The sequence below is a fragment of the Rosa chinensis genome, chromosome 6 (assembly GCF_002994745.2).
Source record: "Rosa chinensis cultivar Old Blush chromosome 6, RchiOBHm-V2, whole genome shotgun sequence".
In the NCBI taxonomy this organism is placed as follows: Eukaryota; Viridiplantae; Streptophyta; class Magnoliopsida; order Rosales; family Rosaceae; genus Rosa; species Rosa chinensis.
The window spans coordinates 62,074,835-62,138,946 of NC_037093.1; the positions used below are offsets into that span (position 1 = coordinate 62,074,835).

Consider the following 64,112-nt stretch of genomic DNA (forward strand, 5'->3'; position numbering starts at 1 on the left):
ATTTTTTGGGTCCTGCCCAAGCTATTTTATTTCCTAAAGTTTTTTTACTTTTATGTTCTTTAGGTTGGATGCACTTTATGCGACCATTAAATTCCTACATTTATTGTGTAGGACTAATCGGGCTAGGTGCCTGTGTATGCACTCTACGTGCCTTGTCTGCTCTAGGTCGGCGGCGAGTTATTTGTTTCGTCAAATGGGCGCTGCCGCCTAGTGGCAGGGTGAGACTAAGTGTCGTCGGATTTACTTTTTGGTTGCAACATAGGAGGAAAACTATGCTAAAGCTGGTAATTATGCTATGTTGTAATCGGGTTACATATCGAGTTATCTTTCTGCTATGTCACTGCTATGTTAAAGCAAATGGAGTAGCTAATTGTGTACTCTTTGCTAGTTGGTGCTTGTTAAAATACAAGTCTCTTGCAGAGATTTCTGATATTATTTTGGAAAATATTCTAGATGCTTATTGTAATAAGGGCTTTAGGCTCAATGTCCCCTCCTTGTATTCGACAGTTTCATTAATCAAGGATTGAGGGCAGCCACACCAGCCCTTTATTCAAAAAAATAAATAAATTACGTTTTATTTAAGTGTAGCTAGATTAACCTCAATACATTTTAGAAACAGGGATTTTCATAGAATCTTGTTACACTCTTGACAAACTTAGAAACAACAATTTTTTACAAGACTTATTCGAGTTTGTTGATAAAAAAAAAATAGGCCTAAAGATAATTCTCGCCCGCTGTCTTGAAAGACTCAGGACCGGCCCTGCATGCCTCTAGTTGTGGTCTCGAATATGTTTGCATTTTCATAAGATGTTGTTCCATACAACACTCACAGATTTGATTGATATGGATAAAACTAAACAAAGATATGTTATTTCCATCTCCATCTATAAGGAGGTTTTAAAGACTACTTCCTCGAATCTGATACTTGAGGATATTTTTAAATTTAATAATTGAAGCTTTTAATTCTCTAATTTACTTCATGTGAATGAATGAAATTAAATGGGCTCTTGACCAAATGCCCAAATTTGGGCTAACATGAACCCATTTACTCCATTAAGAGATCAGCGTGCCCACTTACCCAGTTTAGAGCATCTTTAGCAATGCTTTTAAATTTGAGCTAAAGTAGCTAAAAAGTCATTTTAGCTAACCAGTTTAGAAATACGTCTGCATCAGTGCTCTCTATTCTAGCTAGTTTTGAATTTATATTATTTTTTAGGGGAAATGATCATTTACCCAATTTTAGCTTAAAATTTGCCCACTTGATCCACTAACAGTTTTTTAACCTCATGTACCCAAAACACTCTAAGAGATTATTTCCTCTTTACCCAATTAATTCTTTTTTATTCTTTTTATTTATTTTTGGGACTTTTTTGCCCTCTCCTTCTTTCTCACTTAGAGAGAAAAGTCATCCTCCACCTTGCTGTGCTCCGGTGACCAGTGGCTGGTGACCGGACTCCGGCGACCGGAATCCGGAATCCAGCCACCGTACTGTTGACCGGATTCCGGCGTCTGAATTTATTGCCCCCTAATAATACCTAATAACCATATTATTACCCCCCAGTAATCATATTATTGCCTCCCAATAATCATATTATTGCCCTCTCAATGAATTGCATAATCTCCCAAAACCAAAATGAATACACTAAAGGCACAATTGATCAATTAATATGCATATTATTGCCCCCCAAGAATCATATTATTGCATTGTTGATCAGATAGTAGATCATTGGCCTCCAATACAAAGTCCAGTGTCTCTACTGCCCCCCAATAGACCACCAAAAATGCACCATTTTGTAGGATTCACAGATAATTTGACTTTAATACACAGAAAATTACAACAGGTCATTTATCAAAACACCACACTATAGTGATCCCTGTCCCTCATTTCAAAGTCTACTGGGGGCCAATAATGTGTCTACTGCCCCCCAGTAGACCATCAAACAAACCCCACAGTTACATTGCAATGTCAGATACAGATAGTAGATCATTGGCCTCCAATCCAATAGACATTCAAAAAAAAAAAAATGCTATTCCTTGCCAAAAAAATGAACTGAACAGCAATACTTTGAGGCATCCCATCGTCCTCCTACCCACGCGGCCAGCACACCCGCGCCGGCCAACCCGCATGTACATACATGTGCATTTGCAAGCATAATTAGCTATAATGAGCCACGCTCATTGTACCGCCAGGGGTACCAACGCCCACCATATGTGTGACTGGCGTAAAGACAGCTAGCAGGGTTACCGCCTGAGCCCCGGATCAACCCCAAAGCACCGCCGACGCGCCACCACGCGCCGTGTCAAGTTAGCATCAGAAGCTACTGAAACTGGGAACTGAAGCACATCAGTCCCACATCGAAAACAAGGAGAAGATCATCCTCTTCCTCACCTATAAAAGGTCCTCTCCTCTCTCCTCATTAATTACGCATTTACTACTCATTATTGTTATGCTGCCTATATGCGTTGACTGACTTAGGCATCGGAGAGTTGAAGACCGCCCAACGCGGTCTCCCTCTAACGCCCTGTCTTGTGTTTGGTAGCTAGCAGTAATCCTCAGATCGGCAGAGTAGCGGTCCGCCCGCCGGACCAGCGTTAGACCAAAGTTTGGCTACCGCCAGACTTTTGAGCATTAACATTGGCGCCGTCTGTGGGAAACCTTGAACAAAAAGTCATCCCAGCACAATTACCATGACTAACGGTAGCGGGGGAAATGTCGAGGAGCAGGCAGACCAGTCCGCCGTTCCCCAACCCGCCCACCCAGCGGTAAGCATCAACCGCGCACTATTCAGCACCCCGGTCAACCCCGGCGGCGAAACAAATCCAAGCAGCAGCCGCCCCCCAGGTCAGGACCTCACCGCCTTGTATGAACTGGCGCTGGCGGACCTCCACAAAGCAAACAGAGAGCGCGAACAGGAACGCAAGGAAAAGGCTGAGGCCCAGGAGCAGGTGGCCACGCTGATGACGCGTTTCGACGAGCTAAAGCGGGCGCTGGACGCAAACGCCAACCCAGCACGAAGTGAGCAGTCACACAGCACCAGACACAGCCGGCCTACCGCTGGTATATGACCCATTGTGCAAATGCAGGTACCGCTAAACCCACCTGAGCTGGCAGGAATGGGACCACCCCCTGTCCCCCAACTGTTGGAGCAGGAGGCGGAGTCATCGATGCGCACCCATCGCTCGAGGACTAGAGCAAGGGCTGAGGGCAATCTACCCACTCCCGGGCGAGGATCAGTTCCGCGGAGCGCCCGAGCAGGCCCCGCTGGCAACGCAACCGCCCAAATTTTAGAGAGGATGCAGCAGTTAGAACAGAGGCTAATCCTGGCGGAGGCAGGCACCCCGGCGCCAGCCCCAAACCCACTCTTCGCGTCCAGGCCAGGACCATTCACCGCTACAATTTTGCAAGCCGTCAGACCAGCGTTTGCAAAGACCCCAAAAATGTCACAGTATAGCGGTAAGACCGATCCCTTCGTCCACATGGACACGTTCAAGAAGGTCACCAACAACAAGGGATTTGATGACGCCACCCTGTGCCACTTGTTCAGCGAAACGCTGGATAGTGAGGCAATGAGTTGGTTTTTTGAGTGTCCGCCAGGGTCCATCGGCTCATTCTAGGCGTTATCCCATGCTTTCCTCTCTCGATTCATCTTGTTGTCCGCCGGTCATCACAACACGAGCCAGTTGTTTGGCGTCCGGCAGGGAGAGGACGAATCATTGAAGGCATTCGTCACAAGATGGCGGGCGGCAGCATCTCAGTGCCGCGATCTCGACAAAACAATGGCTTCGGCAGCTTTCAAGCAGGGACTCCTCAAGGGACCATTCCTCTATCACCTCAACTACAATCATCCAAATGCGGCGTATGATCACCTTATGAGTGAGGCGGTCATTCATGCCCAGGTAGAGTTTATCACATATGGAGAAACCCCACCGCCACCAGCAACACCAACAAAATCATCTCAACCCTCCTCCAGCCATCAGGAGACCGCCAGCAAAGCCCCCACTGCACCGCCAGCTGACAAGAAGAGGGAGTGGCAACAGGGCAGTTATCAAAGCAAGAGGCAGAAAGACAACCACTTCAAGGGCAACCGCCCATCCCATGGGGACAATCGCAACAAGCAGACGGAGTCCTCTCAGCGGTATGCAGTATTCACGGTCCTCACAGCCTCGTACGAGGAAATTTACAATCAGTGCAAGGATCAGATACCACCGCCACCCTCACCGAGATTCCCCAAAAAGGGCAAGCCAAGAAACACCGGCATGTGGTGCAAATACCACGAGGACAGCGGTCACAATACCAACAGTTGCAACGCTCTCAAAACGGCCATTGAGACCCTGTACCGTGACGGCAAGATGGATCAGTTCAAGGTGCGCCAACCGCCACCTGTGATTGCCAACATTGAGCCACTGGGCCGCATCAACACCATCGATGGCGGGGCTCTAATCACCAACATGTCTCACAGGGCAAGAAAGCGTTACGCACGCGCCAATCACCCAAAGGAAGTCTGTAACATCCGCTACGAGAGATCCGCCAAACTCCCAAAGTCTGGTTGGGAGCCCATCACCTTCTCAGAAGAGGAGGAGCGCGGAGTACATCTACCCCATGACGACCCATTTCTGATCGATGCCATTCTCGACAGATGGTCAGTGGGAAGAATCCTGGTGGATAGCGGATCTGCTGTCAATGTCATATTCAGCGGTTGTTACAACAACCTTAAGCGGAATAAGAAACTACTACAAGACCATGAGCCATTGCTTAGCTTCTCCGGTGATATCACTCAACCGCTGGGTTCTGACTACATGCGGTTAACCATCGGCTCCAGTCCATATATGGCGGAGGTACATACTGAATTTATAATTGTGGATTGTTTCAGTTCGTATAACGCCATCATAGGACGGCCGGCACTCAACAAGCTCAAATGCATCATCGCCGGATACATGCTTCTCATGAAGTTCCCCACACCCAATGGCACGGGCTGTGTCAAGGGAAGTCAGCAATTGGCACGAGAGTGCTACTCAACCACCATTGCGCGGTCAACCCGCCGCCACGAAATCCTAACGGTAGGAAATCAGGCACCGCCACCAGATATCTTCGAGGATCCTAGGGATGAGGAGAAGAAATATGTGAAGAAGGAACCGGTCAATCCGGAAACATCGTTGAAGGTCATCAGCATCTCCGACGAGCACCCAGAGCGGACAGTCCTCATAGGAGCTCAGCTAGACCCAGAGGTGGCGGCAGAACTCACTCAATTCCTACGGGACAACGCCGCCGTCTTCGCATGGTCATATGCAGACATGCCAGGTATCTCTCCTGAAATCATCACACACAAGCTAACCATCAAGCCATCCTTCTATCCTATCAAGCAGAAGCGAAGGGCCTTTGACGAGGAGAAATACCGCGCCATAGGAGAGGAGGTCGCCAAGCTCCAGGGCATGGGATTCATCCGCCAGGTAGTCTATCCCCAGTGGATCTCCAACCTGGTCATGGTCAAGAAGCCTAGCGGCAGGTGGCGGATGTGTGTCGACTTCAAAAATCTCAACAAGGCGTGCCCAAAGGACAGTTTCCCTCTACCACGCATTGATCAGCTGGTTGACGCAACAGCCGGGCATGAACTCCTCAGCATGATGGACGCTTTCTCCGGCTACAATCAGATCAAGATGCATCCCAGCGATCAGGAGTGTACCACCTTCACCACCGACAAAGGCCTGTACTGCTACAATGTTATGCCTTTCGGTCTGAAGAACGCCGGTGCAACTTATCAGCGGCTGATGAATGCTATGTTCGCTGAACATTTGGGCAAGATAATCGAAGTCTACGTGGACGACATGTTGGTCAAGAGTATAAAGGCCAGCGGACATGTGGCAAACCTCAAGATCATAGTTACCATCCTCCTGGCCTATGGCATGCGCCTCAACCCAGAAAAATGCTTCTTTGGCGTCACCGCCAGCAAATTTCTGGGTTATATCGTCAGTGAACGAGGAATCGAGGCTAACCCGGACAAGGTACAGGCCATACTCGACCTGGCGGACCCTGAGTATAAGGTACATGTCCAGTGCCTCCAAGGCAAGTTAACCGCCCTTTCTCGATTCATCTCCAGGCTCACTGACAGGTGTGCCCCATTTTTCAAACTCCTCAAAACGACTCACAAGAAAGTCATCAACTGGAACCCAGAGTGTCAGACGGCGTTTCAGGGCTTGAAGGATTACCTAGCGGCAGTCCCACTACTCTCTATCCCTGTGCAAGGAGAGTCACTGTTCATATACCTAGCGGTATCGGTATCAGCGGTGAGTTGCGCCATTGTCCGGCGGGAGGGACAGGACGAGCTCCCAGTTTTCTACGCCGGCAGAGGCATGAACGGGGCAGAAACAAGATATCCACCCTTGGAGCAGCTAGCTCTCGCACTCATCGTTGCCGCCAGGCGCCTCCGCCAGTATTTTCAAGCACACACAATCCATGTGCTAACCAATCAACCGCTGAGACAGGTGATGCAGAACCCTGAACATTCAGGGCGCCTCAGCAAGTGGGCCATCGAGCTCAGTGAATTTGACATAGATTACAAGCCAAGAACCGCCATGAAGGGCCAGGCGGTAGCGGACTTCATCGCTGAGCTCACCGAGCGTCAGCCCAATCCCGGCACGGAGGCTGAGCCCGGGACAGAAATGGTAACCGCTGAGGAGCCAGCTCCCCTACAGTCAGATTGGAACCTGCATGTGGACGGCTCCGCCAGCGCCAAGGCCAGCGGCGCCGGAGTCATTCTGACAGGACCAGGGGGACTGAACGTGGAATACGCATTGAAATTCAACTTCAAGGCCTCCAACAATATGGCGGAGTACGAAGCACTCATTGCCGGCTTACTCCTTGCCATCGATTCAGGGGCTGACAGTGTCAACATCTTCAGTGATTCCCAGTTGGTCGTTAACCAGGTCAATGACAGCTTCCAGGCCAAGGACCAACAGTTAGCGGCATACTTGGGGTACGTTAAGACACTCCTCAGGAAATTCAAATTTCATAACATCACACAAATCCCCAGGGAAAAGAACGCCAAGGCTGATTCACTGGCAAGACTGGCAACCGCCCAGCCACATCAGAGTCCAGCGGACACAAGAGTGGAGTGTCTTGACAAGCCAAGTATCACAAAAACCCTGGCGGAGATCTTCAACATCGAGGTCAATACCAGCTGGATGGACGAAGTCATTGAGTACAAGCGCAACGGCACATTGCCGGAAGACAAGGTTAAGGCGCGACAACTCAAGCGGAGGGCAACCCGCTACAACATCCAGAACGGCAAGCTGTACCGCCAGGGATTCACCCATCCCAACCTCCGCTGCCTAACCCCAGAGGAGGGAAAGGTCGTTCTGGCGGCAATTCATAGCGGAGAATGCGGAAACCACTCAGGCGCCAGATCCTTAGCCAATCGCACAATGCGGCAAGGTTATTTTTGGCCTACTCTCGGCGATGATGCCCGCCAGATATCGAGATCATGCCACAAATGCCAACAATTTGCTGATCTCCCACATGCACCGGCGGAACCGCTATCGGTCATCATCGCTCCATGGATTCACTCAACTTGGGGCCTGGATCTGATGGGAAAATTTCGAACCGCCAAGGGCCAGTTCAAGTACATCATAGTTGCTATCGACTACAACAGCAAGTGGATAGAGGCGGAGCCACTAACGGCAATAACTACCGCCAAGGTAATTCACTTCCTCTGGAAGAACATCTACTGCCGTTACGGTGTCCCACACACAATAATCACGGACAACGGCACACAGTTCAACAACAAGGAGCTCATCTCTTTCACCGCCAACTTGGGTACCAAGATGAGTTTTGCATCTGTCGCCCACCCCCAGACCAACGGTCAGGTCGAAGCAGCAAACAAGATAATCAAAAAGCTGCTGAAGAAAAAACTCGACAAAGCAAAGGGTTTATGGGCGGAGAAACTCCCGGAAGTTCTATGGGCCATCAGAACAACCCCAACTTCCGCAACTGGTGAAACTCCTTTTTGCATGATGTTCGGAACGGAGGCTGTCCTGCCTATTGAGGTTACTCAACCTACCGCCAGAGTCGAGGGCTACCGCCCAGAAACCAACACCGACGGCATCAACCTGGACAAGGACCTCCTGGAGGAAAAGCGACACAAGGCCCACTTATGCAACCTGCAAAACAAGCAGCGGGTATCGCGTTTCTACAACGCCAGAGTCAAAGCCCGGAACCTCCAACTGGGGGACTGGGTAATGAAGGAAGTCATTCCACCTCCAACAAAGCTTCGCCCAACTTGGGAAGGTCCATACAAAATTGTGGAAGTCGTTAGCCCAGGCACCTTCTACTTAATGGACAAGGATGGCGTCACAACGACCCACCCTTGGAATACCGAACACCTTCGGTATTATTACAAATAGTCATGCCGCTACCCAAAGGCATCTTGACTTAGCTAAATTTTGTTCAATATTTAGCTAAGGGAAGCTACCCAACGGGTACTACCCCTCTTTTGTAAACGCTGATCAGTCAGCTATCAATGAAACGAGGAATTATTCAAACCATTGTTACCAAGTCTAGCACTGAGGGCAACTGGCAACGCCAGGAATCGTCAGCGGACCACGTCCGCTACGTTGTGCACTTGGACCAATTTTAATTCCTTTAATGTTTCATTGCTTGGCAAAAGAAAAATCTCTAAATCAAAACTCTAGCGGTACAAACATATCATGACAAACATCAAACTTTGAAATTTCATTTCAGGGCTGAGACTCCCCACCCAAAGTTGTTCATTACTTCAAAATGTCGAAACTCAGCCAACAAAAAAAAAAAAAAAAACATATAGGAGCTCAGCTCTTCGGGTTGGCTTCAACATCTCCACCTTCCGCAGGCGGCTGTGGTTGTGCGCGGCTTGTCTGGTCAGACCCTCTGGCGGTAGGACTTGGAGTCTCTATGGTGCCATCCTGCCGAGTGTGTGCCGCCAGGAAACCAGCACGGGACACCTCCGACTGGGTAGGCAGAGGAGTCTGCTGAGAACCATCCGCTGGCTGTGCACCACTTTCCCCGCTTCCCGAGCGAACACCTTCAGGCTGGACAGGAACCGCAGCTTGCACCGGCGGAGCATTTTGGACTGGCAGAACAGGTGGCTGGGACGCCTTCGCAAAGTCAATGGCGCCCCTCTGCTTCAGCATCTCCACGTTGGCTAGGGCGCCGGCCTTCGCCGATTCAGTCATTGCCTTTTTGTACTCCGCCGACTGTTTGAATTTCTCCACAGCGGCGGCAGCGGCACGGGCCCCTTCGTCCCGCAGGCGAGCTACCTCAGCCTCCAGGTTCGTCACCGCTGCTTGCTTGGCGGCAGACTCCCGCTGCAGGATATCAATCTTTTTCTCCTTAGCGGCCACCCGCTCCTGCAGCAGAGACATGTCTTGTTCCATCCTGGAGATGTCGTTGTTCCGTTCCACGTCCCGCCGGATTGCCACTTCCAACTTGCCGCGAGCATCCGCGGCGTCGCAATCCGCCTTCGTCAGGCGCCGCTCCACATCCGCCAGCCTGTCCTTGGCGTCCCCCAGTTCCCTCTCAAGACCGCTAATCTCGTCCCTGAGCTGCCGCTCAACCCCGGGCTGCTTCTGCGCCGCCATGAACATCTCATGCTGCCCAACCGAAAGGTGACCAAAAGCTGAACTGAAGGGTGACCCGTCAATCGCCGTTGGGCGGGAAATCCCCGCCAGACCACCAAACCCCAGTATCTCGCAGTGGTGGTAGAGAAATCCCCGTTCATTGTCGGTCATGAACTCGGCATAGGCGGCAAACGAGTCCAGGTCACTCGCAGGCGCCTCCTCTGCAGCGGCCACTGGCGCCTTCAGCGGAGCTTGGCGGGCCTTCTTTTGCTGGCGGACCCCGATAACCTCATCATCATCATCATCCTCCTCGTCGGAGTCATTCTGCCGACGCTTCCGCAACAACCGCGTCTGCCCAGCGGCCGCAGGCCTTGGCCCCCGTTGCTGTTGACCCACCGTAGCGGCAGCCCCCGCCGGCCGCACCACCTTCTGTGGCCCACGTCCCACGTTGGGCACTCTCTCTGTCTGCGGCGCGGCGCCAGACCCCTTCTTTCCACCCCCCACATTGGCACCCGTCTGAACAACGGGTAGGCCGTCGGCGCCAAGGTGGGAGTGCAGCGGCATTGGCAGCACCACCGGAACCTCGGATGGGCTCACCGCCAGCGTCACCGGGTCTATCACTGTCTTTTGAGCCGCATCCCCTGAGGCATACATGGCCTCCAAAAAGTTGTCAATCTCCGCGCGGTCCATGGCTTTGGCAAAGGCGTCACGGCTCCTAGCGTTACCTGGCGGCGTCTCTAAACAAACAGAAAGCAACTCAGTCAACCACAGGGCCAAATTAACTAAGTGTACAAGGTAGCGGAGATTTCTTACCAACGGCGCGAGTCAATCGTTGATCGACCAACAGCTCCCAACCGGTAAGTAGGCGAAAGTCCAACAAATTGCGATTCCGCCAGCAACCTTTGATGTGCTCCACACGGCACTCTTCTTCACGAGTCAGGTTGTAGCGCAAGCCCACTGCAAAACAAGGATAAACGTTAGCAAGGTTCAAGACTAAGCACAACGTAAACCGCCAGCATTATTCAGCGGAGACCGACAAACCACCTCGGATAGGTTGGAACTCTGACTTAATCCTAAACGCCGGTTCCCCGTCATTGGATTCCGCCTGGTATTCCCACCCCGTCGTGGCAACGCAAAATGTGTCCCGCCAATACGACATAGAATCCCTCAGGTTCTCTATCAACTTGGGGGCTCCCTGGCGGCGACTTAGGTTCACTTGGCCTCCGCAGCCCTGACGCTTCACATACGTCAGCTCATAGAAATGCAGCACCTCCGCCACGGTTGGTCCCTCACAGCCGGACAACCGCCACAGCGAAGTCATCGCCAACATCAATCGCCACATGTTGGGGCAGACTTGCCCAAAGGCTAGGCCGAACTCGTACACCAAGATCTGAAGACTGGGCACGAGCGGTAGTGTCACTCCCTGGCGGAATATTGCCTCATGCACAGCGGCAAACCCCCGGGGAAGAATTGAAGCCTTTTCATCCACCGTCGGTGGACGCAGTTTAACCGCGCCGGGCAACCGAAACATCCGCTTTATCCGGTTGACATTGGCAACGGTCATCCGCCCTCCCGCCTCGTCAACAGGAATCCCATCCGGAAGAACCCATGCCGATTCGGTATCTTCCCCTGTCGCATCTCCCCCGTCAGCGGAGCCACTGGCAGCGCTGTTACTTGCCAACCGCTCCTCACGCCTATTCTGAGCAGCGGCAGCCTCCCTGGCCCTAGAACTCTCGGGGCGCGAAGCACGACCCATTACTACTTCCCAGGGTATGGTTTGTAGCGGCTCGATGTCTAGCGGTTCTGGCAGTGAGGTTCCTGCACTGGCAGACGGACGCAACGAGTCAATAAAATTCCTATCCGCCGCGCTGAACGACACGTCAGACCCGGAATCCTCACTGCTCGAAATCTCTACGACGCTAGCCATCCCAAACCCTAAAACCCAAACCGGTCAGTTTACACAAGATCTAGCCTCTACCTATATTCGTTTAGTGCAAAAACATCAAGAACAATTACCCAGAAAAATACCAAAACAAGAACAAACGCACACTCAACCCAGATTCGACCATCTAGCAAAACCCAAAACCCCAACTCTCTGTCAAACACCATAACCTCCCTCAAATCTCTCTCTACACCCTCAGAGAACACCAAAGAAGCAAGATCACACCATTAACAGAAATAGCAAAACCCAGAAACCACCATTGCAGATTCAATGAAACAGGAAAAGGATTCGAAATACCAACCTCACGTCGAAGCTGTGGCATGCAACTCGTCTTCACTAACAGATATTTCGTCCTCTCGAGTCCGACAGCTCCACGCAAACCGGGGAATCTTCTTCGCAATTCACAGACGAACAAGACTCGAAGGAGGCGACTCAGATTTGAAGATTTTCCAGAAGTGTCGAAACTCGCTGAGTTCCCCCCCCTTTATGTCAACATCAAGCAATCCCGAGCCGTCCGCTAGAAAACGACATCACGTAGCAACCGTACACGTGTACCACGTCTTCACTAACTCCCCGGATTAACCGAGGCGTCGCCTCGGTTACGAAATCCATCATTACTCGCATTAATGAAGAGAAGACGGCTAGGCTTAGGAGACAAGCCTCAAGACGCTAACCCTCTAGGAGTTGGCCACGTGTCAACCGTCGTCTCCTTTAGCTTCCAAGGGAAGTAACCACTTGAGAAGAAAACCCCCAACCATTGGAAGTCTCCGCTGAGCGAAACCTCGCCAGCGGATCTTCACTTGTCATTCTCCAAGTGACGGAGTCTCCGCTGAGCGAAACCCCGCCAGCGGATCTTCACTTGTCATTCTCCAAGTGACGGAGTCTCCGCTGAGCGAAACCCCGCCAGCGGATCTTCACTTGTCATCCTCCAAGTGGAGTCTCCGCTGAGCGAAACCCCGCCAGCGGATCTTCACTTGTCATTCTCCAAGTGACGGAGTCTCCGCTGAGCGAAACCCCTCCAGCGGACCTTCACTTGTCATCCTCCAAGTGGAGTCTCCGTTGAGCGAAACCCCGCTAGCGGATCTTCACTTGTCATCCTCCAAGTGGAGTCTCCGCTGAGCGAAACCCCGCCAGCGGATCTTCACTTGTCATTCTCCAGGTGACGGAGTCTCCGCTGAGCGAAACCCCGCCAGCGGACCTTCACTTGTCATCCTCCAAGTGGAGTCTCCGTTGAGCGAAACCCCGCCAGCGGATCTTCACTTGTCATTCTCCAGGTGACGGAGTCTCCGCTGAGCGAAACCCCGCCAGCGGATCTTCACTTGTCATCCTCCAAGTGGAAGTCTCCGCTGAGCGAAACCCCGCCGGCAGATTTTCTCACTTGTCATCTCCCAGGTGACAGTCCACTGAGCGAAACCCCGCCAGCGGAACTTCTCTTGTCACCATCGAAGTCTCCAACGGAACATTCTCTCGTCATTCGATAAACGGGGCGTCCTCCGCTACACAGCACACCGCTAGCGGACCCCCTTTCTCATCTGACAAGCTGCGTACTTTATTCAGCGCAATACCGCTCAATAAAATACCACCAAGCACGTCTACTTGACGCTGCTTCCTGCTACATCTAGCGGGGGGACTTCCGCCAGCGGCGGATCCCGAGGCCACGCCTCTGACAACGCCGCCACGCGGAGTTACGGTCAGAATGTCCCTACGGGACACGGGGACTAGTCAACAGTCTACGACGGCCCTGATCAGGTACGTTGACCCCCGTCACTTGGGTGCTAAGATTGGGCTCGCAACCCAACACCCTCTGCTCCGTGCAGCGCTGCTCCGTGCAGCGCTGCTCCGTGCAGCTCCCCCTCAACAAACAATAATAGCGACCATCCGGAGGTCCATCTTAGCCGGGGAGTGGGGGACTCCCTGGGGGCCTAGCAGGGGCCCACCCGAAACGGCACAAAGCGTTTGCTCAGTAAATCCATGGTTGACGACGCACTGACGCTAATTATGCTTCTGCAAAGTCTAGCGGGAGAAACGCTTCAAACCGCCGATCAACTCCCCAACCAAGATTGCCCTCCTTGACTGGGGATTTGGGGACTTGTACATACATGTGCATTTGCAAGCATAATTAGCTATAATGAGCCACGCTCATTGTACCGCCAGGGGTACCAACGCCCACCATATGTGTGACTGGCGTAAAGACAGCTAGCAGGGTTACCGCCTAAGCCCCGGATCAACCCCAAAGCACCGCCGACGCGCCACCACGCGCCGTGTCAAGTTAGCATCAGAAGCTACTGAAACTGGGAACTGAAGCACATCAGTCCCACATCGAAAACAAGGAGAAGATCATCCTCTTCCTCACCTATAAAAGGTCCTCTCCTCTCTCCTCATTAATTACGCATTTACTACTCATTATTGTTATGCTGCCTATATGCGTTGACTGACTTAGGCATCGGAGAGTTGAAGACCGCCCAACGCGGTCTCCCTCTAACGCCCTGTCTTGTGTTTGGTAGCTAGCAGTAATCCTCAGATCGGCAGAGTAGCGGTCCGCCCGCCGGACCAGCGTTAGACCAAAGTTTGGCTACCGCCAGACTTTTGAGCATTAACACCGCAGATCCCAACACAGATCGCTGCAGAATCCGGCAGGCCTGCCCCACCGCCTGCGCACCACGACACACCCACCTCTTGTGCAGCCCAACGCCTGCCCATCCCAGCGCCACCCCGCCTGCGCACGCCTAGTACGCTGCCACAGAGAGGGGGAGAGAGAGAGAGAGAGAGAGAGAGAGAGAGAGAGAGAGAGAGAGAGAGAGAGAGAGAGATCAGAGAATGGGGGATGAGAGAGAAAGAGCAGATCGGGGAATGGGGGATGAGAGAGACAAGGAGATGCATATGTAATTAAATAATTGAGTTAAGGGAAAAACTGTACTTAAATATTAAATTGGGTAGATGGGGTTAAAAAACTATTTGTGGAGTAAGTGGGCAATTTTGAGTCTAAAATTGGGTAAGTGGTCACAGCCCCTTTTACTAATATTAGAAAAATAAAATATAGTGAATATTATTGTCTTTGCTTGAATATTGACATATATTCTTAAATATATATATATATATATATATATATATTTGTTTTATATGGTATGAGTTGTATATATATAGTTTACTAAAACGTGTAGTTATGTGTGTATCTAAATATTTAAGCTATCTGTACGTGTGTGTCTATATATATATATATATATATATATATATGCGCCAATTATTAGGGCATCTTTTATTTTATTTTATTTTTTTATCGAAAAAGGTCATCCCAATATTGTATTTCAACAAGCAATATCAAAACGACACTTCCAAAGGGTCGTCAGAATGAGTCGTTTACAGAGTACCCTAATAACCTATTCTACGAACAGAATCAGAACTAGCATACCCCAAGTACACCCACCTTTTAAAATTACGCACTTTTATTCTAACAAAAACATAGAAACTCCGAAGCAGAAGTAAAAAATTCAACAGAGCAACTAGTCTTTGCGACCTGAAAAACTAAAATCAAACAGCATTAGGGAGAGAGGATGATGTAACACCCTCCTCCCCGTCTTATGGAACCAGTCCCTCAGTCATAGGACTAGCCTCTCCATTCGCAGCCATCTCTGTTACCTCAATTGCAGCAATGGCAACCTCAGCAAACTCTTCCTCAGTCTCTTTGTTGTGACACTTCCATTTCTTAGGGCTTTTGGTTTTCAAAGTCATAACCAACTCCCTACTAGCTTTCGATTTATTCTTACTACCCTTGGGCCTTCCCAACTTCTTCTTGGGAGAAATCAGCAGTTTCCCTTGCTTGTGTTTCAAAGCTAAGGACAAATCATCATCAACCTGAAGCACCGACTCAGGGAAGGTCAAGTAGAGTTTGCCAGACCTAGCAGATAGATTATGTGCCTTTCTTTTCCTCCCAGATAATTTCACAAACTCTCGAATATGAGCATCCTCCTGACATTTGGAGATGGTATTACTGCTAGAGGCAGTTCCACAACCTTCAAAGAATCGTCAACAGGTAGAGAAGGAAAAGGAATAACCTAATTTTTCATAAAACCACTACACTCAAACCAGCCTTGACATGTTTTGAATTTATGTGAATTCCCATAATTTTGGAGACTTACGCCGCCTGTACACCCACTGTCGCATGGGCATCCAAAACTGCACAATCATTGCGACTGTCCTCCGTTGTAGCGCCTGCTTTCTGGCCACTTTTTTGCGCACCTCCAGAAACCAAAGACCTCCAAATAGAATCTGATTCCTCTCCGCTTCCCTGTCAAATTGAAATACAAACCAATCCCTAACATCCTGGATAGTAAGACTAGATCTGATCCTCTAAATAGTTGGAATGGTGCCTTTGAAGTCGGGAAACTTTGCTTTTGGGCCTAGCAAACTCCCCACCATATACCAATTTTTATCTTGAAGTGCCGCAGCTCCTACCGGACCTAGATCAACACGAGCAGAGTCCAACAATTGGAACGCAGCTGCCAGGGTAGCTATAACATCTGCCATGATTCTTGGATTGAGTTTTGGGAGTTTTTGTCAAAGAAAGAATTCTGTACTTATATGAGCATTTGCCTAAGCATAATTAGCTACAATGAGCCAAGCTCATACTGCCGCTAGCGGCACCAACAATTGTCAAGGGTACGACCTATGGAAACACCGCCAAACAGGTTATCACCTGAGCTCCGGCTCAGCTCGAGATCACCCCTGACGTGCCGCGCCAAGATCACCTCGCTGAAGTATCAGAAGCTGGGAATTGAAGCGCATCAGTCCCACATCGAAAACAAGGAAGAGATCAGTTTCTCCCTCACCTATAAAAGGTCCACTCCTCTCTCCTCATTAACTACGCATTCATTACTTACCTAACGTTATTCTGTCAACATAAATATATTGATTGACTTAGGCATCAGAGTAGAGAAGACCACTAATCGCGGTCTCCCTCTGACGCCAGGTTACGATATCGCAACAATCTCTTCAGTAGCGGTAAAGGCTTGGACTAGCGTTAACAAGATTTGGCTACCACTAAATCTCAGACTTTAGCAAATTCCACGAGAAACCCTAGCAGAGAGCGGTTAGGTCATATGCGTCATATGTAAAAACAGTAAGACAATTAATTATTGGGGCATCTGTTTGTATTTTTAAACCCAAATTGAAAGAAAAGCCCAAGTTTAGTTGAATTATACTTTTGTTAGAGTTAAGGTTGATGTCATTTAATGACAAACTGACTTTCAAACTCAAAATTTAATTTATTGTGTGCTTGGCTACTGTTTTGCTATATGTGATTGGGTGCGGCTATTGTCACCCTATTATTTTCTTTGGTCACCTTACTTGCTCATTACACCCTGTATTGTAATATTCAATATTAAATTTACTTATCTAACTCATTTCTTTTTCCATATATATCCTTATGTGAAGAGGGTTTCAATCACTGGTATACTTCATATTTGGTCTGGATATTTAACAAAAATTCCATGCTAAAAAAGACGCTCTGTCACCAGAAACTATAGGGCGGCTAGGGTTCCTTCAGTTCTCATCGGGTGGCCTTTGTGTCGCGCTTGGCCATTAGCCTCGTTGGTGTGATGTGAGATCGTGAATTTTGAAGTTAGTCAAATCTTATTTTTGAGCTTGGAATGGAAAGTAGAGGTCGCCACGAGTTCAGAGCATTTTTCGGTGAATTTTTCCAGTTCCCGAGCTATTTTTAAGGAATTTTTGAAGTTTGGATGTAAAGCAAATTAAGTGGCAACGTGGCGCCTCATTATTGGTCGAAAGCATGACTTGGTACCACTTTGCAGCAGCCTTATAGCTGTCATCCTAAAAGGCTAAAGTCATATGCCACTTGTCAAAAAGAGACATGAACATTGTTCTATAGTTGACAAGTATTTCAAGCACCTTGGGTGGAAGTTTTATGTGTTGACACATGGCAAGCTATGATTGGTCTAGTCTCCCTATAAATAGAACTCAACCCATATCGAATTCTCCACAATTTTCAGAAAATTTTCTCTCTCTTTCAGTTTCTTTCTCTAGAACTTGTTTTTGTCATATCTTTTAAACTATAAGTCCGATTTAGGATCTGTTTTCTCCTATAGATTTGTCTCAACGCAATCTTTCTATTGGTGGAAAGAAAAGTCAGCTTTGGTAAAACTATTTTGATGATATAGGAGGCTTGGTTTTATTTTGTATTTTCCACAATTGTCGGAAATAAGGTAGGGGGATCTCGGGGAAACTTCTTATGATTGGATATTGATTTTATGTGATTCGTCTATATGTTATTCTGGTTAATATTATTTTGAATGATTTCTTTGAAGATATTTGAATTACATGTACTGAATATACGTTGATTGATATAACTATGCATGTTTCATGGAGATTGTTATTCATCAACTGTAAAGGAGTTGGGGAAAATTATGGTTATTTGATGATTATGGGAATTATCTTTTGTGTAGTTGAGTTTGAACATTGTAGAGATCAAGCTTAGGCGAGCCCGTGTGCACATTTAGATTTAGAATATCGGCGGTATAATTGTCGATATATTTAGGTGATTTGGGCTTGGAGATCAACGTTTCGGACAAGATGACTAGCAAAAAGGGTTTGGGGGATTTGATTGAGTCAGGGGGTTAATTAATTTATGTGTTTGGATATTCAAGTCACAGTTGCAAAACTGTAAAGTACACAGTATAGGACGTGTATGCTTGCTTATTCTGGTATATGGATTAACGGGTATATACATGGAGTTGGATTGCATCATTGTTTGATATGCATGTTATAATTGAAATACATGATTGTGTTATCTTTGGTCAATTATCTATGAGGAGGTTTTATGTCCCTACTGAGCTGCTAGTTGAGTGTTGAGTCACAAATTACTTATGCAATTGTGCCCCATAATTATGAAAATTGATTTGTCTTCCTTGATATTTTATCCTTTTTAATCTATTTCCTTTTATTTGTAGGAAACCTTGCATTGAGAATAAAATGACTATTTGAGGCTTGAAATGCGGAGATTTGAAGCTAGGGGAAGAAGACACGGAGATTGGAAGAAAATTGCAAATCGACTTTTCCGGCGATTTTTCCGGCAAGCCGCCACTCATGGAGGGTCTTTTCTCCAGCAAAGGAGGACCATGGCTGTGAGAATATCTCATCACTTGAAATTCAAATATCTCCCTACACCTTATCCTTTTGTCACCTTGCCAATTTGAGACCATTTGGGGGACAATGGTGTAAGAGCATCTCTTGCACACTTTGGGACCAAAGAGGACATACATAGCTGATCAAAGAGATGCCAAAGACCAATTATTCAGAATTCTTGACTCCATTCAATCATCTTCATCCTATCCAAGATCCATTTTCTCTCTAGAGAATGCACCACCATTTCCACCACTAAAACCACCATTTCCACCACTAAAACCACCATATCCACCTCTAAAACCACCATATCCACCTCTAAAACCTCCATTTCCACCACTACATCCTCCATTCCACAACTCACCTTAGAGATTCCAAATTTCACTATTCTTACCAATATCAAGAGCTTGGAGCAAGGAGAAGGAGGTGACTACCACCACATCATGTTCTTGGAGACCCATCTCCACCACCTCTTCCGGCATCATCAATAGTCACCCTTTACTCCCTATCTCTTTATGTATTTGATGTTTAATAGAATGTTGAAGCTTGTGTATCTAGCTATGTGTGAGTAGTGAACTAGTTGGGGCTAGGGTTGAAAGCCCTAGCCAAACTTGCTTGGATTGATGATTTTGTTTATAAATTGATGCAAATTCATGTTGTCATTCTCACATGCTAAGTCAATAGTTGAATGCATTACTTAGACCTAATCAATTTGAGTTATGTGTTTGCCGTGACATGAAGTTTTTCCTAGAGATTGATTACCTTTAGGCAAAAAGGGAGCATGAAAGCACACCATGTGTGCATGTGAGGGTAGTGAGCTAAAATCACCTAGAGATAGGATTGGTTTGCTTGCTTGGTTACCTAAACTCTAAGCTTTATGCATTTAGGGGCAAACGATTGAGACCTATCCAGTAATTGAATTTGTCTCTAGATAGTTAGCTCTAGACTTATCCAGTTAGAGTTAATAAAATGAAAGGGGCTTAAGCCTTAGTAGTCCTATCCGGATGCTAAGAGGGTAGTTGGACAATTAGCTTTGCATCATTCATATTCAATTGCTTTAATGCTTGCAAGGGAGGCAAAAGGTGAAACCCGATGCCCTAACTCCCATCCATTTGATAACAACTTGTTTAGTTTAGCTTAGTTTATATTACTTGCTTTCATTGTTTCAATTTGAATAGAAACCAATCTCAAAGTCAAAATCAAATCTCTACACACCATCTTGCACATACTCACCATGAACTTTGGTTCACTTGTGAGCCTTTGTTTGTGATTGTACATTTGCATATTCTTCTAGTTTTTCCATAGGTTTTCCCTAGTTAGGAAAAGATTTACCAATCCTCGTGGGTTCGACATCCCTTATTCTATAACTTGTACCTCTTGCACTTGAGGGTGGCTTCAATGCTAACATTGAGCTCACCCCTTAACATATTTTGCAGGTATGAAATCAAGATACTAAAGCAAGAAGCTCTGATATGTATATAATGTCAAATGGGCTGTGAAATTTGTGTTTTGTTTATGTTTGTTTGAAATAAAGAATGAGTACTAGTGTACTATGTGTGATAGATAGAGATTATGTAATATATATATATATATATGCTTCTGCTAGAATTTTGAGATATTGTTATCTAGTTGTTAGTTCACGATTTATTTATTTATTTTTGTCACATTTTGATTATAGAAATTTTAGTTCTATAATTAAGATGTGATTCACACCTTTACTCGAGATTAGAAAATTAGCTCGAGTCAGGGCGAGACATGTGAGTAGTGTACTGCCGGAAGGGGAGCCTTGTTGGAGTGGATTGTGGCTCCTGATGGTAAGGCTAGGCTCTGGCTTGGTCAAAGAGAGATTCTAGTTGTGCGAGATCCGATGATGCAGATCCAGGTGGATGGTTTTTGAGCTACAGCGGAGGTGATGTTTGTTCTTAGTTTTGAATTTGACAGCATTGGCGCCCGATCCTGGTCTGTTATTGCGCTAGGCTTGTGGATTGACAGCAACATGGTGGATCGAGGAGCAACACATAGATGGTGGCTTTGATGGAGGCGTAAGCAGCGGGGTTTTTAGATGGAAGGTTTAGTTAAGGGCTTCGGCTGGCCGCGTTGAGTGATGATGGTAGTGTTCCTCGTGGCGGCAGCAGGGCTGCTGTGTGCTGTTGGTGGCTTTGCATAGTGCAACATGGGCTGGTTGAGCTGCTTGCTGTTTGGCTTTAGCTAGGGCAGACTAGGTTATTGGGTTGTGCCCTCTATTTCAGTTTTAGTGTTGTTTTAGCTTAATAGTTCCCTATTTTTTTAAGGCACTATGCTTATTAGGTTACTTAATGAGCCACGAGTGTAGTTTGCTTGTCTATTTGCTATATCTTTTCTTAGCTTATAGACTCGCTTTTAAATAAACACTAAGTTCGGATATAGATGGTCTATCCCTATGTACCACTGTGGTTTCTATCACGAATCCTTGATTAGTCCATAGTTAGATAGCGGGAGGGTATGTAATGGCCTTCTTGGCTTGAGTTTTGTTGAACGAAATTATCATTCCTTCAAAAAAAAAAAAAAAAAAAATCCTTATATGACATATCCAATTAAAAAAGACATTTTTAAACACAAATCTCTCATATAATTTATACCAATAAAAAACTAAAATTTATTACAGTTTCCTAAGAAAATATAATCTGATCTTCTTTTATTTTCTTAATTTTTAGTTTCAGTTTCAGTGTTTGTCTATATCAATCTATATCAAAAAAATTATTAAGTTAACAATTGTCAGTAATGAAGAAGATAATCATTTTTTGTTTTCTTCATGTTTTAAGTTTTTACTTTTGGTGTTCGATCACGAAAGGTATTGAAAAGACTATGATGAAATTAACACTAATGATTTTGTGAATTGAATAATGAATTAACAAATCAACGATGGAGAGGGAACAAAAAGGCAAAAAATAATTATAATAAAAAAAGTTTTAAATACACACCCCTAATTACTTAATACACACTCCATACTTAATACACCACCCATTTAATTTCTTGTTCTAATATTTTACTAAATACACAACCCAAAGTACCTAAAATATCCTTAATCTCAAAAATAATGAAATATCCTATTATTTGACTATATTAAGGCTACTATTTAATATGATTAGTATATTCTAGTATATTAATTAATGTTTTAATTTGTAAATGACCATATTGATTACTTGCGTTAGTTATTGAGAAATCCATAAAGATTTATTATTGTTCACTTTAAATAGATGCATATAAATATGTTTTGTATTATTTGAGTACGTTCTCATCCACCAAACACCATGTTGATCAAGTATAAAATTATGAGCTGAACATTTAACCAAAACTATATCAGTAGTTTCTTCACAATGGCGGAACTACAAAGTTGTCATTAGAGGGGCCAAACAAATTAACAATTACAAAGTTCTTTCACCCGTGATGTTTTATATTAGAAAATAAATGGATTAATTATATCTCTTAGAAAAGAAAAAAAGGAAATTAACTAAAAAATGGGATCCGTTTTAAAAACATTTAATGTCATTGATTTTGAAATTCAAAATATTATGGTTTCTAACCTCATTTAATTACAATTTATATAAGGAAAAATTAAATTAGATAGTTTCTAACTTTATTCTTGTATTAAATTAGGAGGCCATGTATAGAAATTTGTTGTGTTTATCTAACAATTTATACATAAATAGTTTAATATAAGGAAAATATGACTATTTTTTTTTATTCTTCTAATGCATAGATGTCTGTTTTGGTCATTTAACCTACCTACAAAATCTAATTTGAAATATAAAATAATAGGGATGTGTATTAAGTGATTAGGGGTGTGTATTTAAAATTTCTCTTATAATAAATTCATATTTGGGTGAAAAAGATGAAGATTAATGTTATCCAATGAGAAATTATGTAGTATTTGAATTTAATTAATTGGTTATGTATTGAATTTTCTTCAACAAATTTAAATTTTAGAAATTGAGTGTGCTTATTAGTCATTTTGCACTTGGATAAAATTGTCTTTCAATAATTTAAATATTAGTAGGGTGATTTAAGATTATGGTAGGGTGACAATAGCCGCACCCTATGTGATTTTCCTTGTGAAACTTGACTGATGAATGAGTTATTCGGTGTTATCTGTTATTCATGAATTAGTTGATTAGCATGTTCAAGAATTCTCATAACAAAAAGAGAGATTATTTTAATAGAACAGAATGGGAAGGAAATCTATGGCCGGGAGCATCCTTTTGTGTAGTTGAGCTTAATTTGTAGGGACTAAATTTCAAGTAGGCTAATAGTAATGTACGATTTTGGTGATCGAGGTTAAGCAAGATGACCAACAAAAAGGGAATCATGGCTTGGGTTATGAGATTAATTCATATGCTATTTCATCTAGAGTCACCTCAAAAAGGTAAATTACATGGTATGGGATATGTAGGCTTTTTGTGTTTCAGCATGTAAGTTAACAGGTATATAGGTGAAAGTAGCATTGCATTCATGCATTATTATTGCTGGTCCGTGTTGTTTAAAGAGGCTTAGTCTCCTACTGAGCTATTGATACTTACCTCTACTAAACATTGCACATACTGAACATGAAGTTTAATTTTCCTTTTTGAAGAGCTTTGGGAATAATGTGAAGAAAGTGTGTGGCTTGTCTTGTTAAATTTTCTAGAATAAGATCAAAGGCTGCTAGTATGTAATTTTGCTTTTGAAATAATAGTTTAAACCTTTTGTTTTAGTTTTGTCAGAATAATGAAGTATTAAGAGAGTATCGTATTGCAATCTACATGTAACTTATGTTTGCTGCAATATAAAATGGGTGGTGCTATTCACACACCATTTTTCTTTATTCACACACCCCCTCTATTTTTCTATTACTTTAAATCAATTTTTTTTTTTACAAATAACCCTAACTACCCTCTCTTGCAATTAAGTTTTTTTTTTCTTTCCTTTTTTCTTTTTCTATTTGGCAATTCAATCATTCTCAAATCCTAAACCTTTATTTTCTTGCAGGCATAAAGGACTTCAAAACTCTTTTTGATTCTTTTTGCCATCAAAAACTTCTCTAGTATAGTCATTCTATCTCTCTAATGTGATGCTTTGAAGTTCAATCAAAGCAGAACAGGCAACTTTAGAATCATCTTCAGCGAAAATTTTACACTTGATTTGCAATGGAGACGTGTGAGAAAAATATGAGTTCAATGATCATTCGAGTCCCTTTGAATCCATCATTCTTGGTAAGATTCTAACTGAAATTATTTAGTGTATTTGAATCCATTAAGTAACTATAGCACTTTACAACAGCCTAATAATGATAGCCTTATGATTATAGACATGATTTGTTCTATATATTATGCTAGAATACGAAAGATTTTTCCATAGGAAAACTATACAAATTAATATGAGTTGAGGGGGGTTTCAGAGATAAGGAGTGGTTGTTTGTGGGGGTGGGGGTGGGTTTCAGCAAGGGTTTGTGTTTTTTATTGAGGGTTGATTGGCTTTGATGCTTCTAGTTACTCTTGTTTATTAGCTTTTATTTTTATGAAGCAATGTTGTGGATTGGTACATTGATTTTTGTTATTTTCTACCAAATTATTTGGGTAATTCATGCTCCAATATACATTATTGAAGTATTTGTGCTGTCAATTTTATCATTGCTTCTAGTTGAAAGGAATTAAATGTGTTGAGATAAGGATAGTTTGCCTTTTGCTATTGTAAGTTCATGTGCAACTTTTTACTCTCTAGTTTTGCAGCCCCAACTATGGTTTATGCATTTTATTTTTATATACGTACCAAATTTTTACAATCTATACATTTCAGTTCAATAACTATAACTACTACTCTAAATAACCAACTTGTTATTGTATTGTTCTCTTCACAATACTGAATTAGGTCCGGTACCTTTTTACCTAACAATCTGAGTGTGGAGAGCAAAACCACATTTACTGTTGAAAATTAGTGTTACTTGGAAGATCTTCATAACTAAGAAACAAAAAAAATTGATTTATTGTATATTGATGGTTGATTCATGATTGACTTGCCAAATAGAAAAAAAAAAATAAGAAAAATAAACATAATTGCAAGGGAGGGTAATTAGGATAATTTGTAAAAGAAAATTAAATTAAAGTAATAGAAAAATAGAGAGGGTGTGTGAATAGAGAAAATATGTGTGTGAATAGCACCACCCTATAAAATTTCTTTTCTTTTTTTCCAAAATCCTTGCTATGTTAATGTAATTGGTTATGTCTTTAAATTGATTATGAGTTCTTTGATTTGTATCTATTATTTTCCAGCTCTTCTATATAGGATTTGTTGATTAGACTCAAGGTAGAACAGATGTCTGCAAATCTGTAATTGTGTTTCTGAGTTTTTAACTCAGGTTCTTTTGTACTGAAAACTGTACAATTGGCTTGGGTATTTGAAGTTGATGTCTTCATAAAAGTTTTAGACATCTTGAAGATCATTTCAGAATTGGAATATCCTAAAAATGATTTTTCTAGAATTAGTTATGATTTTTTAAAGTTGCAGGTCTGCTGCGTGATTTTCTGAAAACAGCAAACTGTATAGTTCTTTCTGTTTCTTTTAATAGTTTTCTATGTTCAATCTTGCTTGAAGATACCAGTATCTCAAAACTAGACATTCCCAGATTTCAAATGAAACAAGCCTTGCTCTTCTTGGAGTTCGTACGTAGGAAGAATTTATGCCACCACAAAGTTATCTCTATGCATTAGCATTTCTGCTGCATAGGCAACTTTGTTATTTCTTTTGTACTTCAAATCTGATCCAAATAGACTGCGACGTCATTCTTTTATTATGCTTCTTTTCTATACAAGTCATGCATTTGATAAAAAAAAAAATCTGAGTTGGGGTGTGACAGTATAAACTTGTTTTTTAAAAAAGAAAAAGAAAAACCACTTTTCTCATTTTGAGCAATTTCCCTATAGGTCTAACTGTTCAGACATAGCAATATGGCATTAGAGGAGCCAGCAGAAGGCCCGACCAAGAGCAACAAATTTCAGTACCAATCCCAGAAATTTTCAGTAACAGAGACCTCAACTGAAAGAAGTGCGACGTTTAAAATCTAAACCCTACATCACAAAAACAAACACGTGCACGTACGCTATACGTTCATTGTTCACGAGATTGAGCTCATTCATCCTAAGTAGGATTATTCAGTCTTGTAAATAAGGCGCCTTCAAAGCACCGTTATAAACGCAAATGAAGTCCACCGTGCTTGCCGCCACCAATTAGCAATTTTTGGACTCTTCTAGAGAAATTTGGAAGTTTAACAACTGCGTAACGAGCTGGAACACCTTCTGTAAATGGGTGTGCATGTTTTCTGACCACTGTCACAGGTCTCACACCACTCGGTATGTGCTGATCGATGTCAACAGTTAATACGGAAATTTTTGGGCATCCAAAACCAAATTAATCAAATCGTAACGTGAATCCACAAATTAGCAGAGATTGTCTTATACGCCTTTTGTTTGCTTCTACCATCACTTACTTCTCCTGAGAGCTTGTTGGGTGCTGTAGCAGGTTTAGTAGCAGCGGCTAACTCCTCCTTGGGTCTTATAGCATATGCGATTCCATCATCCTTTGATTCTCAGAATTAGAAAACCGCCTTAAGAGCTTGTTGGGCACAGAAGCTGCAGTATTAGTAGAAATGGAGTCATGCTTGGGTCTTATAGCAAAAAACACATCACAGTTTTGGATGATCGAGTAGCCAGCAAGTTTGTCAGTACCACCAGTCATTTAAGTGTGTTGTCTCAGTACTAGTCTCTACTATGACCTTTATTTCTATGGCATGTACTCCAATAGCATCTAAGAACAAACCTGTGCTCCCACGAATTTCAACAATTTTTCCTTCTCCAAGCTTGAGTGCTGAATCGGGTTCCTTGTTCTTCTCCATATGGCCCATGCTTCTTCTTCGTCGTGTGGATGGTCAATGATTTGATCACATTAGGCCCCATCCCCATTGCAGGACCATATGTTCCTGTGATGTGAGTCAAGATTTCATACGGATAATCAAAAATTATCTGCAAGAGAATTGTAATTTGTAAAAACAGCTAGCATAAGTAGCTATGCAAGTGATACTTGAAATTGAGATACTACTCATACTGGTATTAACAGACCCTGTCACTTTTATATCCTCCAGTTCCTCCATGTGCGGCTCCCCATATAGCTTCACCATCGGAATCTGAAAGTACAAGGACATAATGTGTTTTCTGGAAAACGGGGATTGCCATGCACGGATCAATCCTTACTGGGCAACAGAAACCAAAATTAACGAACAGAACACTAGATTTTGGTTACGCAGTGAAAACCTCAAATATGAGATTAAAAACACTACGGGGCTCTTACTCTTGAGAACCCAAAATAAGAATTAACTTATGATGAATGATATGTTCTTTACAAACTTAAATAGCACTAGCTCGGCTACAATGATTAGACAAAACTAATACAAAGTTTGTCTTCCGTCTTGAACTCTTTCTTCACTTGAACGATAGCCAAATATCGCTCTCCTTTCTTCACAGCTTCTCTACTGATCTCAAGAGAATTTATGCATATGAAAAACAAGACCAAGACACTTAAGCATGGAACAAGTGCCTTTGACTCTTATGATAAAATCAATCTCAAGCATGCAAGACCTCCAAACTGATTCTTCTTTTTGCTCTCCCCCATGACCGTCCCTCTTTTTCAATATATATGAATAGGTGCCGTCCCCCAACACAAACAAACAGATTTCTACCCTAATACCATTTCTACAGGGAAACAATCTTTTGTGTTAAAGATAAACAATTAAAGACATAGGAAATCAATTACACAATTTGGCAAACAGAAAAATCAATTTTAAATGAATAAAAGATATTAAACCCATTTAACTGCAAAGATACTTTCCCATTTTCTATGAGAATACCAACACACAAAGTTGATCAAAACTTGTACCTACAGAATCATACTGAATCTTTATATATACAACTCCGATGTTCCTGGACAACTTTATTTGTCGAATACCTGAATAAACTCCATCATCAAACACAAAACCACCACTCCCTCCCCAAGGACCATATGTGACCACACCTTCAACTTTTGAAGGAATTCTCGCAATTCTTGGAATCTGAAATTAGAAACTTCATGTTATATAGTTAAAATTGAAGAAAAAATAAGAGGAAAAAAAAAAATTGATCACACAGTCTTAATTACGATGTGTCTGATTCCATCATCACTTGAGTCTCCAGAATTAGAAAACTGCCTAAAGAGCTTGTTGGGCACTGAAGCTGCAGGGTTTGTAGTAATGGGGTCATCCTTGGGTCTTATAGCGAGAAACACATCACAGTTTTGGAGTAGTGAGTAGCCAGCAGGGATGTCAGTGCCACCAGTCATATAACTGTACTGTGTGTGAGCCATAACTACGTTGTAGTGGTTTTGATCATTCTGAATCGGCTTGAGGTAAGCTCCTATTGCATCAAGATACCAGCGAGGGTGTTCATGACAAGTAGGATAAGGAATATGTAAGAGCAGAATGGGTGTTCATAAGTCGTAACAAATTAAGGTTGCTTGGAACAGTGCAGAAGAAGCTCATACTGTTTTCCACTACGGAGCAAAAGGGTTGAATGTAAAGAAATCAAATTATTTATCAAATTCTGTATGGTCACTATGGTGCATCCAGGGCATGACCTCCTTACGAAAAAGAGTTTTATCAAGAATATATTGAGATTTAACTCCAATAAGTGTCGGCTGGATTCGAACCCGGGTGTGGGGGTTCCACACCTGGAGGCTCTTACCAACTCGACCACCTGTGGTGGTTAGAAATGACACAATTAGTCAATCCTTTATTCTGATCTTCGAATATTCGGAGCGTCTGGTTATGGTATATCACAGTGATGATGATGGGGACACGCACAATTAGGTAATGTGAAAAACTGCAAGTCTTCCTACTTGATTCTACTTCATAGACATTTAGACACGTACTCGGTCAATACCTTGATCATTGCTTAAGCAGGAATGTTATTCCTTCTGGTAGTACCAGCTTGCTTTCATATAACGCGGTGCTGGTTTTCATGACAGTCATGGCCTCATATAGACTTCATAACATTCACGAACATGATTCGAAGCTCCCATATTGACCCAAAAGGAGAGAATCTAGTCTAATTTATAGAGATTCTCCAAATGCATATTCTGCAAAAGAAATTCCATATGCCTCATTGTGCCCAGGTCTTGCATATATCCAATTTCATAAAATGTTATCGCATCCGGCATCCATTTATTATAATTAATATAAACACAAACACACATATGCTTTTCATGTGCAGTTTACCTGCACATATAGGAATCACGTAAATAAAATAAATCTAGAACTAAAGTGAATATTAAAAACCAAAAGGATCAACTTGTTCTGTAAGAATAATCAATATCAATGGAAGTTCACACATTTTCACCAAGATGGCATAAACAAAATTTTCCAAAAATGAATTATCAGCCAACTTGAATGCAGTCATGAAAATAAATTAGTGTAATACAGTATAAGTGGAACAATCTTTCATAGAATTTTTGTTTAGTAGCTTTTTATTTTGCTTGGTTTTTCCATCTAAGAAATAAATTTTCAAACTACACCCTCTATCTCCAATTCTCCATTGGCTTCTAAGGACTGAACATCCACTAGAACAATCAAAGCTGTGTGACTGATATAGTCAGTTACTTTGCCGAACTACTAAACTGGACAATAAAGTACAAGCCTGCAAGAAGATAAAGGATTTTGTGCATGGGTATCAAATCTGTATAGGCCCCTGAAAAAACTATAGACTTCTAGGAGAAAACCAATTTTTTCTATGAAATACTTCCTAGTAATAGACCGAACATTGGAATAGCCGGTAGTATTAGAATTGATACAATAAAAAAGTGGCAGGAAGAAATTGCATTGTACCTGTCAACAAAATGCAGCAAGCAGGAAGGGTTAGACACAAGTCTCCTTGTCAGTACCATGTCCAAGTGCATATATTACAATCTCTGTTTTGCGTGACCCCATTTTCACTAGTAGTGGTACGTAAATACACAGAAAATAAGTTAACATCGATGTTTTCATACATAATCAATCGGGTACATTACAGAGACAAGGTTAAGTGGGGCTGAAAAAGAAAAAAATCACATAAGGTAAACTCACCTTTAGAAGTTTAGAACATGGTAAGATCACTTCAACAAAACTCCATTTCAAGTGATACGAAACTTTACAACTTCCACATTCTATTTTTCCCCTACCAATAATCGCCACAAGAACAACGCCCATTGCTAAAATGGTGTAAGGACTTTGAATCACTTAAATATATATCACATCCAAAAGCCATTGATATATATTTAGCTGTCCTGTGGCAATCTCCACACATTCTCAGATTTTTTACTATCCTGATACTTTTGGGTAAAGATGGAGAGCCAATGAGAGCAAAAGCCAGGGCAAGTTTTTCACTGTGGACCATGCTGATTCCCTCCTCTTCATCCTCAACACCAAGCGCACAACGAAAACCAGGTCCTTTTGCCTTTTCTGCTATGTCTTGTAACCACGAGTTTACATACTTTGAGCATAATTTCGACCTATCACCTGCAACAAACGTATGCACTGTGTTTTTGACTTCCATCCAGCACTGACCAAGAGATCTCTTTATTGTTGCATTCTCTTTTCCAAACCTTCTCAACTTTGAGGTATCATCCGGCTTCCCAGATAAAGCATATGCCTGTAATAAAAACTGTTGAATCAGAACATTCGCTGGTTCCAAGTCAATTAAGCGCTCCCCTGCATGAATTGCCAAGCCAAGGTTCCCATGAATCCTGCATGCTGTAAGTAAGGCAGCCCAAACAGAGGAGTCTGGTTCTATCGGCATATCTTCAATAAACCCCATTGCTGCTTGAAGCCTACCCGAACGTCCATATAGGTCTACAATAGCTGAATAATGTTCTGGACCTGGTATTATTTGATAGTCTTCACTGATGCTAGAAAGAGCTTCTGTCCCCTCGTTTACCAGTCCAGCAAGACTGTAGGCATATAGAATACTGGCAAAGGTACCTCTATTTGGTTTTAGCCCCAACTTCTTCATCTGATCAAAAAGATCAAGTGCAATATCTGGATGACCATGTAAAACATAACCAGAAATTGCTGAGTTCCAGGTAATAATATCTTTCGATGACAGTCTATCGAATATGGTTCTTGAATACTCTATGTTTCCTGATTTTGCATATGTGTCTATCAGAGAATTTGCAACAGGGACTTCAGACTCCAAATTTCTTCGAAATACACTACAATGGATCTCTTTCACCTTTTTCATGGCAACTAAACTCCCACAAGCGGGCAGGATACTCAACAAAGTAACTGAATTGGGGCTAACACTGAAGGTCTGCATCTTCCTGAATATCCTAAGTGCCTCATTTATTTCCCCAAGTTGAGCAAAACCAGCAATAAGAGAGTTCCACGAAGCTGTATTCCGCTTAACTTTCCCATCTCGTTCCATCATTTGGAAGAGATCCATTGCTTGATCAGCATCTCCATTCTGAATGTACCCTGTGATCATCACATTATACGTGATGGCATTAGGATGTACATCTGATTCCTGCATCTTCATGAACAGTTCATAGGCCTTACCACAGTACCTAGCTTGGCAATATCCTCCTATCATGGAGTTCCAAGTGTAGACGTCTTTATCTGAGATCATAGTAAAGATTTGCTCAGCAGCTTCCAGGTCCCCACACTTTGAAAACATGTCAATGAGCGAATTTCCAATGAGTACATCATCAATGAGTCCCATCTTCACAGCAAAAGCATAAATTTCCAAACCTTTGGTCAGTGATTTCAAAGATGTGCAAGCTGAGATTGCACTAGCAATCGTAATGCCATTTGGTTGTACCCCTGACAAAAGCATCTTCTTCCACAAATCCAAAGCCTGATTCGTCCTGTTGTTCTGAGCAAACCCCGAAATCATAGAAGTCCAAGTATACACATCAGGAGTGATCCCAGAGTTCTCCATCTTCTTCATCAGTTCCATCGCAACATCACACTGCCCCGACTTATTAAAACTAGAAATCAATATATTCCAAGTGACCAACCCCGGTTCAATCCCCTGTTTGATCATTGCATCAATCAGCCTCCGAGCTTCTTCATTCTCACCATTCTGGCAATAACCAGATATAATTGTGTTCCAAGTCACCCCATCCCTCACTTCCATTTTCTCAAAAAACTTCCTCGCCCACTTCAACTTCCCACACTTGGCGTAAACCGCCAATAACGAATTGTTTATATGTATAGTACCACTCAAATTGCACCTCACCACCATGGAATGTATCATTTTCAAGGCCTCGAAATCACAACAGTTCCCACAGGCCTGCAACACCTTCGGAAACAGAAAGTAATCCGGCAAAACTCCGTCTCTCACCATCAACACAAAAAGCTCCACCACCTCATTCCACCTCCGGTCTCTGAGACACGCACCGATCATGGCCGACCAAGAGTACAAATTCCTCTCACGCATTCCGTCGAACACCTTGCGTGCATCTTCCAAGAACCCACATTTCGCGTACATGCTCACCAGCTTGGTCTCCACAAAGGGGTTCACTTCATCAACCACATCAATATTCTGATGGAGCTTCCGGCCCAGTTGAATAGAATTTGTGTCAATGCAGCACTCAAGTAAGTTCATGTAAGTAGTGGGCGGTACCTTGGACCCACTTTGGGCAAGGGAGTCGAGAACGGCCATGGCCTCCGTGAACTGGCCGTTCTTGCAGAGGAGGTTCAAATTGTCTACGGGTGGATTTGGGCGGGTTTTCCTGGAGAAAGTGATGGTGGGCTTGGTGGGTCTGGGTGAGAAGTCTGATGGGTTGCCTGGTTTGGAGGGTATTATGGGAATGAGAGGGTTTGATTTGCATGGGAGAGTGAAATTCTCCATTTTTGGAAGATGGAGCTGTAAAAGATTTGATCTTTCCCGGAGAGAGCGAAGCAAAGATTGAGGAGATTGCAGGGTGTGTGATCCCTGTGGAACTCGCTGGACAGTGAGTGGATTGTGGAAGAGCATCTGGCCAATCGTATTCATCCACGTGGACATAATCATGAGGTGTAACCGTACGCTAAGCCAATCATCGTCTATACAGAGGGTATTTTGAGCATTTCATTCTAATTAAATCCAATTAAACATGAGTAGTTTTGAAATTCAATTAAACAATAAAAATATATGATTGGCCGGGCGTACTATTTGGCTGCTACGTTTGCTCTATCTAAGAATTTCTCTGTACAAATTTGATACTAGTTACGATACATCATATCTAGTTAATGACTTACTGTTGGCATATAGGGGTTATTAATTCTGTACCACTATATTTACGTATGAAATTAATTCTACAGTCGATATTTTATTTTAAAATAAATATTAAAGTATTTATATTTATAATGCATTAGTATAACCTGAAACAATTTCAGCTTATCTGGTTTAACAATAATATTCCTAGAGCTAGTTTTATCCTTTGGTTGGCTGTTCATGGTAAGCTTGCTACTCTTGATAGAGTGATTAGAGTCACTGTTTATTCTCCTCAAATCAATCATCTCTGCCCTCTTTGTGGTCTGTTTCCTGAGAATATCAATCATCTTTTCTTTGCCTGCTCTTTCTCTCGGTATATTTGGAAGAAAGTCCTTTGTTCTTGTGGGGTGCCTTGGTTGAATCCTCCTTGGCCTTTATTTGTTGATTGGGCTTCTTCTAGGTGCGGCGGTAAATCTCTCTCATCTACCATTAAGAAGCTTGGCCTTTCGGTTTTTGTTTACTTCATCTGGAAAGAGAGAAATAATCGCATCTTTAGGAGTGAAAGATGTGCTCCCTCTGTGGTTTTGAAGCATATTATCACCACGATTAGATGCAAGCTCATATCTATCAAGTTTAAGTCCACAAGTACTAATAAAACCATTGCTAAAAAGTGGAACTTAGCTACTATTTAGCTTTTGTTCTTGCTTTGCTTCCATTTCTGGTTTGCTTTGCTTTCCTTTTGGGTGGCTTGTTTCCCTTTATTTTGTTAGTTTTTGCCGCTAGCTTTGGTTGTACTGGGCTTTGCCCTCCCCTCTTGGTTTAATATACTCATTTATTTACCAAAAAAAAGTTTGCAGCTCTTGTTGTTGTCCATGTATTTTTACTTTTTAGGTCTATCACTAATAAGGAATATCTGACAGCTAGGGTTTTGAATGTCGTAGTTTGAACATCTGCCGTATTGGTTTTCATACTAGTTATGGTCTAATAGTAATTTCTTCCCCAAACACATCACCTGTGATCATACTTGACCTTTTCCGTTTCTTATGTTATTTAGCATTGCGATGAATTCATGGGAGTCATTTCTCCATGGAGGAAAATGGCCGACACTTACTCTGCAGTCAGCAGGTCATGCCGTCCATGTCTTCATCAATGGACAGTTCTCAGGTATATGATAGCATTTGTTCCACTACAGAAAGTGAGCAGGAACTTCTTGTTCTATCTGATTCAAGGCTTCAAATTTTGCATCTGTCTTGACTCCAATCTGAACATAATTACAGGTTCGGCCTTTGGAACTAGGGAGCAGAGGGAATTTACATTTACAGGACCAGTGAACCTTCGTGCTGGAATAAACAGAATTGCACGGCTCCTCATACCTGTTGGACTACCGGTTAGTGCCCTTCCTACCTCGACTTTCAGATGGGACAGCATGAGCTGAACCAGTCTGCAACAATAAGTTTCAACACATTGTAGAAAATGAATCCCATTAGTTAACTTAGCCACTCGTGAAGTTTTCTTTTGTTGTTGAAGAATGTTGGGTTGCATTTTGAGACATGGAAAACAGGAATCCAATTAAGGTCCAGTTTTTCTGGATGGTCTTAGTCGGGGAAGGAAAGATTTAACAATGCAGAAGTGGTTCTACAAGGTCGGAAAAAGACCTGGCCTCCCCCTATATTTTTAGGCACTTGATATTGTATTCTCTTTTTCTCAGAGGTTTCAATCTCACACAAAACTCTTTCCAATCAGGTTGGCCTAAATGGAGAGGCAATGAATTTGAACTCTCCCAATGGAGCCTCATCCGTTGATTAGATCAGAGCATCACTAGCTACTTGAAACCAGCAGTTAAAATGGTACAAGCCTACAAGGTAAGGATACCAAGACATTGACGGAGAGAGGAAGAACAGGAACACATAAACAGCTATTTGTGGTAAAAATTAGTACAAGCTAAAGTAACTGTTGGCTTAATTTGTATGTGCTCGCCTATTTTAACGCACCTCTGGGAAATGAACCATTGGCTTTGGACCTGCGGAAAAGGGTCAAGTGTGGATCAACGGGCAGAGTATTAGAAGATACTGGACATACCGGCAGACAAAGTGTCTACTAGGCTGTGGTCAACCAACTCAACGATGGTAATACGTAAAACTACTGAACTCTTAAAACAAACATGAATTCTTCTCATCAAACAAAATTTGGTTTCATTTTACAGGTATCATGTCCCTCCGTCCTGGTTAAAGCCAACACAAAATTTACTCGTAGTTTTTGAAGATCTTGGTGGTGATCCATCGTAACCCTGGTCAAGAGATCCCTGACAAGATAAAAGCCTATCCATAATCATAGAACACGAAGCTAGCCCTGAAGCAAAGAATCAGGGTATATAGTTGAGTTTTATTTATCAATATCCATTAGAATGGGTCTTTGGCTTCGCAATATTCTGTGTAGTAGTTTGTTAAATTTAGGGCTTTAGGCAAGTGCTTTTGCCTCCAAGTTCAATTAGATTGGCTGCCAATTCATACACGAAAATGACTCGAAATATGATTGTTGTTTGGAAATTTAGCAAAAGATGGAATGAAAATAATGATATCTATGCTTGGTATTGAGAGTTCTTTCACAATGCATCAATGTTCAAAACTTCTCAAACCAAAGATTTGGATGCAAATTTTCATGTCAAGAAAAGAAGCTTAACTGAAATTGCTTGAAGTATGAGCAAAGGGGAGGCGACTCAATTTAATACATTGCATAGCTAGAATATCATCTTAAGATTCTGAACATCTTAAGCATTCACAGATGGTTCACATAACAAGGGAAACTATGGTAGCAATATACACACACATAAAAGAACACTAAAGCAGTAGGAGGTTCATATTCTCTCCAGATAATACCAAGCAGATGCAGTTGCAGCTGCAGCAGCATGTTGGCCTACTTTGAGCACAAGCTCAAATTTTTGTTAGCACCGACAATCTTGCCTTCTTTAAGAAACATAAAGGTAGGCATTGCCTCCACAGCCCAGTCCTCAGCAACTTTCTTCAGCTCATCAACATCCACCTTCAGGAATGTGACCTCCGGGGTCTTCCTGGCCAGCTCCGCCAAGATTGGGGCAATGAAACGGCATGGTCCACACCATGAAGCAGTGAAGTCCACCACAATCTATTGACAGAGGGCATAACACTAGAACCAGGTTTTCAAGCCATGCACACATCACAAAAGCAGTCACACCAAATACTTTCTATTTAGATAATTAATAAACCAAAGGGGTCTTGTTCTTGAATTCCAAAACTTGTCCTAAATCTGCAGCCACAAATTTCATCTACCAAAATTTATGTGGACAATAATCATGATTTAGAAACGATGTATTTGAATACCATACTCCTGCACATCATATCAGCAATTCCGTTGTAGTCTAGTTGGTCAGGATATTCGGCTCTCACCCGAAAGACCCGGGTTCAAGTCCCGGCAACGGAATTATATTTTGCTTTTTTTGGTTTCCCAGACTTAAATGTTACCAGATGCAATGGTATTATTCTGGAAACGAACTATAAAAGTGGTACAACTTCATAAGATCCAAAGCAAATTAATGTTAGGATGACTCGAGTGCTTTGTGAAGACTTTATTACACATGTTGAATTGCTGACATGACTAGAATTTCTTGAAGAGAGAAATCCTGGAGGTTTTCTGAGTGCTTCCTAGCCAATGTTGCATATGAACTCCGATGGCATCCAAATACAAGCTGCTCCTGCCATGGAAGCCAACCACCTTGCCTTCGGTGGTGGTCGAAGTGAAGAAGGTTCCAACTTCTTCTCCAAATGGACCATACTTGCCTCTACTGGTATAGAAAGTCAGTGACTTTATTATCTGAGGTCGCTCATTTTTACTAATGCAACCATAGTAGCCGGATATACAAGACAGCACTTCATGTGGATAGTCCAATTTTATCTGCAAAACATTAATCAATCACAATTACACTTCAATCAATCCTTTATTGAACAATGAAGATTAGGAGGATTGAGGAATACGGATTACGTACTCGATGTGGAGCAGTTCCTCCATTGCCTCCATGCTTAACAGACCAAATGAACTGACCACTTCGATCATACTCAATCTGCATTGAGCAGATTCCTTCTGCTGATCTTGTCAAATGTATCTGCCTAATCCCGGTGAACACTCCATCATCCCATGCTCTTCCTCCATCTCCGCCCCAAGGCCCCGGCCCACATGGGGCCGGTTCTTTTACCACCCCACAAGCAATCTGCCAGAAAAAACATAATTACTTACATAACAAGCAGTTAACCTTACTCCTCTGTCAATTAGTTTTCGGTTGAATGTGCTTACCTCTTCAACTGGTCCTTTGTTTGTGCGTAATAGTTTGCTAGACCAGTGAGGATGATCTATCTCAGTTATGGCCCCTGCAGGTTCCTTTGGGACTATAGCACCAGCAGACTCCTTTGGGACTATAGCACCTGCAGGTTCCAATGGGACCATAGCGGTGATGGCTTTATGAGGAGAATTTGTGAGGGCCAAAGGCGGTGATGTCTCAATACTAGTCTTAGTCTCTACCTTGACCTTTCCTTCTATGGCATGTACTCCAATAGCATCTAAGAACAAACCTGTCCTCCCATGAATTCCAACAATTTTTCCTTCTCTGAGCTTAGTGCTGAATTGGGTTCCTTGTTCTTCTCCATATGGCCCATGCTTCTTCTTCGTCGTCTGGAAGCTCATTGACTTGATCACATTAGGCCCCATCCCCATTGCAGGACCATATGTTCCTGTGATGTGAGTCAATATTTCGTTCGGATAATCAAAGATTATCTGCAAGAGAATTGTAACATGTAAAAACGGTATTAGTAACTATGCAAGTCATACTTGAAAAGAGATACTAGTATAAGAACTAACTGACCCTGTCACTTTTATATCCTCCAGCTCCTCCATGTTTGGCTCCCCATACAGCTTCACCATCGGAATCATACTGAACCTTTATATATACAACTCCGATGTTCCTGGACAACTTGATTTGTCGAATACCTGAATAAACTCCATCATCAAACACAGAACCACCACTTCCTCCCCAAGGACCATATGTTACCACACCTTCAACTTTTGAAGGAAGTCTCTCAATACTTGGAGTCTGAAATGAGAAACTTCATGTTATATAGTTAAAATTGAAGAAAAAATAAAAAGGCAAAAAAAAAAAAAAATTGATCTTACAGACTCACAGTGTTAATTACGTACCTTGCGTATGATTCCATCACTACTTGAGTCTCCAGAATTAGAAAACTGCCTAAAGAGCTTGTTGGGCACTGAAGCTGCAGGGTTTGTAGTAATGGGATCATCCTTGGGTCTTATAGCGAGAAACACATCACAGTTTTGGAGTAGTGAGTAGCCAGCAGGGATGTCAGCGCCACCAGTCATATAACTGTACTGTGTGTGAGCCATAACTACGCTGTAGTGGTTTTGATCATTCTGAATCGGCTTGAGGTAAGCTCCTATTGCATCAAGATACCAGCCAGACCTCCCATGAAACCCAACAATTTTGTTACCAGTTGTCACTGGAAGTGAAAAATAGTTTCCTTGTTCAATTCCAAAAGGTCCATAAGATCTTTTGTTGCTCTTGAAAGTAAGCGATCGGACTGATACTGTCCCCCATTCACTTATCTTGCCATAATACCCATGAATTGAAGTCAAAAATTCCTCTGGATAATCAAGCTTCACCTGCAGTAGTAATATACAATTAACTAGCTAGTTTGTAAAGTATTGTTAATGTGCATGTGACTAAAATGACGGCTAACCTTGTCTGTTTTCCAGCCTCCATTTCCACCATGCTTGTCTGACCAAAATGAGCACCCTTTGCTATCATACTCAATCTGGATGGAGTCAATCCCAGAGCCATGAGCTATCACTAATTGCCTTACCGTTGAGTAAACTCCGTCATCCCACATGAGCCCAGTTTGGCCTCCCCATGGTCCAACTGATACCACTTTCTTCTCCGGTTCCTCAAAAGTACTCTGCGGCAAATTTAATGTCCAAGTAGTACTGTAATTATTAGTTACTTACAAGTGAACAAGAATTTCAATAAGTAATGAATGCATTGCAGAAGACATATAGTTAGTTACCATTTCGGAATAGTGATCACTGAAAGAGATGGAAAGCTAAGTGAGGCTGTGGATGAATGAAACTAAATGCTAGCTGCATTGAAAAGAACGATGTCAATGGAATGAGGAATTTATACGAAGTATAAAGTGTGTTTATATAAAATAGGTAGCTTGGAACAGTCTAGAAGAAGCTAATTCTGTTTTCCACTATGGAGCGAGGGGCACCCAAGTTAAAGAATCGAATTATTCAAATCCTGTATTCCTGTATGGTAAAGGAATGGTATGACCTCCATATAGACAAAAAGAGTCTCATCTTTGCTTAGCTATAGCTTAGCTAGATAGCATTTGTTTTTTCTGCTTCCATCGAAACGAATTCATCGAATTGGGAAACAGAAACCGGCAACCACTCACTCATGATGAATTAATATTGGAAGCTTTTCTAATCTGCGAGTATAGGAAGCTAATTTTCTGGTTATGGCTTATTATAATGCATGAGGTAATTTAGAAACGCACACGTATGTACTCTGAAATCTCTGATATTCCTACTTGATTCTATTCCATATCATGAATCGTTCCTTTCAGAATTTCTCAAGCAGGAAATGTTCTACTTTTTGGCAGTACTGGTTTGCTTTTCAACATACCACCAAGAATCTAGTTAGTACTCCATTTCCACTTGCCAATATATTGACCACAGTTTTTGTCCACAGTCTAGTTCAAGAAATAAATCATAGCTAGCTAGCACACAATCCAGGATTTTGGTGCTAGCTAGCTATGATTTATTTCTTGATATTTCGATTTACCGCACCTGTAACATCGAGTTAATAAAAACATTTGATAACAAAGACCAGTCCGGGTTCATTGTTTCATATTCACTCTAATGCTCTATGAAAGTCAGCGTATCAATTATTCTGCAAATCAATGTCTGATCATAAATTGAAGAGAATTGATCATTGACTTCTATCCATTTATTTTAATCAGTACATTGTCTGCAATTCCATTATGTAAATCAAGCTTTTAGTTCTTACTATAGATAGATGTACAGCTTTCGTATAAAAGCTAGTTAGGATTTGTATTGTAAACAGATTATTGAATACATTCAGATCGATTCCCATATTCTTCTTCTGTTCTTTACATATATCAGAACAGAGTATTATCATTCAGTGAATAGAGAGATTATGGAATACAACTACATATAGAGAACATACTTGATGAGACAAAATAATAAAGTTTACCCTAGTAAACAAATTCTAATCTGGCTTATCTAGCTTTATGATTACCATCCGTATTTTTCTCTTTTTTTTCATCAATGAGAACTCAGAAGTATGGATATGGCCACATCCAAACATATATTATCATCCTCATCTAGCATGGACTCCAAAGAAGGATCAAAATTCTCAGGTAGTGAGGCAAGAAGAACTGCAACCTTGTCTTCCTCCGTGATCCTCACCTTCGAGTCAGACAGTTCCTTCAGCATCTTGTTGAACTCCTTAATATGGTCCTCCGTTGTTGTATTTCCACCCTTGGTGAACCTATGAAGCTTCATCTTGAGGTTGATCCGCTTTGCCGAAGTTTCTACATTACAATTTTCAAGTTTCTCCCAAACCTCCTTAGCGGACATTGTCTCACTTGTGTTAGTAGACTTGATCTCCATCGATAAATAGCACCGAATTATAGAACAAGCATAAGTATCAAGCTTACACCACTCGTCTTCCTCCATATTAGAGGGTTTTCCATCCAAAACAAATTCCAAATCGTCCTCGGCTAAGATATACCTCACTTCACGTTGCCATGTCCTCAAATTGTTCTTCCCATCATATTTATCGATTTCATCAATTTCATGCATTGTGGATTGACGTACTTCTTGTACTTTGATCTCTCCCTAAAGCCTAGATATTACCCTATAGTACTGATCTGTGGCGCAATATATATATATATATATATATATATATATATATATATATATATGTTCTTACTCTGTTTCCTAATCTTTCTTGCAATGCAAAGTCTGTACTTATAACAGGCTTAGGTAAAGAACCTTGATGAAGAAGAAAATCAGCAAACTTTTAAATTTTCTTTTACTATCCTTTTCAAAAAACGAGAAACTACACATCATCCTCTATCAAAACAAGTAACTAAATCACAGCATGGATTTGAGATACTCCAAGTAAATCATACTTTGTAATAATATATTTTTCCGTGGGAATTAAAATTCATGAAACTTATCTACCAGAAAATCAATTTGAAACCTTTGTAACAAGGGAAAGTTTGAAATTTTTAAGTATTTGTACTATTGGTCAATCAACATAACCACAATCGTCAGTGTTGATGCTAATGGTGTTGTTGCTTGGGTTGCTTGTGTCGATTTATCTAAACTAAATATTTCAAACCATTGGCCAAAAAATAAAAAAGATTTCAAACTAAATAAATAACCGACTGAAATAGTACAGTGCTGGTTTCTTTTAAAGACAGTGATGGCTTCGTAATGTACCTCACAACCTTCAGTTTGAAGTATCATGAAAACTGAAAACTTCCATCATAATGTTTGGAATACTAATAATCCGAGGACCGTAAAATATATTCATAATGCCACTGGCAATTAGCTGCCAGACGCATTCAACCTAAGTGAGCATTCTTTAGAAATTCATATTCCTCGCTTTCTTCAGCTCCAGTTTGGGACAGTGATTCAGAACATGTCCAATTTCATGACAGTAATGACACTCTACAACTTTATGATTTCTTGATTTAGAAGACCCAGAGGAACTCTTTGATCCACCACAGGAACCCTGATCTTTTGTCACCCCAGCTTTAGCTTCAGCATTCCTATTCTGGTTTCTGGCCACTGCATTCCTATTGTCATTGAAGAGGAGCATTTCTTCGACTTCATAACAGTCTACACTGTCCTTCGCATACAGCATGCCCATCACCAAATTATTATACTTCTCAGGAAGCGACGCCAGAAGAATCGAAACCTTGTCTTCCTCACTCAGCTCCACCTCAAACTCCGAGAGCTCCGTCACCCTCCTGTTAAACTCCTCAAGATGGTCCCGCAAACTGGTAGTGCTCTCATCCATCCTCATCTTGTAAAGCTGCATCTTGAGACTGATCCGCTCGATGAACGATTCCTTCTTCAAATAAAGCCTCTCAAGTTTCTCCAAAATGTCCTTGGACGACTTCTCAGCCACCACTTTGTTCTGGACCTCTTCGGACAAATAGAATCGCAGAATCGAGCAAGCTTTCTCATCAAACACCTTCCACTCGCCTTGCTTCATAGAGTCCGGCTTCCCATCCAAAGCTTCCACGACGCCCTCATATCCAAGGATATCACATACCTCTACTTCCCAAAGCCTAAAATCACCCTTGCCATTAAATTTCTGGGGCTCCCTCGATGGACCATTGATGTAATAGTCCAGGTCTGGTTCGTATTCCGGGTAGTAATGGTGGTGCCACTCAGACATTTTCACAAAACACCTATAGTGCCAAATAAACAAACGTCAAATTAAAATGTGGTGAACCCACTCAGACATTTTCACAAACACCATGAGGAGTGCACTCGATGTTGTCTAGCCATTTATTTTTTTTATCGGTGCAAATGCACGTCGGTAGTTTGACTTCTTTTCCAAATCAGCCCCTCAAATTCAAACAAGGCTTATGTGCTAATGATGATCCAATTCACTACGAAACCAACATTACAAAATTGAAGTGCTATTTCCTATATTTTCATTTTTCACACACACAAAAAATAAGAGATAGAGAAAGTCCCTTTTTTATATAAAGGGAGAATTATCATAGATACCTGAAGAAGAAGACTCCGGAAAGGTTATGTGAGTCGGCGACGGTCCTCGCAGATTGTGCTGCCGCAGCGACGCTCTAGAATTGCTTTCTCTCTGCCGCACTGCGTTAGACTGACCAGAGACCTCGGTCTTTATATGGGTAACTGAAACCTAGTGACGGTTAATTCAAGACAATTGGGCCAAGCTTGCAGGCTTAGATATTTCACTGTTGGGCCGGGCTTAGCGTATTAGTTTTTCTGCTTCTGTATTGTTTACATAACAGAATGTCAGAATCTACTCCATTCATTTCAAATACTATACTCTAATGCTTTCTAAAAAAAAATAATAATAATAAATAAATAAAATAAAAAACTATACTCTAATAATATAATCTCATCATTGATAAATCACGATTTTTAGAATTTTTTCTAAGTGAAGGTTTGCAAAAATAAAATTTTCTTATACTTTTTCCAGATTTCCAACCTCGAAAAAACGTAAAATGAAAATTTTAAGTCGAGATTTTTTAGGTTCGTTAGTTCTAAAATTGCTCAAAAACCATGCCTTACCAATGAGAAGAATTTGGTGAGGTTTAATTTTCGTCAAAAACCATGTGTAGTACACAATTTTTGATGAAAATTATGGTCTCCAACAAAAAAACATTTGGGTGATTAGTAATTTTCTATATTTTTAAGTACATTTAAGCTCGCTTGCATGGGCTCACCCTTCTCTCTCCATGATTTCAATGAAAGGCGAACGAAAAGTACTTCTTCCACTAAACATATTTACTTTAGGAAGTAAGCTCTATGATCTCTTTATCATCCTAGAATTGCTTCAGCAATTACAAGATATTGCTCGCTCTTGTTTGCTTCTCATGGTTGCTGCTGATTTTTAGAACAAACGTTCAATTGTCACAATCTAATGAAAATCAAATTCGAAATTAGCTAGCTACATACATTCAGTCTGATTGACAATTGAACATGCTTTAGAACAAATTCTTATTTCTCTTCTTCAGCTGCAGCTTGGGACAGTGATTCAGAATGTGTCAAATTTCATGACAGTAATAACACTCTTTGCCTTCATAATTTCTCGAGTTAGAAGACCTGGAACTCTTCGAACCACCACAACTCTGATCTTTTGTCACTCGAGCTTTAGCTTCAGCATTCTTACTCTCCTTATATAGAAGCAAAGATACGACATGATCAAAAACTACACTGTCCTTCCCATACATCATACCCATCACTAGATCATTATACTTTTCAGGAAGCGAGGCCAGAAGAATCGCAACCTTGTCTTCGTCGCTAAACTCCACATCATACCCTGAAAGCTCCCAGACCCTCCTGTTAAACTCATCTACATGCTCCTGCATACTAGTAGTCCTCTCATCCATCCTCAACTTGTAAAGCTGCATCTTGAGAATTCGCTCATTAAATGAGTTATTCAAATAAATTTTCCCAAGCTTTTCCAAAATCTCTTTCGCGGATTTCGCTGCCATGACTTTCTGCTTGACCTTTTTGGACATATAGAACCGAAGTATCGAACAAGCTTTCTGATCAAGCACCTTCCACTCGGCTTGCTTCATGTAACTGGGTTTCCCATCCAGAGCTTCAACTAAACCCTCAACGGCTAGGACATCACATACCTCAACTTGCCACATCTTGAAATTGTTCTTTCCATTGAACTTCTCGACTTCCCATGATGGAGCGTTTAGATTATAGTCTTGGTCGCATCCTAGTTGCGGATGCCAAATAATGCAAATATCGTCGGAGGAAACTGGTTCAGGCATTTTCACAAACACCTTGTAGACATGATAACAAAACCTAAGTTTAAATCACCACAGTCCCAATGTTTAAGGTTTAGGGTTTAGCAAAATTCACTATGAGAAATAAGCACAGAAGTGATTATAACGAATCAGAAAGAAACTTACAGATTTAGAAGAAGTCTCCACAAGGTTATGCCATGACCAGTGCTCTCTTTCTTCCTACGTAGTACTGCAACTGCAAATCCTTCGTCAAATCACAAAAAGAAATCGTCTTGGGCCTGGACTGGACCAACCTCCTACTGCGAATGGGCTCTCACCAATTGCAGTTTTGTTATTATTTCACTTTCAGCCCAACCCAAACTCTACTTCTGGCATGTTCAGTTCGGGCCTCACGCTCGTATATAAGATATAACTAAAGCCGTACAGCTGAAATGTGGATCATGCTGATTCGCACCGACGTAAACGGAACGGAGATCTGAGTCAAGTGAGGGACCCACTACAAAGTAGACTAGATACTAGAGGGAGACAGACGGCCATGAACGGTGGCCCGTTACACGTTCCTTACTCGTCGTTCAATGATATCTCAATTTTTAAACAAACATTTTTCACTTGTGCTTTAAGTTTGAACCAAGATATAGAAGAATAATTAGGTAAAATTCTTAAACTTTGTCCAGTGTTTATGTTGTATTTTCTTTCTAGTGACTCCTAATTAATTAGGACAGTTCATTAATCTTGATTTATTTACTTTAGTAAAGTCGCATTAAACACTTGAACAAAAAGAACTCATCTCGTGATAAATAAGCCAATAAGGATAGTGAGTCATCTTCCTTCTTTATTTCTTTTTATCTTTTGACTTATAAGGTTGTATCGCCTTTTGCTTTGGTGATGACAGCTTCTATCAATAATTTCTTGTGCTGCCTTTCTTTATGAAGTGGTGATGATGATTGGTCTGATTTGAATGTATCAAATCTTACTTTATATGACATGTTTACAAAATATGACCCCCATAAGTATATTATAAGTCTTGTGCATAAATACAGGTTATCTAATTGAAAAACATCAGTCATCACTGTCTTCTCCCCTCTATGATTTCATGCTTCAGATTCAAGTTATACTAGAAATAAATCTTAATCACATGGCCTTTGCGTAAAAAATACCAAACTCAAGAACAGAGTGATTGCTTCTGCTACATATTGAAATCATATATAAAAAAAACCACGAGAGAGTTTCATGGATTGCCCACATGTTACAAGGACCCCCGTGCCTCAAACATTAGGGTAGGTGCCCTCCCCGCACTAGATGAACAACAAATAGTAAGAGTGGAAATGAAGGAAACTGTCTAAAGGGAGTGGACCAGACCAGCGTCAATGACTTTGAACATTCATCATGTTCCTGCAATATTTGGGCCGCTGTCTTGGTCTCCTTCCTTCTTATCCAACCTGCTTTATTGCCTTTTCACTATTCAGGAAGATGTGAGAAAAAGAAACTAGTAATGCAAATGTAATCCCGATTTCTAATTGTTTGCCGAATACAAGTATCAAATGACGTGATATTTGATATGGTATAAGATATACTATGATGTTGGATATTACTTTGTTAGAGTTGATAACACTCCGACCGACGCTGTAGACGTCATATTATATGATGCTCAAATCTTATATAAAAGTTTTAGATCTCAAACAACAATGTTTAAAACTATAATTATTAATATTGTCAAGTTCAGAGGTGACGGTGCAGAGACGGATGAGGGTTGGTAATGAGTCATGGCCAAGTTCCAATCAGTCCACCACATTTGGATTTAAACATATTTAATTAAGCTCATCTTCTCACCAGAATGGTTGGCTTCGATAAATACTACATTTAAACGATTTGATATGCAAAGGATTTGTTATCAGACGCGTAAGGACATATCACATGGCCATCAGACATAGACAAGTCTCTCTGTCTTTGGCGTAGATATAGATATCCAGCCATGCATTATCATGTCACACAATTATAATTTGAATGGGGTTGGCACAACAAACTAACAAAGGCAAATAGCGCAATCGAATGGGCTCCATTTTCAGAACTACTATACACAAATTAACAAAAGGCAAATGCACTGTATATACGGGCATGGAAAGCACGAGAGCTTGTTTTACATGCTTTTGGGAATTGAGAGCATGTGGTTTTATCATGCCCACATGATCATCATCTTCCTAATCCATCTCACCTGCTGGGATTTGAACACTGAGCTATGATTAATCACTTTAAACTCGAGGTTTTTTACAGTGCATGTTTTGAATCGTTAGATTAGTTCAATGTGTTAGAAACACCCCGTGAGTGACTAGTAATTAATTAATCTAGCATCGATCTCACATTTCTGAAATTTCACATATATATGGTAAAACTTTTGAAGTTCAAAAGTAGAAAACCAATGCTGTCCTATAGTGTTGCTTTTTACTAGCTAGAACTTGGTATAGTTGATATTTTGTTTGACTATGGATCTAACAGTCAGTTTAAGATTTTGAACAAATTGATACTAAAATAAACAGTGTGACCAGAGTATTGTTTATAAATTTGGTAGTAGCAGTACAATAGTCAGTACAACATATTTGAAACAAGAACTCGGTGGTTGCTGTCAGCCTCTGCAGAGTTGCAGAGTTATAGATCAGAAAGCTCAGAGCTTCTTCTTCTCTCTCACTCTGCCATTCAAATACATTCCACCGTTAAAGCTCTCCCATTTCAAATTTCCCTCCACAAAATGGAAACTCACTCGGTTTCCAAGCTCTTAGCTTTGTACTTGGTGGCCGCCTTGTTTGTGGGTTCTGAGCTGATCCAATGCACCACTGTGAGCTATGACAAGAAGGCCATTCTCATCAATGGCCGGAGAAGACTACTCATCTCCGGCTCAATTCACTATCCTAGAAGCACCCCTGAAGTACACTTCACTCACTCTCTGTCTTTCTTACTTTTGTCTGGTCTTTTTGTAATTCTTGTGAAAGTTTTGGTGATTTGTTTGTGTGAATACTGAAATGGGGTGTATTAAATTGGTGCAGATGTGGGAAGGTCTTATACAGAAAGCTAAAGATGGAGGGTTGGATGTGATTGACACTTATGTTTTCTGGAATGGTCATGAACCTTCTCCTGGCAATGTACTATTCTGGGTCTCCACATTCTCTTACTTCCTTCTTATCAAGTTTCAGTCTTGAAGTTTTACTATTGGTTTCTAATTTTTATTTTGATTTTTCAGTACTATTTTGAGGGGAGATATGATCTTGTACGGTTCATAAGGACAGTACAGAAAGCAGGGCTCTACCTTCATCTGCGAATTGGACCTTATGTTTGTGCAGAATGGAATTTTGGGTACAGTACTGGTTCTTATTTTCTTTTATATATTAATTCTAGACTTTTATGTGAATTCTGTTACTGTTAGAAGAGTAAAGGGTTCATATCAGATTTATTTCTTTAGCTCAATTTTCTTTTTTCTTTTTTTGGCAAAAGAAAAATTTCTTATTTTGAGTGCTTGATTTGACACAGAGGATTTCCTGTTTGGCTAAAATATGTTCCTGGAATCAGCTTCAGAACAGACAATGGGCCATTCAAGGTACTTCTCTACTCCTTTATCTTCCCACATTTTCAAGATTTAATGTGGATTTGAAATTTATAAGATTTTCCATTTTATTTTTGTTTTGAAGATGGCAATGCAAGGGTTTACCCAGAAAATTGTCCAGATGATGAAAAATGAAAGGCTATTTGCATCACAAGGTGGCCCCATAATCCTTTCTCAGGTAAATTGATTCTTGATGTATATGCTTGTAATATATTTGAATCTTATGAATTCTTTGTGGTATATTTTTAGCACATGTTATCTAAGCTACATTTTCCCCAAAACTCATGAACTTGTTTGGTTAATTGTGTATATGCAGATTGAGAATGAATATGGGCCAGAAAGCAAGGCACTTGGAGCTGCTGGTCATAACTACATAAACTGGGCTGCCAAAATGGCCGTTGGAATGAATACCGGAGTCCCATGGGTGATGTGCAAGGAAGATGATGCCCCCGACCCTATGGTGAGCTATTTTGATAGTTTCAGTTTTCTCGAATACTTAATTAACATTTGGTTCAAGAGTTCAAATCCTGGGTTTGATCTAATTATTATATCTTGGTGACAGATAAATTCATGTAATGGTTTTTACTGTGATGGTTTCACTCCCAACAAACCTTACAAGCCTACTTTGTGGACTGAGGCTTGGAGTGGCTGGTAAGTGTGATCTTACCATTACCTCTGAAGTTGATTGATTTTCTCTGCAAATTTAGTCTTCTGATTTCTGCCAACACAACAAAAATGATTAGGTTTTCTGAGTTTGGCGGCACAGTTCACCACCGACCTGTTCAAGATTTGGCATTTGCAGTCGCTCGCTTCATACAGAAGGGTGGCTCATATGTTAATTACTACATGGTTGGTTTCCTTGTTAATCAGTTCAAATTTCAAGACTAGAATGTGCAGTGAAATTTTGAACCTCACTGTTTATAGTCTATGACAGTATCATGGAGGTACCAACTTCGGACGCACTGCTGGAGGCCCATTCATTACAACAAGCTATGACTATGATGCTCCAATTGATGAATATGGTAAAAGTCTAAAGATTTCATCTTCATTTCCAATATTCCAAGTCTTTGAATTTTTGAAATAAATTTAATTTCAGAAATCATGCATAATTCCTCAAGAATTTCTTGGCACACTGGGATTTGGTTATATATTTGAGCTCTCAGTTGGAACTATCTGCTTAACCGTTTTCAGGTTTGATCAGAGAACCTAAATATACTCATCTGAAGGAGCTTCATAGGGCTATTAAGCTATCTGAACATGCTTTAGTTTCATCTGATCCTACTGTTACTTCATTAGGAACCTATCAGCAGGTGGGACTTTTCCTATACATACTTTTTCTGTTAGTAGGAAACTTATCACTATAATGACCTTGCAGAAAAAGTTTACATGTGGTATGGTTATCTTGCAGGCTTATGTATTCAATTCAGGACCAAGAAGCTGTGCAGCTTTTCTCTCGAACTTTCATATGAAATCTGCTGCAACTGTGACTTTTAATAACATGCACTATGATCTACCTGCTTGGTCTGTCAGCATCCTTCCTGATTGCAGAAATGCAGTATTTAACACTGCAAAGGTAAGCAAAGATGTAGGGCCCATATTGCAATCTTCATTTGTTTTTAATAGCAGTTTGCAAAACTATGATGAGTAATCTTTACATCTCTCTAAAGTTACTGATACAATGCCCTCGTTTCATCAAGGTGGGAGTCCCAACTTCACGGGTGCAGATGACCCCAACCCACAATCGTTTGCTTTATTGGGAGACTTATGGTGAAGATCTTTCCTCTCTACATGATAGGTCGAGCATATCAACTATTGGACTTCTAGAGCAGATAAATGTCACTAGAGATACCAGTGACTATCTATGGTACATGACCAAGTGAGTGCTGCGCTTTCCTTTCAATGAGAAAACAATGTCGTAGTAATTTCTTCCCCAAATACATCATCTGTGATCATACTTGACCTTTCCCGTTTTTTATGTTATTTAGCATTGAGATCAATTCATGGGAGTCTTTTCTCCATGGAGGAAAATGGCCGACACTTACTCTGCAGTCAGCAGGTCATGCCATCCATGTCTTCATCAATGGACAGTTCTCAGGTATGTCAAAGCATTTTTGTTCTACCACAGAAAGTGAGCAGGAACTTATTGTTCTATCTGATTCAGGCTTCAAATTTTGCATCTATCTTGACTCCAATTTGAACATAATTACAGGTTCAGCCTTTGGAACTAGGGAGCAGAGGGAATTTACATTTACAAAACCAGTGAACCTTCATGCTGGAATAAACAGAATTGCACTGCTCAGCATAGCTGTTGGACTACCGGTTAGTGCCCTTCCTACCTCAACTTTCAGATGGGGCAGCATGAGCTGAACCAGTCTGCAACAATAAATTTCAACACATACTGTAGAAAATGAATCCCATTAGTTAACTCAGTCACTCATGAAGTTTTCTTTTGTTGTTGAAGAATGTTGGGTTGCATTTTGAGACATGGAAAACAGGAATCCAAGGTCCAGTTTTTCTGGATGGTCTTAGCCGGGGAAGGAAAGATTTAACAATACAGAAGTGGTTATACAAGGTCAGAGAAAGAGTTCCCCCTATATTTTTTGGCACTTGATATTGTATTCTCTTTTTTCTCAGAGGTTTCAATCTCACAGAAAACTCTTTCCAAACAGGTTGGCCTAAATGGAGAGACAATGAATTTGATCTCTCCCAGTGGAGCCTCATCCGTTGATTGGATCAGAGCATCACTAGCTACTCATAACCAGCAGTTAAAATGGTACAAGGTAAGGATACCAAGACAATGAGGGAGAGAGGAAGAACAGGAACACATAAACAGCTATTTGTGGTAAAAATTAGTACAAGCTAGAGTAACTGTTGGCTTTGTATGTGCAGGCCTATTTTAACGCACCTTTAGGAAATGAACCATTGGCTTTGGACATGCGGAGCATGGGAAAGGGTCAAGTGTGGATCAACGGGCAGAGTATTGGAAGATACTGGATGGCTTTTGCTAATGGCGACTGTAGTATGTGCAGTTACACCGGGACATACCGGCAGACAAAGTGTCAACTAGGCTGTGGTCAACCAACCCAACGATGGTAATGCCTAAAACTACCGAACTCTCACGACAAAACATGAATTCTTCTCCGAGTCGTCAAACAAATTTTGGTTTCATTTTACAGGTATCATGTCCCTCGGTCCTGGTTAAAGCCAACAAAAAATTTACTCGTAGTTTTTGAAGAACTTGGTGGTGATCCATCGAAGATTACCCTGGTCAAGAGATCACTGACAAGATAAAAGCCTATCATCATCATAGAAAACATTGGCTGCACACGAAGCTAGCCCTGAAGCAAAGTATCAAGGCATATAGTTGACTGTTATTTATCATTACCTATTAGAATGGGTGTTTGGATTCGCAATATGATTCTGTATAGTAGTTTGTTACGTATAGGCAAGTGCTATTGCCTCAAAGTTCAATTAGATTGGCTGCCAATTTATACACGAAAATGACTCGAAATATGATTGTTGTTTGGCAATTTAGCAAAAGATGGAATGAAAATTATGATATCGATGCTTCTTGTTGAGACTTGTTTCACAATATACTGAATTTGAGACGTTCAAAACTTCTCAGACCAAAGAGTTGTATCCAAATTTTCATGTCAAGAAAAGAAGCATGACTGAAATTGCTTAAGGTATGAGCAAAGGGGAGGTGACTCAAATTTAACACATTGGCTGCACGCGAAGCTAGCCCTGAAGCAAAGTATCAAGGCATATAGTTGACTGTTATTTATCATTACCTATTAGAATGGGTGTTTGGATTCGCAATATGATTCTGTATGGTAGTTTGTTACGTATAGGCAAGTGCTTTTGCCTCAAAGTTCAATTAAATTGGCTGCCAATTTATACACGAAAATGACTCGAAATATGATTGTTGTTTGGCAATTTAGCAAAAGATGGAATGAAAATTATGATATCGACGCTTCAAGTTAGAGACTTGTTTCACAATATACTGAATTGGAGACGTTCAAAACTTCTCAGACCAAAGAGTTGTATCCAAATTTTCATGTCAAGAAAAGAAGCATAACTGAAATTGCTTAAGGTATGAGCAAAGAGGAGGCGACTCAAATTTAACACATTGCATTGCTAGAATATCATCTTAAAGATTCTGAACATCTTAAGCATTCACAAATGCTTCACATAACAAGGCAAACAATGGTAGCAGCATACACATAGTAAAACACTAAAGCAGTAGGAGATTCATATTCTGTCCAGATAATACTAAGCAGATGCAGTTGCAGCAGCAGCAATATGCTGGCTTACTTTGAGCACAAGCTCATCTTTCTTAGCACCAACAACCTTGTCGACAATCTTGCCTTCTTTAAGGAACACAAAGGTAGGCATTGCCTCCACAGACCAGTCCTCAGCAACCGTCTTCAGCTCATCAACATCCACCTTCAGGAATGTGACCTCCGGGGTCTTCCTGGCCAGCTCTGCCAAGATTGGGGCAATGAAACGGCATGGTCCACACCATGAAGCAGTGAAGTCCACCACAATCTATTGAAACAGGCACCACAATAATGCACTTTAGTAATTAAACGGAGGTAGCTTAGGTTAAGTAAAGTATAAAATCAGAGGGCATAACACTAAAACAAGGTTTTGAAGTCATGTGCACATCACAAAAGCAGTCGCACAAAATTCTTTCTATTTAGAGAATAAACCACTTTCCTGTTCTTGAATTCCAAAACTTGTCCTACTCAATTTGTTGCCACAAAGTCCATCTACTAACATTGACAACAAAGTGAGTAGTTAATTCAATCGGCTAAGCCATATTTTTCTATTGTCGAAAACAAACCCAATTCTTGTTCTTGTTCACCGAAACTTGACCTCATTTGAAGCCACAAGTTCCATCTATTGACATCGGCTAGGTCAAATAATGTACAAAATCATTTCTAAAATATAGGAGGGGGCCAAAACCACAGCCATATAACCCAGATTTCTAAGCAACTATAGACATTACAAAGCAGCGTCAGACAAAAACTCATTGTACTAACCAAAAAAAATTCCAACCAGAAAATGCAATAAACCCAATTTTGCTCCTAATTACCAAAACTATCCTAAATCTGTAGCCAAAAATTCAACATCTTCAAATACAAGAACAGCGGAACATAGACAACAAGACAGGTATGTAAATCCAGTCAGATTAACTTTACTCTCTAAAATAAAAATTGGCAGCAGATAATCTGGATTGAAATCGAGAAATACCAGCTTCTTGGTCTCGTTTCCCTTCGTGAGCTGTTCGTCCCAAGCCTCAGTGGTGTGGCAGGCGATGACTTGTCCCTCTTCTGCGGCCATTTTCTTCTTCTCCTTTATTTTTTTCTGCGATGAATAAGAATACGGGTGTATATATATAGCCCACGGCCGACCTTAGTCGAGATGTAAAATTTAGGTGGAAGGATTGTGCCGTGACGTTAACTACTTTTCTCTCTTGGAAATCCAACAAGAAGCCCAAAACGAATAAAGTCAGGCGGTGTGGATGGGGCTCGCTCACACCGCAATAACCACGCACGCACGCATGCAAGTCACGTGTGACGTATCTGCCCCTGTACAAAGGTAGGTTCAACGTTCAATTCCAACTGCATTTTTTCTAATTAAACGTCACGTGTGACGTATCTGCCTCTATAGTCTATACAAAGGTAGGTTCAACGTTCAATTCCAAATGAATTTTTTCTAATTAAACGGGTCTTGGTATAGTTGAAAGTTGAAAGACTTTCAATTCTTTTTTTTTTTTTTTAAAGAAAAAGAAAAAAAGACAACACAACTAGACTCTAGTAGCTTCGTGCAAAATTAGTTGAAATGTAACTATAAAATTTCATTTAGATAGTCAATTGAAAATGCTTTAGCACCAAAACAACTAGACTCGACACGTTAAGTCTTGGTATAGTTGAAAGTTGAAACTCTTCTTCTCCTTTTTTTTCCTTAAAAAAGAAAAAGAAACAAGTAAAAATACTAGACTCAAGTAGTTTAGTGCAAAATTAGTTGAAATGTAACTATAAAATTTCATTTAGATAGTCAATTGAAATTGCTTTAGCACCAAAAAAGTTACACGTATTTAACAACTTGTGAACAACATAATCGAATCATAACTCAACAATAAATTAAGTTTGCATGTAAGTTAAAGAATTTCATATTGATTTCTTCCGACATTAAAGTCATAAGAGTTCCACATACTGTCTTTTAAAATCGGAAGTGCGGAAATTTTGAAGGATTCTCTCAAAAAATTTTGGTTAACTTAATAAAAATTAAATTACATTAAGAAAAATAATGTTATATACAATAATAATTTTTAATTTATCCTCATTTCACACATCTTATAATATCAGTGGGATTTGAACAGGTGTCAGTCATATATGATATAAAAGATCTTATTAAAATATGATAAATTGCATATAGAAAGACAAGACAACCAAGAAAATGATAATGATTAAATTTTGTTTAGTCCCTGTATTATCACGTTGTCATCGTTTCAGTCCCTGACATTTTCAATTAATCTAAAAAGTCTCTAACGTCACAATTTTACTCTAATCGGTACAGTTCGTCCAATTGGTCCGTTTGTAGGCTTATGTGGCAATAAAATGTTGGCCAACTCAGCGCCACGTAAGCCTTCCTAATAGCAAAATGTCCATAATGTCCATGGCCTCTATTATGGGTGTTTAGCCAGACCCCATACCCCTAATCCTCAAACAAACCCTAAAATTCAAATTCCCGTTCGTTGCTCCCAACCCCGTAATCCACAAACCCAGAAATCTGATTGCGTTCCCGTAGAAATTCAAAAACCTGAAGCTAGAAATTGAAATTTGGGTGCAATAGGGAAGAAGAATCGCAGCCTGATTTGAAATAGAGGCCGACATCTAAAGGTGGCGCCATGGTGGTGAACGACAGCGACATCTGGGTTCCTCGAGTTGTAGGAGGCGAAAAGGATGACATCCCTGATTATGGTGAGTACTGAATGCGCCCGATTGGCCGCATTTGTTATCCGATTGAGTTAGGGTTTAGGTTTCTAGGGTTTGTTCGAAAAAGTTGGGGTTTTAAAGTTCTGGGATTTCTGCTCTAAAATATCATTTTCGAGTGATTGGTTTGTGATTTTGATGATATGGGTTGAAGGAATTGATTTATAGGGTTTAAAAAAAAAAAAATTAAAATTGGGGCTTTGTGTGCTAGGTTGTTGATATTGGGGGTTTTAATATTGGGTTTTAGGGCTTAGGTTGACCAAGTTGTTGTTGTATATCCTTGTATAATCTGAGATTGAGGTTTTAATATTCAAATTTGGGTCGTAATGGTGTGAGTGGTCCCAGTAAAGAGTAATGCAAAGAGTAAATAATGATGGATGATGGGTCTTCCATGTGTGAGTGCAGTTGTGAATATATGTGTGCTGGGGACCTTTTTTTTTTTTTTGCCCTTTCTGTTTTTGCTTGTACCTCTTTATCGAGGCAAGCCAATTGGTTGTGTAGACTTTATGAGGACAGTCTTTACGTTTTATGGCTATATGTTTTCTGTTTTGGCTGCAAAAGTGTACATACCTCCATTAGCATGGAGAAATAACTATGCACCAAACATATGTAACACCCTCTTTAGGGGACCCACAAGCCATGGTGGGACCTAATCGTGATATGCATTCAGTAGCCTGATGTCCAAGCTACGCCGTGGTAGTCGAAAGTACTCAAGAGCTTGCCGGAACCAACTTCCCAACCTTGCCAAGTTGTCTTCATAACATGCTTTATAGACTATAATAGTTGTTTTTACATCCCACATTGGAAAACAAATAAAGGAAGGAGCCTCCCTTCCCTATAAAAGGATACTCCTTCCCACTTACTCATCATCTCATTACAACTCTTGTAATCTATGTTGGGCCGCAAGACCCAAACACATATAACGCAATATTCAAGTGGACGTAGTCTCCCGCTAAGGTGGGAGACGAACCACTATACTTCTCGTGTCTCACTCTCTCTCTCTCTTCTCTCTAACATTAATTAGAACCTTGAGTTTCTAACATTAACATTGGCGCTGTCTTTGGAAAGCCAACACAAAAGCTTCGTCACTTTTCATACCCCTGAGTTAGGTCAACGTTAATTCAAGGTTGGTCAGCACCAACTTAGGCTGATCAACACCAATCCATGAGATCTAGTCAACACCAACTGAAAATCAGTCAACAACAACTAAAAGAAAGAAACATGTTTCTTTGGCAACTTGTTCTTCGTCAAGTTTGTATGCTGCTCTAGCATTCTTAGCGGTAAAACGCACACAAAAGGTACCTTGCAATAACACAAAGAGGAGAATTTGTTGGTGCCTTTACTTTGGACACCCAGGTATATACTCTTTGCACCCAGCTCCACTACACGCACCAGCCTTCGCTCAAACATAACTTGATGCACCAAGTCACCAACAGCGCTCGTCAGCGTCAAACTCTCAGTGCAAGCTCTTCTTGACGGAGCTTCTCATCACTATTCTTAACGAAGCTCTTCTGACACATTTATCGTGAATCACCTCCAGCAACAAACATTTCTCACTACTGTAGCTGAAGAGCTCTTCCGCCACCTGCCATCCGCCATGACTCCGCCACATACTCCAAGGCAAACTTACTGTACCTATCGGCTGCCAACAACTCTAGCTCCAACAGTAAAAACTTAATAAGATTATCGAGCTTCTTGATGGAATTTCTTGGTGGATATTCTTGACAAAGCTTCAATCTTGGCGGAGCTTCAGTCTTCTTGGTGGATATTATTGGCAGAGCTTCAATTATGACGGCGCTTCAATCTTGTTGACGGATACTCTTGACGGAACATCAAGGCCCCCGCATCTTGACAGAGCTCCTTGATGGGGGTGTCAGCGTCACTCTTCCTTGGCGGAACTTCAATCCATAGTGGAACGTCAATTGTGGCGGGGCTTCAATTGTGGTGGAGCGTCAATTGTTAGGGCTGCACACGGATTGGGTTGGTTCGGTTTTGACTCTAAACCGTCTCTATACTAAAGTGAGCGGTTTAAGCATTTTGGACGACCGATCATTAAAAAAAATAAGCTTAACCCGATCCAATCCAATCCAATTAAAGATGGTTTGGTTCGGTCGGTTAGGCGGTTTTAACCTATATTATATTAACATACTATTTATGAAAAAAAAATTATAGTAAAATTCAATCTAAATAATAAAAATTATATTAAATAAGCATAATCTAAATTTTAAATACAATAATCAAATCCAAAACTAATATTCAAAAACCAAAATCTAGAATAGATTCAAAGTGATTGAATTATTTGATGGCTTGGCTATAAATACTAACTTAATAGGGTAGTATTAAAGGTTAGAGAATGAGATGTGTGATATGAGAGAATCAAATTAATTGTAGTGATTATTTATTAGACTTCTAGGCCTTTAGGCATTAGATTTGATATGGTAGTATATCATTTGAGAATAAAGTTATAATTAGATATTTAGAACTTACTTACAATGACTGGACAAATGAATATATATATATATATATATATATATTTATTTAACACTTTTTCGTATTATATTTCAAACATACCGGTCGGTTCGGGTTTCGCGGTTTAAGAACAAGAGAAACCAAACCAACCCAATTCATAAATGGTTTGGTTCGGTATTGAAACGGCTTTCAATTTTTAAAGTTAAAAAACCTTAACCAAACCATATTTACCGGTCAGTTTTGACCGGTTTGTCCCGTGCTTTGCACACCCCTATCAATTGTGGCGCTTCTTCAATCTTCTTGGCGGATACTCTTGACGCACCGTCAAGGCCTCTGCGTCTTGACAGAGCTCTTTGACGGTGCTTCTTGATGGAGCTTTGGCATCTCCCATTCTTCACAGAGCTTCTTGGCCGAGCATCAATGTCACCCTTCTTTATTGTGCTTGCAGTCAGACAACCAAACTTGCTCTTGCACCGCGTCTGCTGCTGGGATATCTGGCACACACACTTGTTCGCTCAACGCCGACCATATATCCTCTCTTGCTCCTTCAATAATGGCTTCAAGCCTCGGCTTTTGACTTTCTCTCCAGTCAAAACAGCCCACAAGATAAGTGTCCGCCTGCTCTATACTTATCGTCTTATCCTATCTCTACTAATAAGCATGAATTAAAATTGTAGTTGCACACCACATTTTGTACTTATGAACATAAGCAAGCATGAATTCTAAGGTGACGCCACCTATCAATTACATTATATGCTTATAACATCATATGGACATACTTTTTTAACTGTCCTCTTCTGAAAACTAGTTTACATTGCTGTCATGTATATCTTTGTCTGCAGTGCACACATATAGCACAAGTATGGTCAGTCATTACACTTTGCAACACGCTCTCCATACATTGATATGGTGTGCCACAACTAAGTTTAAAATGATTCATGGTAATAATATATATATGCTGCTTTCTCAAATAAAGTTAAATATTATATTCAAATACCATGTATATATACCTCAATGCATAATCATCTTAGTCCATCTAATTGTATGTCAGCAGCTACTTTGCCACGCAAAATAATTAGCTCATTGACACACAAACACACATAGCTGTCCATAGTGCATGTGTAGCTCCCTTAGCTTAATCTTGAGGTGTCACCTAGGTGCTATGCAAACAATTGCTAAATAACGACTTGCTATGTCCCAACCATAGTGATTTTGCTGCATATACCTTTCTAATACTTGTAACTATATTATCTATGTACATCTATACATATGTCTAGACAAAGTCCCTTATCTCAAAAGCATGTCTAAAACTTCATGGTATGTATGCTCTCATCATCCATTAATACTGAGCATTTAGCATACTCTTTGACTAGCACATGTCATGCAGCAATACCTTCTGAATTGTGACGTTCTAAAAAGTATACATATATACACCTTTAAACTGCCTTGAACAAACTAGGCCATCTACCTCCGTTAGCTAAATACATCATAGCCTATTGCAAATTCATATATATTAATTTAATTAGGGCATGTTTACAAGTAAATGAACTCACTTTATACATGGTGTGATCAGTCACTTAGCATCTTACAATATATATCAATTACTAATTATTTACTTTATCTTACTTTACGGGGGCATAATCACCGATCACCTCTTCAAGCGACTAAATCATCAAACTCCCTACTAAGATATTTCGCCGGGTAATGGAGTGTCATGCTTGGATAACTCCAACATGATTTGGTACTTATGTTGATTACAATTCCAATCTACTCCAAATCGGCATAAGATAAGTAACAATATCTCATTTTTTATGCTCTTGCAATTAGAGCTATTGCCATGCCTTAACATGCTTTTAATGATTCTTAAAGCATGCTTATAACACATGTTATATGTTTTAGTAGAACACCTACTACACCTACATATTTTTACCATGCCAATGCGATGCTTTATATCTCAATGATCCATAGCATGTTTACAACAATGCAAAAGTGTTATTAGCAACTTTACTACAAGTACATGCTATACATATGCCATGCTTAAATCAATTTAATGTGACACTCACTTAAAAAACTATGCCATGCTTGAAACATCGTGACACTAATGACTTAATTAAACTTGTCCGGATTACAATTTGCTTGGGTTACGACTCACTTGGGTATCAAGTATGGCCACGACTCGCTTGGGTTACGACCCGCTTGGGTATCAAGTATGGCCACGACTTTGCTTGGGCCAAGCCCCGCATACTCGCATAGCACCTACCCACTCAACTACACCCAACTTCCTCAAACACAACCCAACTTGCTTGAACATATCCAACATGTTTCAGTTAAGCCCCAAGTTCACAATGCTTCATACTATCAACCGGGAGCTACTCCCAAAATTTTATATGGACACCCATTACACTTGCCACTATCTATTAAGCATGTTACATGACCGTAAGATCCAAATAATATTACTTGCTATGCTTACTTGTTATTGTTCATACAAATTAGCAAACTTTACATGTACTCTATGTATAAGCATATTTTGTCATGCCTCCGGGCACCTACTTTGTCAAAATCTCCCTATAAGAAAAAGACATAAACACGTCTAGACTCCACAAATCTATGGTTCACAACCAGTAGCCAAGCGGTGAGGCAACGCCTCATAATGACAATGACCACTATGCGACATTGCAGTCAAACTTTTCTCCTCCGGGAAAGAGTAAAGGGACCCGTTAACGCAGCCCATGGTAGCCATTGATCCAATAGTTAACCCTCGACGCTTGGGTATGAAAGATTAGGTTTGCTACCTAACGCTCACTGCTTATACGCAGCTCCCCTCATCAAACAAGTTTCTGACCATACGGAGGTCTATAGTCAGGAGTGGGGGGCTCCTTGGAGGACCTAGCAGGGCCCCACCCGAAAGGGCAAAAGCGTTTGCTCCAACAAAATCCTAAGTGGACAACGCATTCGCACTAATTATGCTCGATATATGGCACAAAGCCATGCTTTGGTATCAACCCTGCAAGAAAACCCTCCTTGACTGGGGACTTTGGGGACTTGTAGATACAGCCCAATATAATTAGCAACGGTTACCCTCATGCCTTATGGCATCACCTTTGAGCCACCCGTTCATGCCTCATGGCATCCTCGAGCTCTAACGCTTTTGCCTTCCTGGCAACCCCGAGTTTCAACGCTCTTGCCTTTCCGTCATCCCCAAGCTTCAACGCTTAAGCCTGCCTGTCATTCCTGAGCCTTACACTTATGTCTCCTAGACATAATGAGCATTAACGAAACATTGAATTCTTCTACCATTTGTTGTTTGCAACAATCAAATTCTTTTCGCATTCCATTAATAGGAGCGAAAATCAAACTAACACCAACGTTCGCATTTGAGTTACAAACTCTCGCATTCACGACATTCGTGCAACTTACGCCTCACGAACTCAACATTGTTCATTTTCTTGCGCACATCACGCATTTTATGCATCATATTCACTTCATATGCTCATTCTTACTATGCTTACACAATCATGTGCATTTTCGAGCTCATATGTCATAAACCGATCACATTCGGCACCATTCATATATGTACATCATCATGTATTATGCAACTCGTACATTCATACATGCCACTGCACATCGATGCAACTCACATATGTTGTCCGGTACAACAAGCATTCTACATGCGCGTGCTTCTATATTTGTTTTGTAGGTTAAAGAGTCCCTTCTTGCTTACAGAGTTCGGGAACTTGTAGGGGCTGGGCGCCTCCCGGACGTCACTTATGCTTAATGACATCATGTTTATAACTCCTCAACTAAGAAGCTCCTCTTACTTCGGGATTTGGGGACTTATACATACCTCCATTAGTATGGAGAAATAACTATGTCACCAAGCTTATGTAACACTCTCTTTAGGGGGCCCACAAGCCATGGTGGGACCCAACCGTGATATGTATCCCGTAGCCCGATGTCCAAGCTACGACGTGGTAGTTGAAAATGCTCAAGAGCTTGCTGGGAAGCCACCTTCTCAACCTTGCCAAGTTGCCTTCATAACATGCTTTATAGACTAGAATAGTTGTTTTTGTATCCCACATTGGAAAACAAGTAAAGGAATGAGTCTCCCTTCCCTATAAAAGGAGACTCCTTCCCACTTACTCATCATCCAATTACAACTCTTGTAATCTATGTTGGGCCGCAAAGCCCAAACACATATAGGGCAATATTTAAGTGGACGTAGACTATACTTCTCGTGTCTCACTCTCTCTCTCTCTCTCTCTCTCTTTCTCTCTCTCTCTTCTCTCTAACATTAATTAGAACCTTGAGTTTCTAACATTAACAAAAAGTATATTTGAATAGTGGATGTTGAACTTAGGAACTTGTATGGCTAAAGGTTATTTATTGTTAGGGTTATTAACTCACTTTTGGAACTGACTTTTGCAGCACATCCGGACTATTTCACAGTGAAGGTTTGGCATGGAGGCTGCAAAAGGGGAGAAAAATATGTTGGCGGGAAGACAGATTACTATGACAACGTCTACAAAGATCGGATGTCTCCTGTAGAGGTGGATAATATGGCGATGGGGATTAATCCAGCTTATGCTGCTCAAAGGATTGACTATTGGTATAAGGTAGACAGTGAAGATGATGAGTTCATAAAGCTGAAAATTGATCTAGATGTAGTTACAATGTGTACAACAGTGCCACATTGGAGGCTAATTATTCTATACTTGGATCACATGGAGCTGCATGAAGTATTTGGGGATGAAGATGTCTTCATGTATGAAGACTTTTTTTTCAGTCAAGGTGGAAACAGTGATGTCGTGACAGAAGAGCTGCCCCAGGAGCCCAGAAAAAAGCCAACTTGTGTAATTACATAACTTCTTGATGAGCCAAGACCTGATATGAGCAAGGGTGTAATAATTAGGGAGGTTGAGGACTGTGTTCCTACTCAAGCAAGCACTGCTTATGGCATTGGTCCAAATGACAAAGGAAAATAGAAGTTGTTAGAGTATTCTTCAAGTCCAAAGCAGAAACAAAGTGGTGTAGGTCACTCAAGTTTAGGGCAGGTTTCAAGTAGTGTAGGGCAATCAAGTTTAGGGTTGGAGTCAAGCCAAGGAAATCTTGAGTCAAGCTTAGGTCAAGGATCAAACATTATGGGAAGCAATGGTGTATATGAGGGAGGTGAGAAGATGCAAGATATTGATGTGATGGATTATTTGCAGACATTTAGAGGGGGTTGGAGTATGAATGTGAAGATTATCAAGAGCATGAAAAAGGCAGTGAGGATGAAGATCAAAGTCAGGATGATGATTACAATCCTTTGGCAGAAGATGAGGATTATGACCAGTATGGGGTAGATGATGATGAGTGGCTGGAGGATGGGGAGCAAGAAGAGCCTTCACGAAGAACTACACATGAAGCTGCAAGTATTGGTCATTCTTCATATATGCAACTGCAAGTACCAGACTTTGAGGATAATGAGGATATGTTTGCTGAAGAAGGATCAGATGAAGAGCAGCCGGATTTTTTCATTAATTCTCATGGGGAGCAGGAAGAAGTTGGTCTAGAGTTTAACCGAAAACAGATATGAAGAGGCCTGTTTTCAAATAAGGAATGAAGTTTGGTACAGTCCAGATCTTAAGGGATGCTTTAAGGGAAATGGCTATACAAGGAGGTTGGGAATATGTTTACATTAAGAATGACAAAGTAAGGTTAAGGGTTGTCTGCAAAGAGGATGATTGCCCTTTCGAGCTGTTTGCTTCTAAAATGCAACATGAGGCTACTTTGATGATTAAGGGGTATAATTCAAAGCATACTTGCACAAGAAAATTCAACAACAAAATGGTGAAGCTGAAGTACTTAACTGCAAAGTTCAAGGACCAGATAGCCATGAATGAAGCATGGAAACCAGGTATGAATTTTCTGAAAAGTTTTTATTCCATTCATGATGCTATGAGGATATTGTGTTGATGCTTGTATGATCATTTGACTGTTGTTGTAAGTTATTGCAGATTCACTAGCTAAGATAATGTTTGCTGATATTAAAGCAAGGGTATCAACTTAAATGGCTTATAAGGCCAAGATTCTGAAAATCAGGTAATTTTGAACAAGTTGATTGTTATTTTGAAGTTTGGTACATATCTCTTAATTTGTGTCATTTGATACTGTTTTTGCTTGCTGCAGTCCAAGAAAGGGAAAAAGTGTCCTTTGACTGCAAATCAGTTGAGGATGAAAGCCAAAGAAAGAGCTGAGTATCAAAGGGTAAGAATTCAATCCAAAATAAGGGGAAAAAATGTCATTTTTTAGTTCAGTTTTCACTTTGTTTGATCTACTTTGGTTGACAATGGCTTATTGCTGAAATGTGACTAGAAAAAGCTTGCTGCTACCAAGGCTTCAAAGTTGGCGGCAAACAGGTCTGCCCACACAACATCAACGTCAAGGCCTCAACAAGCTGCAAGCAAACCTACAACCTCAAGGACTCAACCAACTACAACTGCCCCAACAAGTTCCAGGCCTCCACAAGCTTCT

General features: G+C 41.2%; 5 protein-coding genes, 1 non-coding gene and 1 pseudogene across 19 annotated transcripts; 3 read left to right on the forward strand and 4 right to left on the reverse strand.

The window, feature by feature from the left end:
- Positions 1 to 25,596: 25,596 nt before the first annotated feature.
- Positions 25,597 to 32,733, reverse strand: LOC112171972 (pentatricopeptide repeat-containing protein At1g19720). 13 transcript variants are annotated; one of them, XM_040508333.1, is made up of 6 exons: positions 29,820 to 32,733; positions 29,583 to 29,689; positions 28,642 to 28,976; positions 27,674 to 27,776; positions 26,492 to 26,921; positions 25,597 to 26,304 (listed from the first exon to the last, which is right to left on the reverse strand). In XM_040508333.1, the coding sequence occupies exon 1, from the start codon at positions 32,725 to 32,727 to the stop codon at positions 29,911 to 29,913; it is 2,817 nt and encodes a 938-aa protein (XP_040364267.1). In that variant the 5' UTR covers positions 32,728 to 32,733; the 3' UTR covers positions 25,597 to 26,304; positions 26,492 to 26,921; positions 27,674 to 27,776; positions 28,642 to 28,976; positions 29,583 to 29,689; positions 29,820 to 29,910. The 13 variants fall into 13 exon arrangements, with proteins under 13 accessions (XP_040364267.1, XP_040364265.1, XP_040364264.1 ...); XM_040508331.1 differs by having other exon boundaries at positions 26,492 to 27,776; XM_040508330.1 differs by having other exon boundaries at positions 26,492 to 28,116.
- Positions 32,734 to 32,963: 230 nt separating this feature from the next.
- Positions 32,964 to 35,520, forward strand: LOC121050055 (annotated as a pseudogene).
- A 121-nt stretch (positions 35,521 to 35,641) lies between these two features.
- LOC112171737 (thioredoxin H-type-like) lies at positions 35,642 to 36,229 on the reverse strand. Its single transcript, XM_024308874.1, has 2 exons — positions 36,170 to 36,229; positions 35,642 to 36,069 (listed from the first exon to the last, which is right to left on the reverse strand). The coding sequence occupies exons 1-2, from the start codon at positions 36,227 to 36,229 to the stop codon at positions 35,842 to 35,844; spliced, it is 288 nt and encodes a 95-aa protein (XP_024164642.1). The 3' UTR covers positions 35,642 to 35,841.
- Positions 36,230 to 36,311: 82 nt separating this feature from the next.
- Positions 36,312 to 36,384, forward strand: TRNAE-CUC. Its single transcript has one exon. It is a non-coding gene; the product is annotated as a tRNA-Glu (tRNA).
- A 35-nt stretch (positions 36,385 to 36,419) lies between these two features.
- LOC112171974 (jacalin-related lectin 3) lies at positions 36,420 to 39,126 on the reverse strand. Its single transcript, XM_024309114.2, has 7 exons — positions 39,030 to 39,126; positions 38,706 to 38,921; positions 38,149 to 38,628; positions 37,817 to 38,044; positions 37,252 to 37,728; positions 36,947 to 37,168; positions 36,420 to 36,855 (listed from the first exon to the last, which is right to left on the reverse strand). Exons 1-7 carry the CDS (start codon positions 39,030 to 39,032, stop codon positions 36,559 to 36,561), a joined length of 1,923 nt encoding a protein of 640 aa, XP_024164882.1. The 5' UTR covers positions 39,033 to 39,126; the 3' UTR covers positions 36,420 to 36,558.
- Positions 39,127 to 47,084: 7,958 nt separating this feature from the next.
- On the forward strand, positions 47,085 to 51,707 carry LOC112171973 (beta-galactosidase 5). Of its 2 annotated transcripts, XM_024309113.2 has the most exons (18): positions 47,087 to 47,457; positions 47,576 to 47,671; positions 47,770 to 47,882; positions 48,057 to 48,123; positions 48,215 to 48,307; positions 48,446 to 48,589; positions 48,692 to 48,780; positions 48,873 to 48,978; positions 49,064 to 49,151; positions 49,321 to 49,439; positions 49,538 to 49,702; positions 49,827 to 50,005; positions 50,115 to 50,224; positions 50,339 to 50,448; positions 50,591 to 50,701; positions 50,799 to 50,909; positions 51,019 to 51,221; positions 51,306 to 51,707. In XM_024309113.2, exons 1-18 carry the CDS (start codon positions 47,281 to 47,283, stop codon positions 51,418 to 51,420), a joined length of 2,196 nt encoding a protein of 731 aa, XP_024164881.1. In that variant the 5' UTR covers positions 47,087 to 47,280; the 3' UTR covers positions 51,421 to 51,707. The 2 variants fall into 2 exon arrangements, with proteins under 2 accessions (XP_024164879.1, XP_024164881.1); XM_024309111.2 differs by having other exon boundaries at positions 47,085 to 47,457; positions 50,115 to 50,448.
- A 531-nt stretch (positions 51,708 to 52,238) lies between these two features.
- On the reverse strand, positions 52,239 to 53,543 carry LOC112171976 (thioredoxin H-type). The gene is made up of 2 exons (XM_024309115.2): positions 53,386 to 53,543; positions 52,239 to 52,677 (listed from the first exon to the last, which is right to left on the reverse strand). The coding sequence occupies exons 1-2, from the start codon at positions 53,473 to 53,475 to the stop codon at positions 52,402 to 52,404; spliced, it is 366 nt and encodes a 121-aa protein (XP_024164883.1). The 5' UTR covers positions 53,476 to 53,543; the 3' UTR covers positions 52,239 to 52,401.
- Between the last annotated feature and the right edge of the window lie 10,569 nt (positions 53,544 to 64,112).

Coding starts and splice junctions, on each gene's coding strand:
- LOC112171976 (XM_024309115.2), bottom strand. CDS start 53,475: ATGGCCGCAGAAGAGGGACAAGTCATCGCCTGCCACACCACTGAGGCT. Junction 52,678..53,385: donor GAAACGAGACCAAGAAGCTG/GTATTTCTCGAT, acceptor CTGTTTCAATAG/ATTGTGGTGGACTTCACTGC.
- LOC112171973 (XM_024309111.2), top strand. CDS start 47,281: ATGGAAACTCACTCGGTTTCCAAGCTCTTAGCTTTGTACTTGGTGGCC. Junction 50,006..50,114: donor TATCTATGGTACATGACCAA/GTGAGTGCTGCG, acceptor TATGTTATTTAG/CATTGAGATCAATTCATGGG. Junction 51,222..51,305: donor GGTCAACCAACCCAACGATG/GTAATGCCTAAA, acceptor TTCATTTTACAG/GTATCATGTCCCTCGGTCCT.
- LOC112171974 (XM_024309114.2), bottom strand. Junction 38,045..38,148: donor GTGATGGAATCATACGCAAG/GTACGTAATTAA, acceptor TTCTCATTTCAG/ACTCCAAGTATTGAGAGACT. Junction 37,729..37,816: donor GAGGATATAAAAGTGACAGG/GTCAGTTAGTTC, acceptor ATTCTCTTGCAG/ATAATCTTTGATTATCCGAA.
- LOC112171972 (XM_024309107.2), bottom strand. CDS start 32,727: ATGAATACGATTGGCCAGATGCTCTTCCACAATCCACTCACTGTCCAG.
- LOC112171737 (XM_024308874.1), bottom strand. CDS start 36,229: ATGAAATTTGTGGCTGCAGATTTAGGACAAGTTTTGGAATTCAAGAAC. Junction 36,070..36,169: donor TCAAGAACAAGACCCCTTTG/GTTTATTAATTA, acceptor CTCTGTCAATAG/ATTGTGGTGGACTTCACTGC.